The following is a 72089-nucleotide window of genomic DNA, read 5'->3' as shown; positions in this document are numbered from 1 at the left end:
TGGGAGCAATGAAGGGCGAGGGTCGAGGGAAAGAGAGTGGGAGATCCTAGCTGGATCAAGAAAAGAGAGGGAGAACAAGGAATAAATAGGAGACCATGGTAAATGAAGACCACATGAGAAAAGGAAGAAACAGTTCCTTCCTTTTTGTGGTCAATCTGTGTAGCTTCCCAATTCCCTTGGCTCTGATTTTTTACTCCCCATTTTTATTGTAAACCTGGGTAAAAGCAGCCAGCAATTACCATGCCTCGATGCTGTCTTGAAAAATTTCTTTGCAGAATTAACTAGTCCACCACCTTTAAACTCAGCTGCTTCCCAATTATCCAAGAAATATACAAAATATAGATAAATTCTTTGTCAAAAGGCAACCTGAATGACCTTCTGTCCGGTTGCCTGTTGAACCCACATCATTATCTGCATTTCTACTAGCATTCTGCTATTCCAAATCCCATTAGAATTTCCCCGTAATCTGAGCTTACAGCCTTCTGGATTTTTCTAGCCTCTATCACCAAACTCCTCCACATTTCTGATTTGTAAGGCCTAAGAACCACCTGGTGGGGCTTAGTCATGGCAAAGGCACCACTTCTCAGCTACCAATTTTCTATATTGATTACTTTTCATGTGTCTGTGGCATAAGAAGGAAGGATTCATTTTGGTGAATGGCTTCAGAAGGTTTAGCCCATCATGGTGGGGAGGATGTGGGGCCCTTTGTGTCATGATAGCTGGGGAGCAGAAGGAAGGAGAATGCTGGCACTCAACTGGCTTTCTCCTGCACCTTTTATTTTGTCGAGATCTCTAGACTATGGGACGGCGCCATCCACCATCAGTGTGGAATCACCACCACTACCACCACCCCACCACCCTGCCCCATGAGTCTTCTCTAGAAACATCCTCCGTTGTATACTCACAGGGGTACCTCACCATCAGTCTGTGTTCACCCTGTGTCAATGTGACTAATCACCTGGCAGGAAGCAGCTTAAGCAACAGAGCGAATGTTGGCTTAAGTGTGAGAGTTCGGTCCACCACAATGGAGAAGATATGGCTGTGAGATTAGCTTGTAGGGGTGACAGTGGGAACAGAAGGCTGCTCGCTCACATCTCAGGGGTCCAGGAAGCACAGCAAGGCTGTAAATGTCAAGGCTCACCTCTTAGTGACCCACTTCCTCCAGGGAGGCTCCATTTCCTAAAGGTTTCACAGTCTCTCCAAACATGGCCGTCGCCTAGGAACAATGAGTTCCAACACTCGAGTCTAAGGGAGATGGTTCACATTCACACAGCAGAACTAGAGGCTTCGCCTTCGCCCACCACTGCATCTCTAATCCTGGCTGCTAGCACTCCTGAAGCAAGAGGAGATGGGGGCTATTTGCCTTACAACTGCTTCTTTAGTGTCTGTAGCACGAATCTGAAAGAGTCTTATTAATAAAAACAAACCCAAGGTCAGTAACTGGGGTGAGCACTGGAAGATCAGAGAAGCAGAACAAGCCACAGCCACCTCACCTTGCCAATTCTTCATCTGATCCTGTTTCCTCAGACTGGAAGCCTCTGAGTCCTCATCAAGAATGAATCTCAGCTGAACTCCTACTCAAAAGCCTAAAAGCTTAACCAGGCTCTAGTTCCTGGTCCTCACACCTTACATACCTTTCCGCTTCCTGCCATCACTTCCTGGGATTAAAGGCATGAGTCACCATGCCTGGTTGTTTCCAGCATGGCTTTAAACTCACAGATATCCTGATGGATCTCTGCCTCTGGAATGCTAGGATTAAAGGTGTGTGTGCCACCATTTTCTGGCCTCTATCTAGTGGCTGTTCTGTTCTCTGACCGCAGATAAGTTTATTAGGGTGCACAATATTTTGGGGGAACACAATACCACCACAAGTGTCCTTACTTTCAAATGTCTTTAGCTCTGCCCAGCATTCCCTAGCTCCTGACTTTGCCAGTCAACCTCTTCTGGGAATAAGCCTCCATTCTTTGGCCAAGCAGGGAAGGGAGAGCGGCTGGTGGTGCCGGAAAACAAGGGAAAATCTGAGGCTCAAAATACTCCTAATGTAGCTTCTATCTTCTTGTTTTCACTCCAGCCTACACCCCTGCTGAGGCATCTGGTGCCTCTAGTGCTGAGGTATTCCAGAACTCAGTCATTCCATTCAAGCCAGCTTTTGGCTTTTTGGTTTTCAGACTCTTCCCATGCAGCCTCCTGTCTCTGCATCAGCCATTGCCCATCTGCCTTCTGTTTAGGCTTTGGAATGTTTTCACATCCTCTTTTCTCTTGTCGTCCTGACTTGTGCGCTTTCCCACTGTCCTGCTGACTCTTAGGATGTCTTTGAGAGGAATTGGAGGCGTAATCATTTTTTGAATTTGCTATGGTTAGTTAGAGGTCCCTCTGGTTTGTCTTTTGGGAGCACCGAGTAATCGTGGAACCAATTATATCCCTCGCATTCTGCATGACAATTAGTGTCCCTTTGTTTTCATTAAGCACCAGAGATAAGAGTTTAAACATTATTCTATTCCCTGGGAAGGAAAAAAAAAAAAATTGGAATAAAAGTGGTAGTCCCCCCACAGGGACAATCTCAGAAGAGGAATGTAAGAAGGGTTTGATTCTCCTGGGGCTGAGAAGGTGCTCAGTGAATCATTTGCATGAACTGCTTAAGGCTCAGGAATCACAGGCCCAAGTTTTAATCCCAACATCTCTAAGCACGGGCCTGTGCATATTGAGCTGGGGCTAGATACTTGATTATTTCAACTCATCCAGTTTCTTTTCCACATTGAAGTTGAAGCTAGGAAGCCAAGCTCACGTCCCATTCTAAATCTATAGTTGAAAAGTACCTCATCATAACTAATCTCGATGAAGATAAAATAAGAATCCCCCAGGAAGCATCTCATAAAGCGTTGATGTTTTATTTACATGCTATCTTGACAGTGGCTGGATAGAAAACTTATGTACAGAGATGTGGATTTTAAAGCTGACTATGGTGGGCCGGGACAATTAGGGAGCTCCAGGCCATCCTTTGGTATATAGCAAGTATGAGGCCAACCTGAGCTACATGAAATCCTGTCTGGAAAAAAAGAAAAAAAAAATCAACCAATGAACTATTTAACTAAACCCAAACAAGAATATCTGGATTTTATAACCTCTCTGTTCTATTAATTAGGCTTCTGATGCCCACCCCTGCAAAGTGCTATTTGATAACTCTAAGGGAAAGAAAGGTTAGCCACATATGACTTTGACAACACAGGCAGTATGGTTGGGACATTCCGTAGCCGTCACAATGTCAACCTCTTCTTCCTAACAGCCTAGCTCTTTTTGCAAGCATATCGGCTGGCCCTTTCCAATGCCGTCAGTTTGTCCAATGTAAGTATCCGTAGAGGTCAGAGATACACTGAGTTAGCCAAGGGCCTTCAGCTGTGCAGTTTGTTCAGTCCCAAAACCAACCCAGTACCTTCGCAGTCCCAGCAAGAAAACCAGTGCTGGCTGCATTCAGAACCCTCCCTGCCCTCCCGACTGCGCTGGGCTTCACTGCCCTGTCAGCAGTAGCTGCTTCCAGCATGGCTGACATGCAGAGGCTTGAGCGCATTAGCCAGGCTGACTTCTCGAAAACGCTACTAATTAACTGTTAACACATGACATTTTCACACATACCCAGTGCAAAGAACAACCAATTCAGCCCATGCACCAAAAGCTGACAAGAAAAGTGAGAAAGAATAAATAACGATGAGACAGTAAAGAAAAAAAAAAAAAAAAAACACGGTTTGGTAAGTTGGATATGACTATATGTCTCTGTACCATATTCAAGACTCAAAGAGGCCTCATCTGGAATAATTGGGGGACACAACAGAGGGGGAGGGAAACATTTCCCTTTAATCTGCTCTGCAGACATAAAAAGGATTGAAAATACTTCATAAAACCTCAGCTAGCCTTGTGACCTCGAGCACAATCTTGTCCTGAAACCTCAATTTTTCTCATATGTAAACGAGGGGATTGGATTACTTATAACCCCGAGGAAGAGACGTTTTTCAATGTTAACAGTCTGAGGTGAGAAAAGAGCCCCAGGAAAAGGAGGGTGGCCATTGCATAACATTCAAAACTACACACACCAGGAAGAGTAGATGGAAAGATTTGGTAGCAAGAAACAGTTTTTGGGGGTTTTGTTGTTGTTTTTAACTGTAGCAGTAATACTCCCCAAAGAACTCCATGGTTTGAGGAGATGTCATTAGTATCAGAGAGGGATCTTAGCCTGTAGCCCCACACTACGCACCTAGCAGGACATGGTAGACATACTGCTGTTTATTTAAACAAAGAACCCCATGCGCAATCTCGTCTTTCACAGCCTGAGTGAGCCACGCAGCCTTGGAAGAAGTCTTGTTTCTGTTGTTTTTCTTTGCAGAAAATTCGAAAGTTTAATTTCTCCCTCAAGTGCCCTGTGAAGTACTGAGGAGCTGATGGTAAAGACAGATACTCCATTTGCGAGAGCCCATTCTCCACACACAACCAGCTTTCCCACTAGGCAGTGGACTCAGTGGGCAGGTAAAACAAGGCACGAAAGAGAAAGAACTGTGAAAGTAACTGGCTGGGCTGTTTGCCCAAACCCCTTTCCTGTTTAGACCTCAGTCTCTCCACCGGTGTGCAATGCCCAGGTGACTGCAGTTCAGAAAAAGTGTTCTTGGGTAGTTTGCTTTGTGGGGTAATGCCAGATTGGGAGAGCTCAAATAAGGAGAGATATTAATGCCACAAAGTTATTTTAATGTGCATTGCCACCAACAGTTAATTCTTGGTAGAAGAATCATGCATGAGTCTTGGCCACCAGTTTCCACGTCTTCCCTGTTTTAAGCCCAGCTAGTCACAGTTCAAATTGCCTATTTGTTACATTCTGGCTTCACTGAAGCTTTTGAGGTTCTCCCCTGGCTCACTCTGCTGCTGCTGCTGCTACCTCCTGCCTCTCTTCGCTTCCAGCTGCATGGTGGTCAGTGCCCTCAGCCATCCTTCAGTATTGATTGTGAAGCCACCAGCACAGACACTGTTGAATAGCCTGCTTGTTGAAGGAGAAGGGTACTTGCCCCTCACTGTTCAATTTTGACCTCTTTCCCTCTCTTTTGATACCAGCACATGATGGTGTGTGCACATGTGTGAACATGCAGACACACATGTAGCTGGAAGATTTCTCAGGTCCTGCCCAGGCCCTGCAGTCGGGACAAATCTCTCCCATCTGCCATTTGGTCCCAAATAAACATACAGAGGCTTATATTATTTTTAAAATATTTGGCCTAATGGCTAAAGCTTCTCACTAGCTAGCTCTTACATCCTAAATGAACCCATTTCTACACATCTATACTTTGCCACGTAGCTGTGGTTTACCGGTATTTTCATATCTTGCTTCTCCTGCTGTCGGCTCACAGAGTCTCCTTCCTCTCCTTTCTCCTTCCACTGTCTCTCTTGGATTTTCCGGCCTGGCTCCACTCTGCCCTGCCATAGGCCAATGCAGCTTTATTTATCAACCAATCAGAGCAATGCATATTCACAGCGAACAGAAAGACATCCCACAGCACACACACATATGCACACGTACAGTTGCACCTTTGAAAAGACATACATGAATGTTTTTATGAATGTAAAACTACAATATCATGCAACACTAAGTGACTCCTATTTTAGACAACTTGCTACCCTCCTCGGAGCCTTGTACAAATTAAATTAGAATTAAATTTTCCCATGGATGCCATAGATGCCTTAGAGATGACCTCTTGAAGAACTCACGGGGTTATAAAACAACAACAAACGCAACAACAGCAACAACAACAATACATGTCTGCCTTCAGAGAAGTTCTACTCTGGTAGACAGAAAGCCTTGCACATGCCTTCCAAGAAAAACACATATGCTACTTTGAATCTGCACTGTCCTTCCCAGGCCCCTGTTTTGGACACTTGCTCCCAGGTGGAGGTGTTATTTGGAAGCCATGGAACCTTTGGAATTGCGGACCAAGCAGGCACACTTGGGGCAGGCTCTGGAAAGCGGCACTCCCTGTGGTGATTCTTCCTCTCTTTCTCTGATACCTGGTCTGCTCCCATGTGAACAGCCCCCTCACGTGGTCCTGCCACCATGAGCTGCTCCACCATACCTGCTGCGCTGTGATAGGTTAAACCCCTCTGAGAGCGTGAGCCCAAAGGACTAATGCCTCTCTTAAGCTGTTCCAGTGGTCACATTGTGATCAGTGACAGAGAAATTGACGGAGCCTGCCTAATATGGCTGTTATTATAGAACTTACGATGTATTTATCCTTTGACCCTGAAAATCAATCCTGGTAATACATAATTCGTCTACATATAACATGCACATGTGTAGAATAATGTGGAAGTGGATGTGCATGTACACACACACACACACACACACACACACACACACACACACTGTTGTGGTTTTAATGAAGGATGTTCCCCCATTAGCTTCTGTAATGTATTTGAACACTGATCCCTAGATGGTGCTACTGTTTTGGAAGGGTCCTTGCTAGTTTTTTGTCAACTTGACTCTAGCTGGAGTTATCTGGGAAGAGGAGCCTCAATAGAGAAAATGTCTCCATCAGATTGGCCTATAGGAAAACCTGATGGCCATTTTCTTGGTTAATGACTGGTGTGGGAGGACCCAGCCCACTGTGGGTAGTTCCATGGTCTGGGCTCATGGTCCTGGAAAGAAAGCAGGCTTGTGGGCTGGAGGGATAGCTCAGCCCTTAAAGGCTAGGCTCACAACCAAAAATATAAGAAAGCAGGCTTGTTAGCCATGAGGAACAAACCAGTAGGCAGCATTCTTCCTTGGCCTCTACTTCAGTTCCTGCCTCCAGGATATTGCCCTGACTCCCTCAGTGGTGGAATGTGACCTGAGATTTGTACAGTGAAATAAACCCTTTCCTTCCCAAGCTGCTGTTGGTCACGGTGCTTATCGCGACCACAAAACCTCTAAGAGAGGAATGCTGTGACACCTTCAGGAGGTACGGCTTTGCTGAAGGAAGCACCTCATGGGGGACAGGGCTTGTGGGTTTCTAGCTTAGCTCTAATTCCTGCCCCCACTTCCGGTACAGTCATCAGTCACCCAGGTCAGTGTCCCGCCATGTCCATGCCTTCCCCACCATGATGGACTCTATTTCTCTGGAGCATTAAACCAAAAACAAACTCTCTCTTCTGTAACTTGAGTTTCGTCAGTTTCTGTATCACGACAATGGAAAAAATGGCTAACAGCACACACACACACACACACACACACAACATAGACACACATACACACATATGCACATGCACACACATCACTGCAGCATTATTTGCCACAGTAAAAGACAGAAAGCACCATAAAAGCCCGTACATGAAGCTGGCTCCACAAACAGGACAGTTGCCCAGTGGAATAGAATGCAGCTACCAAAGGAGAGAAGAGGTTCTTTATTTATGTCTTGGTGTAGACCACCCATGTCCAGAGTTGAAATGGAAGTAGAATCATGATCTAGAATGTGTACCAAGTTATGTTTGTTTTTACCAATGGAAACGGGGTGCTGGTGCTGGAAAGAGAGAACAATACTTATCTCCAAAGGAAGGAGGAATCGGGCAAAAGAGTCAAGAAATGAAAGCTGGATGGGCTAACTCAGACTTTTTCTTTCTTTCTTTCTTTTTTTTTTTTTTTTTTTTTTTTGGTTTTTCAAGACAGAGTTTCTCTGTGTAGTTTTGTGCCTGTCCTGGATCTCACTCTGTAGACCAGGCTGGCCTCAAACTCACAGAGATCTGCCTAGCTCTGCCTCCCGAGTTCTGGAATTAAAGGCATGTGCCACCGCCACCCAGTTCTTTTTTTTTTTTTTTTTTTTTAATGTTTTTGTTTTGTTAACTTGGAAAAGTGATGAAGATTTTTAAATAACCACACTTTGGAGTTTAAAATTGTAACTATGAAAAATGTACAGAGACATACACGATGTCATCACAGGTCAGAAAGCTTTGATCTTATCAGGGAAGCCATGGAAGCCTTCCTGGAGGAAGTGGCTCTAGAGCAAAGACCTGAAGAAAGAAGGAAGTTTATGTTCAGAGAACAGAGCAGAGTGTCCATACCACAGGCAGGAAATGACACTATTAAAGGACAGTGACGAAATGCTGAGATAAGATTGAACTAATAAGGTCAGGCTAGACCATATGGACTCATAGCCCATGCTGAGAAGTGTCCTGCTATTTATTTTATTCTAAAGGCACACTGATGAAGAGTTTTAGTGAGGCAGACATGAGAGGTTGGGGCTTGGATAAAATACTGAAGTCGCTGCTGACGGTAGAAATAGGTATGGTCACCCCTTGTCCACACAGCCACTGCCCGTCTTCTGGACTCACCTATGAAACACACACTGTGCTCACTCACAGCATTCCACAGATTTCAATTATGATCCATCAGTTGCTATTTGCTAAAAACATTACACAAATTGCACACAGGATGAAGTTGTTAGAGTCTAATTTACGCTGGAACGTATCTCCGTTTCCAGGCAACGTCATCGCACGGGATAATGATGGCTCTGACCCTCTGTGTCTTCCACAATCTGGCGAGTGAAATGAACGCAGGGAACCATTTCTGTGTGTTCAGGCCAGTATCACAGCTATTACATCCAACCTGGGAATAAGACCCATTTTTAATGCACCATTTGATAAGAACACTTAACCTCGGTACGTACTGTAATTAGAGTGATAATTAGAACCGCACAAGAACCTCTTAAGACTCGAATTTGTTTGAAATTCACCTAGATGAAAATCGCATTATCTAAGACCAACCCAAGGTACTTTTTTTCCCTTTCAAGTTTACCTTGATGCTGCTTCCCTATCCCAAACCCTTTGTGATCTAGGGGGAAAGAATAAGAATTTTGTAGGTAGTGTATCACACAGAGCTGGTAGGCTTAGCTGAAAATTGCTTTAGTTATTTGAAGGGGCGGGAATCCTTAATTTTGAAATGAACTCTGAAGGCCAAGGGATGGAGAAGATGATGTGAGTTGCATATGCAGAGAGGAGAATCTGTTCTTGTGTGAATCCACTCATGAAATGTTAAAATATGCATACAAAAATTGTGTTCCTTAATCTCTGAAGAAACACTTATCACCAAGAATCCTTTAATTCTCTTCCTTTGCTTGATTTATTAGCTTATGAAATTATGTTAATAGTCTTCATGGTAATGGTTGGGGGGCTCCAATGACCTGATTTTAATAATGAAGTAATTTATGCAATAAATGCAATCAGCATCTACGGGTCTCACTTAACAGAACATGTTGGTGATTAGCCAGTGCTAAAACAAGGGGCTGTCGGCATGGGGCGACACATGGGATTCTCCAGAGAAATCAGCACGGCTGCTGGGCAGGAGGTGCGGCCACCCAAGGCATCTAATCCCCGCTGCAAACGCAATGCCAGAGCTAGAGACTAAATCGGAGCTTAATGAACCAACTGCCCGGTGAGCTTGGTCCGAGTATGAGGGCCTCCTTGCCTTTGTGGGAAGAGAGGGGGTGGTTCTTTGAAAGAAATTGGGCTGTGAAGAAAACTGCCTCCAGGGAGGTAGGAGCCCAGGGAAAAGAAGTCCTCCTGGGAGGTGACGGAGTGGACCCTTCTGGAGAAATTAAGGTCATTGGCTCTGCAATTATAAAATCAACATCCTAGAAACAGCACTGAGACTCATATTGTGTGCTAGCTAGTCTTGTGCTGGCTTTTGTGATATGATCTCAGCCTTTTGGCTAAGATCGAGTGGAGAGTATTACGTTTTCATCTCTTGTGTATGTGTATACATGTTCACGCATGTGCAAGTGTGTTCATGTGAGGCTAGAGTTCAACCTCAGGTATTGGTTCTTACACGCTGTCCACATGGCTTTTTAAGACAGTTTGTCACTTGCTGATTAGGCTGGAGTGGCTGGTCAGTGAGACTCCAGGAGTCCACCTGTCTCTGCTTTCCAGGCACCAAGATTACAAGTGTGCCATCATACCCAGTTTTTGTATATGGGTCCTGGGGATGGAGTTCATGTCCTCATACTTCTGTGGCAAGTATGTCACTGACTGGTGGTTTTCCTAAGTATTCTTCCTATTAAGCTCCCTTCCTCCCAGCTAACCTATATTAGTCTGTTTTCTTCCAGATCTCCCAGAAATGGAGGCTGATTGGTCTGCCATTGTCCCTTTCCACCGACCATGCATATTCCAAGTGAAAGCCTGTGGAGAGCAAACTGTATAGGAGCAGGAGTTTCCAGTAGGGTCCTGATATGATACCATTGTCCTATCCAGATATCCACCCTGGACGATACCCTTTCACAGATTTATTTTAACATTGTCAAAGTTTGACTGTGAAGTAGCCTGTGCAGAATCTTGTGTTTGACTCCTTGGTCCTCAGCTCGCGGTGCTGCTTTGGGAGGTTGTTAAACTTTTAAGGATGAGGGGTTGTTGAACTTTTAAGGAGTGAGGACCAGATGGAGTTGGTCACTGGGGCAAGCTTATGGGTTAGAGCTTGGGAAGAATTCTAGGCTGAGTCTTACTCTCTGCTTCCTGGTCCCAGGGGACTGTGACTAGCTCCTACCACACTGGACCCTAGCTGCCCTGCCTCCCTCACCCTGAAATGCCAAGAAAAATAAATTCTCCCCCTAAGTTGCACCTTGACAGGTTATTGATCAATAACATTCAATATCAAATCAGCTTTGTCATGAGAGGTAAAATACCTATGTAGCTAAGTTCTAAACTGTGATATAAGCAGCAAACAAAATCCCACTACATTTGCTTTGAAATTGTAGTTCCCGAGTTCATAAATGCTTCTGTCTATACTTGCTTACGGTATTGGTCAAGATGCTTGACTCTTGGAGAATGGTTCAAATTTGTCTCTATTAATTTTTTTCTTCTAAATCGAAATGAATGGGCTCTGTGATGGTTAACTTGGAATATCCAGGTTAAACATGATTTCTGGGTGTTTCTGGGAAGTTGCTTCCTGATGAGATCAACATCAGAATTCATGAATCAGTGTAGATGACATCCAAACTCCGAGGGGCATCCAAATTCGGAGAACTAGACTAAGGTCTAAAGAGAAGGAACACTGCTCTACTTCCTCCTTTCTGCTGTTCTTTGAGCTGGGACATCATCTGATCCTGGACTGAGGTTCCATGGGTCTTTGGCTTTCTGACTTGTACAGAAATGAGAAGTCTACCTCTCCTAAGACTCCAATTGTGTCAATGGCAGATTGTGGAGTTCCTTATCCCTGAAGACCATGTGATCCAACTTCTCACTATAAATCTCTCCCTCTTCTACAACTGCACACACACACACACACACACACACACACACACACACACACACACACCCTAATGTGAGTACTAACTTTATGCTAAAATCATAAAGTGTTTAAAGTTTGGGAGACAGAGACAGAATATGCTCTGTAAGAAAAACATACAAATCGTGAGCACAATTTTAATTCCCCAGTCCAAGTATAATTGGCTTCCTGGCTATATTAGGACTGTGGACGTCTCCTGTCTCAGGTGAAGCCTAACAAGATTTACACCTTTCTTTGGAAGTATATAAAGGTGCTTATGCATTCACAGTACAGCATGAAGCAAAATGCCTTTGGGAAGCTTCGTGTGCAGTCTGCAACAGAAGCTGCACCTAATTACATAACGTCAGAGATCAGCAACGATGCAATGCCTTGCATGCTGTAGCATCTGCTAGCTGCTGCACCTGGCACTGTGTAGGTGCTAAGTGAGTCTGACCACCGTTCTCTCTTTACTCCCCACTTCCAAAAAGCTCCTCAAAGTATTGTCCCCACCTTATAATCACATAATAACTGTCAAGAGACTTTTGCTTAAGGGGTCTCCTGGCAGTAGGATCAGGATCCATCCCTGGTGCATAAACTGGTCTTTTGGAGTCCACTACCTGTGGTGGGACACCTCACACAGCCTTGAGGCGAGGGAGGGGCTTGGACCTCCTTCAACTGAATGTACCAGGCTCTGCTGACTCCCCATGGGAGGCCTTACCTTCTCGTAGGAGGGAATGGGGGGTGAGTTGAGGTGGGGGGAGGCTGGAAGGGCAGGAGGACAGAAGAGGGGGATCTGTAATTGGTATGTAAAATGAATAAAAAAAATTCTTAATAATAAAAAAAAAGTAACAGAGACTTTTGCATCTGCTTTCCCTGCATTTTTAAGCACAATATCTGGATTGTCTATCCATGGTCACCAAGGATGGCTTTAGCATGTGATATAACAAATATAATTAATGAAATTGCAAGGGCAGCAATTCCTTCAAAAAGAAATAACTCCCAATGTTATTTGAGCTATCTCTTATCACACATAATTTTCAGGAATTTTCTATGTAGCAAGAATATTTTATGAAGACTAAGAAAATGTATACCATTTTCTAACATCAAAATGGAAAGTAACAATTTAACCACAGTATGATGCTAAGTAATAGCCCCAAGATGACTATTTCTGTTGAGTTTATCAAATTTCATATTATATATATATGTATATTTCTATTTTTACACACATATACATCTGGTTTTGTGTGTGTGTGCACTAGAGAGAGAGGGAGGGAGGGAGAGGGGGAGAGACAGAGACAGAGAGCGTATGAGGGCATGTTCCTGTGTTAGGGTATATGTACATCTGGAGGTCAGAACTGCCTAGGTTTGCTTGTAGGCAAGTCTATGGGGTTCGTCTTGACTATTAATTGAGGTAGGAAAGCCCACCCTGAATGTGGGCAGCACCATTCCCGAGGTTGAGCCTGAGACTCTATGAGTAAATAAAGCAGCAGCCAGGCAGCACGGGTATACACACCTCTGTCTCTGTGGCTCCCGGCATTTATAAACTATAATCTGCAATTGTAAGCCAAATAAACCCATCCTACTTCAAGATGATTTTACTAGAATATTTCTTAAACACAATTTCTTTATTGATTCTTTGGGAATTTCACAACATTCACCCTAATTCTACTCACCTTCTGCCCCCTCATAACCTCATAACCTCCCCTTACCTCTACAGCATCCCCCGAAAAGAAAATTTTTTAAAAAAAAATCAAACCAAACCACACCAAAGCTTTTTTTTTTTTTTTTTTTTTTTTTTTTTTTTTTTTTTTTTTTTTTTTTTTACCACTGGAACATTCTCACTGGCCTGGAACTCACCAAGTAGGGTAGGCTGGCTGGCTTGCAAGCCCGTGGGATCTGCCTGTGTCTACTTCCCAGCGCTGGGATTATAAGCACAGGCCACTGCTGTGGAATATTATTTTAACTATGTAAAGATGTGTTACATTTGCTTATGCTGTGGAATATTACTTTATGTGAAGGTGTGTTACATTTGTTTCTGCTGCCTTTGTTAATGATGTAAAATCTGTTACACTCGTTTATGCTGCATTTGTTTAACTATGTAAAGATGGGTTGCATTTGTTTCATCTTGCCTGCCTACGGCACCTGATTGGTCAAATAAAAATCTGAATGGCCAATAGCCAGGCAGGAGAGGGATAGGTGGGACTGCAAGCAGAGGGAACATTTAGGAGGAGAAATCTGGGAAAGAGAGAGAAGGAAAAGAGAATGAGAGAGAAAAAGAGAGACATGCCTAGAGCCAGAAGCCAGGCAGCTCTCAGCCAGCCAGCAGGGAAGTAAGATATACCGAAAGAAAGGTAGAAATCCCCGAAGCAAAATGTAGATAAAGAGAAACAGATTAAAATAAGAGTTAAGATAAGGCTGGGCATTCTTAACTAATAATAAGTCTCTGTGCCATGGTTTGGGAGCTGGTTGGTGGCCCAAACGAAAGCCTGCTACAGGCCAGCACATCCAGCTTTTTACAACAGGGTCAAACTCAGGGCCTCACGCTTGCAAGACAAGAAATTCTACAGACTGAGGTAACTCCCCAGCCCACATTGTACTTTCTAAACGAGTTATTTGGGAATTTCATACAATGTGTTTTGATCATATTCACCCAGCTCCTCCAGACCATCTGACCCATCCAACTTTGTGTCCCCCTTTTTTAAAAACCAAGCTCAGTTTGTGCTGCCCACATGTTCTTGGAAGCACGGCCTTCTACTTGAATGTGGTCAACTTGTCAGGGGCTACGCTCTTAAGAAAACTGAATTCTCCCTCTCTCGGGAGCTCCCAGTTGCCCACAGCGTCTCTGCTGGTGGTGGGACTTCACGTCTTCCTCCACTCTCCATGCAGGACTGGCCACGCTGTCCTAACCACTGTGCCACAAGCTGCCTTTTGAGACAATGCATCGTTCTGTAGCCCACACTCGCCTGGAACTTGTGGCAAACTTCCTGTCTCCGCCTCTCAAGTGCCGGGGTTGCAGGTGTGCCCACCATGCCCAGATCTTCACATAGATTTTAAAATTACTGTTGTCACTTCAGGTTAGTGACATTTACCAATTGGAGTTCTCAACCTCACAAGGATAGTTCTCTTGCCATTTTTTGTGGTTAAATCCTGTACTTTGTGAAGAAAGAGGTGATTGACGGAGCAGCAGATGGTTGGAAGTCGCCATCCTTCATTCCCCACTGAGTTCCTGGCTCCCCACGACCCCCTCCTTCACTTGGGAGTCATCTCTGCTGCCCAGGGGCTCTCTGCCCTTCAAGACACAGGCCAGTGGATAGCCACTCCCACCATCTTGGAAGGACAACTCTGTGATTCTTAGGTTGGAGGAACAGCTGGAACCTTTCCCCTGTGGCATGGAACCCCTCACCCTGTAAGAGATTCTGCCCTCTCTGTGGCTTGCAGGACAGCGGCGACTCTCCACTCCCCACCCTTCCTCAGAAGTGTCCGCTGCCTCTGGATTTCCAAGAGTGACTGGGCTCCAAGAGCTTCTCCTGCCTTCTGACCTGCCTGATTCTGAAGGTGCTCTTCCTTCTCTGGATTTAAGAAATTGTTGTAGCATTTGTGACTGCCGAGTAATTTAAACCTGATATTATGTTAAAGGAGATACAATGAAATGAAACGTTGTAAGTCATTCACATTTATCTGCATAGTTTTGTTTGTGTCTGTGTTCATTTGTATCGGGCGTGGGGGCATTGTGTGAGCATGCCTGTGGAAGCCAGAGGAGGTGTTCCTCAGAATCCATCCACTTTGCTTTTTAAGATGGGGTATCTCACTGGGACCCCTGGCTTGCAAACAGGCTATGCTGGCCGGCCAGGGAACCTTAGGAATCTGCCTGTTTCTCCTCTTCAGTGCTGGGATTACAAGGGAATTACTATGCTGTTTTTGTTTTGTTTTGTTTTAAATGTGGATTCTGATTGAACTCAGATCCACCTGAGTGATCTCCCCAGTCCCCCCCTAATGTTAAAAGGACTATCTTGAAGTCATTCACTTTCAAGCCAGGGAGGTCACACAAAGGTGACAAAGGTCATACACACTGGCCATCCTTTAGTTTTACAACCCACACTTTACTGTACTCTGTGGCCAGCATGATGACTCTAGCTTGTTTTGTATTTAAACTTGTATTATGAAATGAATGGGTGACTGGAAAAAGAAGAGTTACTTTTGCTAAAATAACCACTGTTGTAGTCTGTGAAGATATTTTTCTAAAAATGGCCAGAAATGGGTTATTTTTAAAGTCTCAGCACCTATATCCAGTACGGAACCACAGCACTGTGGTTGGAAGTGTGGATTTTGGAGGCTGCCGAGCCCAGACACAAATCCGGCCTCTTCCCAAAATACCTGTGTGACCTCGGGCAAGGACCCAGCCCTCGGTCAACCTTGTCACTTCCACATTTCAAGTGAGGCCACCACTTCTCTCTGCAATTGCAGTGAGGCGGAACTGAATTTGTGACTACAAAGCACTGAGAAGTCCCTGGTGTGGACTACAAGTCCATCTGCTGTTATTAGAATGACCATGGCATGCCCCATCTCATCCACAAAACGCCACTCACCCACTGACTACAGGCTCTGCCAGGAAGAAAAGCTTTGCATCTTGCTTTCTCTCTAAAACACTTTCCCCTCCACTATTCAAACACTAGTCCAATTTGGCACATAAAAAAAAAAAAAAAAAAAAAAAAAAAAAGGTTATTACCAAAATAGCCCATGGAAGTGTATGTTTTACTTTAAAAAGTGTGTTTGTTTGTTTGTTTGTTTATTATGTGTTTATGTAAGTGTATGTTCACATGAGTGTGGGTGCTTGTTAGGCCTAGAGGTCAATACTGGGTGCATTTCTCAATCACTCTCCACCTTAGCATTTGAGACAGAGTCACTCACTGAACCTGGAACTTAATTCAGCAAGGCTAGCTGGCCACTGAGTCCCAGGGATCCCCCTGTCTCTGCCTCCCTGACACTGAGATTATCAGTATCCTTGGCTTTTGATGCGATCACTGTGACCCTGAACTCAGGTCTCCATATTGGTTAGGGCAAATGCATGATACACTGAGCTACCTCCCCCGACTGGATTGAACGTTTTAAATGTGACCCTAAGAGTTCTTAAGAGTCAGACTCTTTTAGACCTTTCAACTTTGTTTGAAGACCTGTGTTCTAGAAAACAGATCACAGTGGGTGGCTCTGTAGGCTTCTTCAGAGAAACAGCCCTGGGAGACCAGAGGAAAGGAAGGTGTTTGTCTTTGCCCTGCAAGAAGTTTGCTTCCCACATAGAAAGGAGGGGTAGCTCTCGTTGCATCAAGCTTTGGGGAAATGATGATCTGGTTTGTGGAAAGAATTAAAAATCATCTATCCAAAGCAGTTTTGCAACGTGGCATGTGGGAAGAAGGGAGGAAAGGTCACTGTTTCTTTCTCTTCCACCTCGTCATGATTACTCTCCAACCTGACATTTCTTAATCTGAGTTTCTTTTCCAGGTCATTAATTCGATTTCCCAATGTTTCCCAGCCTTTGAAAGTCTCAGTTTAAGAAACCATCATCCACATCATTTTCCCTTCTTGCTCAGTTTTTTCTCATGCCAGCTTGGTGTTTTTGTTTTTAATCCCCTTTCCAACACTATTTTTGTCTCGTGCCTGACCTCCTTCTCTGCATCCATCCACGCTAATGTAACTTAACATACCAATTCTGAAGCTCCTAAAAGAAACAAACAGAGAAGCAGGAAAGCATCCCTCAGAGACTGTGGGGGACACAGAACAACAAAACTGAAGCTTATTGATACCTTTGCAGCTGAAAAGCAACAAACCATTACACCAAAAAAACTTACCACCTTAAAAGCTTACTTACCACCTTAAAAACAGGAAAAACTGAGTCTGCCTTGAGTGCATCATGCTACCCCCACAGCTTCTCTGTGTTCATCCCCAGTGTGCCCACTTCTCTCACCACTGAACATGTTTTGCTTTGGCCAATAAGAGGCCCCTATTTTAGGCAAATCTTCCAGAATATAGATCTTCCAGAATATAGAAACCCCTAGGTGAACAAGGAGCTACATTTAAAGAGAGAAAGAGAGTCTCACTGATCATCATCAAAAGTGATTTACATAGGTCCTAGGGTTGTCCTTAGGACTACTTTTATCACCCAGAGCTCTGGGTTGAGACATGTACACACATGTGTTTCGTCACTATGTCTAGGAACATGCAAAAATTGGACCATCTAGCCAAGAACAAATTTAAACTGATTCTCTCTATGAGTGTCTCTCTGCTACTGTGGGCTTTCTTTCTTTCTTTTTTTTTTTTTGTCTTTTTTCTTTTTCTTTTTCCTTTTTTGTCTTTCTCTGTGTATATATGTGTGTATATGAATACACATATGTGTACAGGTGCACATATGCATATGAACTCATGCATGTGGAGGCCAGAGGACAACCTCAGGCATCATATCATGGGGACCATGGGCTTGTTTTTGTTTTGTTTTGACAAAGGTTCCTACTGGCCTAGATCTTTCCTAGTAGACTAGACTGACTGCCAGTTAACCCCAGGGCTTCGTGTGTGTCTGGCTGCCCAGTGCTGGGGTTACAAAAGGTACACCACCATTCAGACAGACAGCTGCTCAGTTCTTCTTTCTCCCCGGATCGAAGTGGGAGAAAGTGGGCCACTTCTTACGTTTCCTGACTCCTCAAACACGCCCCTCTCTGGGAGTAGTCCCAGCATCCAGGACAATGAACTCAGCAGTGGACAGTGATGTGAGGGTCTTTCTAGAGTGCATTTCCACAGGGAATGCCCAGTGTCACTGGCCGCGTAGTCCTTGAAGATGACTGGTGACAGATGACTGCCATTTATATAAAATGTGCCCACTCCCACATTTGATGCTCACAGGAATCTTGAAGGGTGAATCTCCATCTTCATCTTATAGACAAGCCAACCAGAATGCAAAAGTGCAAGGGACTGACCAAGGGCCCTGGGTTCCAGGTTGGCAGTTAGGATGCTAACTCCATTTCACAAATAGGAACTCAGTCTTGACTATGACTCATCTTGGAAGCATGAGTAGGGAAATGTGGAATAAAATTTTGTAGGTTTAAGCAGTGTTTTTTTTTTTTTTAAGCACCCACTGCTTTAAAGTTCATCATTATTATCTTAGTTGTTTAAATAGTAAGGGCCTGAAAATTTGAAAAGTACAGCTAATAGTGTAATGATACGGGAGGCCTTGGTTGAGCCAAGGTGCCTCTGTGGGTGAGGGAGACAGGCCATGCATTCACAGCAGGCAGGAGTGTGGTGTGTTGGAAAGTCACTCATACCATGCAGACACAGCATCCACGTGGAGAGTTTATTATGAGAGAGAGAAAGAGAGAGGTGAGAGGGGGAAGGGTGGAGAGAGAGGGAGAAAAAGAAAGGGAGGAAAGAGGGAAAGTGGAGGTGTGCACACCTTATGGCGAGAAAGGGAGGAAGGGGAAGAGGAAGAGGAAGAGGAAGAAGGAGGGTTTTTCCCCAAAGGAAGTCTTATGTCAGGATGTAGGGAGGGTCTCCAAGGGGCAGGCCAGAATTCCAACAGATAGTACATATAAAATTATTACCGAATGCAAGCATAACTAAGCTTTAGGAATTTTATCAGTGTGTATTAATAAATTAAGGAGTGGAAACATAGAAATATACCAATATAAACAAAATCCATTAGATATTCATGAAAAAATCAAGCAAGCAAGATCAAGCAAGAGAAAAAATTCTCTCTCTCTCTCTCTCTCTCTCTCTCTCCCTCTCTCTCTCTCTCTGTGTATGTGTGTGTGTGTATGTGTGTGTGTGTGTGTATGCACAGACACACACACACTCTGTAGAATTCTGGGAATTGAACTCAGCCAACACTGTGAGCTGCATTGCCAAGCACTTTAGGAAAATTTTAAGACAGAAAACAATTTTTCAGATTCATAAACAATAAATAATAATAATAAAGCACTGGAGAAATTTTCATTAAAATCAGAAACAGGATTGAACTGCCCAATACCACTACTGTTATTTAAAAAATAGAGACAGCTAGAATGGGTGGCACCTGACAATGGAGGAGGAACGTGCGGAGAGGCCCACAGAGCTAGTTCTACCATGAAGAACACACAGAAGATTCCCTACAGATCCTGAACCAAGATCAGAGAAGTCCACACACAGAGACTCGGGAGACCACAGGGTATAAAGACATTGGGATAGTAACCTAGCCAGAGAGAAGGTGTTGAAAATAATGCAGTGACCAGATAGAGATCCTCAAGAAGCCCTACCATATGAATATAAGCTACACCAAGAGCAAGGGCCATATCTTAGGACCCAGCCACAGGCCTCACAGAATCACACACTCCCCTCTTCATGGCCCAGGGCCCAGATGGCAAAATCCTTATTCCAATTTCTTGGGTGAGGTTCTGTGTAGTTCCCTGCCTCAAGCAGAGTCTGACTGGATCAAGAACATGGGCTGATAATACAACACCAGCGCACTTTAAGGAAAACAATATAACTAGACTCTCCCTGTGATGAGTCATCTATAATGTCTAACATGCAATAAAAGATTACTAAATCGATAATTAGATTCACAATGGAGGGAGGACAAAGGAAACAGATGCTGAGAGAATGCAGATGGTGAGGTCAGCAACCAAGACTGCAAAGCACCTGCTACAAATATGCTGAAGAATGTGAAAGATACAAAGCAAAAAAACCTCAGTGAAATATGAAGAATATCTGTAGCTAACATCTGTATCTATCACTTATCTTTATCATTGATATCTATGATGTGTTCTTATCTATCATACCTATCTATCAATCACCATCTCTATCTATCTGTCTCTCTGTCTGTCCATCTGTCTGTCTGTCCATCTATCATCTATCATCTACCCATCTCTATCTATATTTGTATTTATCTGTATATATTTACACCTATCACATCTATCATCTTTTTCTATCTAGGTATCTATTTGAAGCCATCTATTTGTCTATTATGTCATCTATTTATCTATCTTTCTTTCTATCTATCTATCTTTCTATCTATCATGTATCTGTTTATCTAAAAAGCAGTGAGAAATAGTTTCTCTGAAAAGAATCCAGACCCAAAAGTTCTTGGATAGGCTTACTAACAGTCTTACTAGCAGATGATGTGACAGAATAGATAGATAGATAGATAGATAGATAGATAGATAGATAGATAGATATCCAGGATCAGATCAGATAGTTTTAGGGCAGAATTCTACCACACTTTCAAAGAAGAGTTAATGCCAATAATTCTCAAATTATTCCACAAAACAGAAGGAACATTGTCCAATTCATTTTACAAGGCAACAGGTACTCTGATATCTAAACTATTTAAAGACCCAACAAAGAAAGAGAATTACGGACCACTTTTCCCCATAAACATAGATGCAAAAATACTCACTAAAATGGTTGCAAACAGAATCCAAGAATAAATCAAAAAGATCAGTCACCATGATCAAGTAGGCTTCATTCCAGAGATGCAGGGATGAGTCAACAGATGTAACTTGATAAATGTAATTCACCATATAAACAAACTGAAAGACAAAACCATATGATTATCTCATTTGATTCAGGAAATGCATTTGACAATATCCAACACCACTTAATGATAAATGTCCTGGAGATACAAGGGACATACTTAAACATAATAAAGGCAGTTTACTGCAAGCCCATAGCCAACATCAACCTAAATGGAGAGGAACTCAAAGCATTTCCACTAACATCAGAAACAAGACAAGGTTGTCCACTCTTTCCATATCTTTTTTATATAGTACTTGAAGCTTTAGCTAGAACAATAAGAAAACTGAAGGAGATCAAGGTGAAAGGAATTAGTCTAAGCATCTTTATTTGCAGATGATAAGATAGTATTCATAACTTAAAATTTCCACCCAAAACATTCTACAGGGAACTCCCACAGCTGAAAAACACTTCCAGCCAAGTAGCAGGACACAAAATTAACTGCCCCAAATCAGTAGCCTTACTATTTACAAATGTCAAATAGACTGAGAAATAAATCAGGAAAAACAACTTTTATAACAGCCTCAAATAGTATAAGAATATCTTGGGTAACTCTAACCAAGGAAGTGAAAGTCTTATATAATAAGAAGATTAAGACATTGAAGAAAGAAATTGAAGATATCAGAAGATGGAAAGATCTCCCATACTCATTAATAAGTGGAATTAATATAGTAAAAATAGCCATCCTACCAAAAGCAATTTACAGATTCAGTGTAATCATCAAAATTACAATATATTTTTTTTTCACGGAAATCAAATTTTTGGTTTCATTTGGAAAAACACATACACATAAAAACAAAAAACAAAGCAAAAAACCCCACAGGATAGCTAAAACACTCTTGAATGATAAAAGAACTCCTGAAGGTCTCACCATCCCCAACCTCAGATTGTATTATAGAACTATAGTAATAAAAACAGCATGGCATTTGCACGAAGCAGACATGCTATTCAATGGAATGGAATTGAAGACCTGGAAATAAATCCACACACCTATGGACACCATACCTATATGTAAAGAGGTACATGTGGCTCTAGTTCCTTTATTTAATTACTTCTCAGGGCATCATGTTTTGAATGCGTCATACTTTATATAGATCTCCAAACTTCTCATTTTTAGCTATTAGCAAAACAGAACAAGAGACTGGCTGCTCCTCTGATGACCTGATTCCAATTCCCAGCATCCACATGGTGGCCCACAACCATTTGAAACTTCATGTCCCCAGGATCTGATGCCCTCATCTGGCCTCCAAAGACAGCTGGCATGCACATGGTGCACAGATACTCATGCAGGCAAAACACTCGAACGCATAAAATAAAATTGAAAAAATAAAGCTAAAGTCAGACCAAAACAACTCTTCAGTGGTTAACTTCATATACATCTTTTTTCTTCTATTGAAAATAGATTATTTTAATACAATATATTCTGATTACAGTTCTTCCCCATCCCCCCTCCCATCTGGATCCACTCCCTTTCTGTATCTGATTAAAAAACAAATAGGCATCTGAGTCAAAAACCAAAAAAATAAGAATATGATAAAACAAACAAGAAAAAGCCAAAGGAAAAGCACAAGAATCACACAGAGACACACACGTTCATATACTCAGGAATCCCATAAAACCCCTAAAACAAAGTGATAGCTCTTGGATCCCATCTGGTACAGACCATGTAGGCCTGTGCCTCCTGCCTCAATCTCTGTGAGTTCATGTGTGTGCCAGCCCTGGTGTGGTTAGAGGTCTTGTTTCTCTGGTCCTTCACCCCCTCTGGCTCTTACAATTTTTCTGCCTCCTCTTCTACAGAGTCCCCTGATCCCTGGCAGGAGGGATTTGATGAAGACATCTCATTTAGGACTGAGAGTTCTAAGGTCTGTCACTCTGCACATTTTTCAGCTGTGAGTCTCTGTATTTGCTTCCATCTGCTACAGGTGGAAGTTTCTTTGTTGATGGCTGAGGGAGACCTGTATCTATGAGTATAGCAGAATGTTGTTAGGAGTCACTTCATTACTTTGTTCCTTTAGCAGAAAAATAGTATTTGATTTTCCCCTAGACCCTGGCCTGTCTAGTCTCAGGGTCTTGGCCACCCAAGCGAAGCTGGGAATGGGTTCCATCTCATGGAGTTGGCCTTAGATCAGACAGTGGTTGGTTGCTCCCACAAGCTTTGTGCCACTACTGCATCCATGTATCTTGCAGGCAGATCTTCAGCAATAGTGTTTTGTTCCTTTGTAGAGTATACCGATATTGTTTACAATAGCCTAGGTTAATTTAGGGTTCCCAAGGGACCCCTCTGGCCAACAACTTGACTAGATATAACTCATCCCTGGTACTGGACCCTTCATTTGGTGACAAGAGATGACCATTTGGTGCTCCATCCCCACGGTTATTTGATGATTTCATTTGATCACCTTCATATGTGGATAGACTATGAGAAGATTCTACCATACTGTTTTTATTAAGTGACCTCTCAAATGACCCTTCATTTTACCTGTGCATTTCTATATTTCTCCCCTTGTCTCCCTCTTCCTTCACTCTCCTCATTTGATCCTGAATCCAGCCCCATTGCCTCATTTGTACATAACAATCTAGTCTATTTCCCCTTCCTATGGTGGTCCAGCCCTCTCTCCTCTAGTCCCTTACTCTATAGCTAACCTCTGTGGTTATATGGATTGTAGCTTGCTTGTCAATGACTTAAAAGCTAAAATCCACATATAAGTGAATACATACCATATTCGTTTTTGTGGGTCTAAGTTACCTCACTAAGGATGATTTTTTTTCTAGTTCCACCCATTTGCCTGAAGATTTCATTTCAGCTTTTCAACAGTAAGTAATATTTCATTATATAAATGTACCATATTTTTGTTATTCATCAACAGACATGTATATTGTTTGTGATTTCTGGTTATTATGAATAGAGTAGCAATGAACATTGTTGAATAAGTGTCTCTGTAGTAGGATGAAGCATAGATTGAGTATATGCCCAAATGTGATGTAGCTGGGTCTAAGAGTAGATCAATTCCCATCTTTCTGATGAAGCAATACACTGATTTCCATAGTGGTTATATAAGTTTGCACATCAACCAGCAATGGATAAGTGCTCACCTTACTCCACATCTTCACCAGCATGAGCTCTCTTTTGTGTTATTGATCATAGCCATTATGATTGGTTTAGGATGAAATCTCAAAGTAGTTTGGAATTGCATTTTGTGGCAATTTGAAAGAAAATGGCCCCCAAAGGGAGTGCACTATTAGGAGGTGTGGCCTTGTTGCAGGAAGTGTGTCTCTGTGGGGGTAGACTTTGAGGTCTCCTCTGCTCAAGCTGTGCTCAGTGTGACACACAGTCTTCTGCTGCCTGTGGATCAAGATTCAGAACTCTCAACTCCTCCTCTAGTACCATGTCTGCCTACACACGACCGTGACAACAATGGACTAAACCTCTGTAAGCCAGTCTCAATTCAATGTTTTCCTTTATAAGAGTTGCCATGGTCATGGTGTCTCTTCACAGCAATAGAAACCCAAACTAAGACAGTAGCCTACCACTTTTTCTGAATGATGGTGTCCTTTGTTATGCAGCTTTTCAGTTTCATGAGGTCCCATTTATTAATTGTTCTTAGTGCCTATGCTACAGGTGTTCTGTTCAGAAAGCCTTTTCCTGTGGCAGTGAATTCAAGACTATTCCCCAGTTTCTCTTCTATCAGACTCAGTGTATCTGGTTTTATGTTGAGGTCTTTGATCTATTTGGAGTTGAGTTTTGTGCAGGGTGGTAAATATGGACCTATTGCATTCTTCTACATGCAGCCACCCAATGGATCAGCATCATTTGTTGAAGATGCTGTCTTTTTTTTCAGCATGTATTTATACCTTCACATACACAAATATATGAAGCTATATATATGTATATGTGTATATATATAGTCTCACATGATCAAGTTGTTAGTATGATGCTCTGTATGGCTAGAAGCACTCAGCACCATCAACATCACTGAGCAAATGCTCATGTGTTTCTTTGCAGGTGCTAGACAGAATCAAGTATTTTCTCTCTTTTATCCTAAATTTTGAAAACTCAGAAGTGAAGTCTGACTATTATAATTTTCTAAATGAGAAAACTGAGGTTTAGAAAGGTCAGATAACTTTGATTAGCTCTGATGAGTAAACGGGCTGGAGTATGAATCTAGCCTGAGACTCCATACTGTGACATCTCCACAAAACTGTGTCACAGGTTCTTTCCAGATTCATCTTTCTTAGCACAGTGGGAAAGCACAGACAGAAGGATATACCAGCTTCAGGAGAGTGGTTCCCTCTGAGAGGAGAAGGAAGGAAAAGGACGAGGGAGAGACAATCATTCCATTGGGAATGTTGTCTCATTGAAACGGCAGTGGTAAATGATTATGTGACATCAGAATGCTGCTGAACGGAGCAACTATGTATTAGTCTCTGTAATTTGTGGCATAGCAAAATATGTTAAATCAAAATAAATAAGACACGACAAAGTTCCAATATCTCTCTGTTTCTGGTGAGAGACCAGTGAAGTATTTCAATGCTTTGAAAAGAGACTCCATGAAGGCAGGGTGAGCTAGCTCAGCTGCTGAGGGCCTTTGTTGACATTCCTGATGACTTGAGTTCAATTCCTAGGACCCACATGCTGGAAGAAGAGAGGTGACTCCTGTGGGTTGTCCTCTAGCTTCCACATGTATATCATGGTATATGCACATCCCCATACATATACACACATGCACACTCACCAATAAGTAGATGTAATAATTTTTTAAACAGGAAAAGACTATGAAACAGGCACACAAGGTACACAGTCCATGATTTCCATGAGTTGTCATAATTCTACAGTCAATTCACAGCACAAAGTCAAATTCTCTTCTCAAGCCAAAAGAGTAAGTTCCAAAATCACTAAATTTGTTTGGTATTTGTATAGTATAGTTTGTAGAATTCTAAATCTTTTTTTTTTTTTTTTTTGGTTTTTTAAGACAGGGTTTCTCTGCGTAGTTTTGTTGCCTGTCCTGGATCTCACTCTGTAGATCAGGCTGGCCTCGAAATCACAGAGATCAGTCTGACTCTGCCTGCTGAGTGCTGGGATTAAAGGCGTGCGCCACCATTACCCCGCTAGGTAAGGCTTTAATAGAAAAAGATTTCTTAGCATTGATGTGGTTTGGGGAGGGTCTGGAAGGCTACCATTCTGTAGCTGAAACACTTATTAGTCTTTTGGCTAGGACCAAGTGAAGTGTCCTTCCAATAGCTACCGAAGGGAAGGGGACTATGAGGAGGGTTTTATTGAGAAACATAAGCAAAGACCCTGAAATGTTAGATTCAGGATGGAATGGGGTGAAAATACAAAGTGCAATATTGTATAAGTCAACTTCGTTACTACAACAAAATACTCAAGGCAATTAACACATAAAGAGAACAAGTTTAGAAGTCCTAGTCAAAGATTAGGCAATCTGATTGCTTTGGGCCTCTGATGAGGACACAAGACAACAATAGCAGAGACCCAAAGCAAAGCAAACCACTTAGATCAGGAGCCAGGAAGGAGAAAGTAAAAAGTAGAGAAAGGGAGGGGAGGAGGGAGGCAAAGATAGATAGATGATAGATAGATAGATAGATAGATAGATAGATAGATAAATAGATAGATTTTGTGTGTGTGTGTGTGTATGTGAGAGAGAGAGAGAGAGAGAGAGAGAGAGAGAGAGAGAGAGAGAGAGAGAGAGAGAGAGAGATGGTCCCACTATCATTTTCAAAGACATGTCCCCAATGCCCTAAGGACCTCCCATAAGATCTCATCTCCAATCACTGACAAGTGGTACTGTAGTTTTCTTAAACCAATCAAGTCTTCCCTGCCCCTAGGATACACATCTGTGTGTGGGATAAGTACGTGGACGATCAAGACAAAGATGCTTAAAGGCTAAAGGAACAAAGAGAAGAGACAGACCCTGGATGGATGACCAATGACATCCACCCTGGGGACCAAGTTGTCACATGCCTCCCATGCACTGTAACAAGTCTATGGGATTTTTGTTTGTTTGCTTGCTTGATTTTGTGTCTTTGGGACAAGGTCCCGTGTAGCCCAGACTAGCCTCAAACTCAGTATGTAGCCCAGGCTGGTCAGGAGCTCCTGATCCTCCTGTTACAACCTCCCAAGTGTTAAGAGCACAGGCCTGTGCCACCACACCTGGTAGGTGGTGTGTGCTTTAGTTTATGGGGCACACGCACGTCTGGGTGAGAAAGCGCCTGTGCCGGTGTGCGATGCCCAGACTTTATTCTGTAAACCATGATGCTAAGTGTTCCTTAGCTTCCTTTCACTGTATTTCTTACAGAGTCCCCTTCTGTCCTTGTCTCTGGCGCTTGGTCAATTCAATCAACCTGGACATCAAAGAGAGCAAGCTGAGGTTTAAACTGGGCAAACTAGAGCTGGGTCATCAACAGCATCTTGTAGTAGTTACGTTTCTTGACACTAATCAAGAAGGAAAGGAGGAGAGGACAGGTTCATTTCGGCTAATGGTTTCTGGGTTCGGTCCATCATGGTGAAGGCAGGGTAGCGGCGAAGGCTGCTCGGCAGAGACTGGACAGGCACAGGGCCGGAATAGAAGCATAAGGTCCTCCCCATGGTGACTCACTTCCTCCCCCTTGACACCGCCTCTAGTAGTTCTAAAACCTACCAAACCAGCTGGCGACCAAGTGTCCACACTCATCGCCCGAGGGCAATGTTGCAGGTTCAGGCTTCCCATGCTGCCGAGCCTGGTCCTGTTTAATAAAAGTAACAGTGTAACTTTCTGTGGCTCTGTTGTGGAATTTTAGTCTTTTGGCCTGAGAGTGTTTTCATCTAGTTTTTTTTTTTCTTTTTTAAGTTTCTTCTACTGAGTATGGTGGCTCATACTTGCATTATTTATTTATTTAATATTTAATATTTATTGTTTGGTTGTTTGTTATTTGATACAAGGTCTCTCTACATAGCCCTGGTTCTCCTGGAACTCACTGTATAGACTATATCGGCTTCAAATTCACAGAGGTCCACTTGCCTCTGCCTCCTTAGATGAACGGAGTTCATCTAGTGCTAGATCCACATAGTTTCTGCAAAGTGAAATTTCATTTCTTTTTTTCTAGCCTTTCTAAGCCTGGTGCCTCCAGTTTGGTCTGTCCCAGCTCCTCTTCTCGCTCTTTCTCTGTTTTTGCTAATCAGTCTTTTCCCCCGAGAATGTCCTAAGGTCCTTCCTTGAAACAGGGAGGGTCTCCTTCCTCTTCGTTTAGATGCAGGTTTTTCAGTACACCATCCAGACACGTTATCCTTGCGCCTATGAACTAGAAGAGCTAACCCACTAACTTTCAAGGAGTACGTCAACGAGAACACCTTTCCCTCCCTGGCCACCAGAGACAGGCACCTTCCCCTTGGCTTTTGCCCTAGATCAACCAACAACTGGAAATGAACCATGGTGCCCTCATGGAGGGAGACGGGTGGGAGTAGGGACCTGCTCCAGCTGCAGTGACCCCTCTGCTCCAGCTGCAGTGACCCCTCTGCTCCAGCTGTAGTGCCCCCTCTGCTCCAGCTGCAGTGAGCCCTCTGCTCCAGCTGCAGTGACCCCTCTGCTCCAGCTGCAGTGACCCTCTGCTCAGCTCTGCTCCAGCTGTAGTGACCCCTCTGCTCCAGCTGCAGTGACCCCTCTGCTCCAGCTGCAGTGACCCCTCTGCTCCAGCTGCAGTGACCCCTCTTCCCCAGCTGCAGTGACCCCTCTTCCCCAGCTGCAGTGACCCCTCTTCCCCAGCTGCAGTGACCCCTCTGCTCCAGCTGCAGTGACCCCTCTGCCCCAGCTGTAGTGACCCCTCTGCTCCAGCTGTAGTGACCCCTCTGCTCCAGCTGCAGTGACCCCTCTGCCCCAGCTGCAGTGACCCCTCTGCTCCAGCTGCAGTGACCCCTCTGCTCCAGCTGTAGTGACCCCTCTGCCCCAGCTGCAGTGACCCCTCTGCTCCAGCTGCAGTGACCCCTCTGCTCCAGCTGCAGTGACCCCTCTGCTCCAGCTGCAGTGACCCCTCTGCTCCACGCTCAGCAGTTTCTCCAGGCCTGCTATGTTTGCCCACAGCATTAGGAAACATTTATGGTGGTCCTAAGAGAGACCAACTCTGGAGGAACATGATTGAGCAATGGCTGGGGAAAAAGAATCAGGAAAGGCCAAACTCAAAGTCAGTGCAATACAGCTTAGCAAGGTCCTTTGTTTCAGGCCCTGTGTAATCAGGACAACCCGACACTGTCCCCCCAGACGCTCAGCACTCTTCGCCCAGATTTCTAGTAACAACGGATCAGGATTCTATCTCACTCTGTACACCAGGTGGAGAGGGCATGGCTCAAGGGTGATGCTTCAAGAGAAAGACCAGCTGCTTGCGCTCCCAAGGCCAGACTCTACATAAGTCTCAAAACGGAACCCTCTGTCCCTACCACGTAGCAGGCTAGTTGCAGGTCCAGGACTCAGTATCCCCAATCCTGAACCAGAGTTCTTTTGTCATAACTCTCTTCCCAGACAACTGGGCTTTCCTGCGCCGAGCTGAGGCCCCAGATACCTCTGATGATGTAATTTATAGTAAGGAAAAGGTACATGGAATTTCAAATCATCATCGCTGTCAGCAGTGATCGGGACACTCTGTACTGGACTTTGAGATTCCTTCGTCAGCCTTTTCCCCTAAATGCCTCCAGCATGTCTTTCTCAGTATCGAACGAACGTCGGTTCTGCCGATGTCATGGATTTTGTCAATAGGAACTGAGAATGCTCCAGCTTTTTTCTCATCGCTAACAGCTTTCTTAATTAACCTACTGATAGAGTCAACAGCACAGTTCACTGTTCACTGTTTGCTCTCCAGCCTAGGCAGAGTCACCATGCTCTCTGAGAAGTACAGAACACTTGCCCGAGGTTGTTTTCCAGAAAGAACCAGGGTGGGCGGGGGAGGGGAAAAGAAACCCTCGCCACCACAGTGAATTTGACTTAATTGCTAAAAACTTCCTTCTGATTGTTTTGCCTGGAGTAATAGCCCTTCCTTAACTAATAACTTTAATTATAGCAACCACAAGTTATAAAAAATGTACCCTTTCTCCTCACATGGCTTGTTTTAGTAAACTTCTAATGATGAAAGGAAGAATCTGCAAGCGGGCCCTTGGGATTGACAGTAGATGGGAGGTAGGTCCTCAACCACCAGCCCTGAGCGCCATGCTTCTTCAGCCTGAGGGTAGAAGTCTAGCTGCTGAATCCATTTCTATGGTTGCCCAGCCTACGGGATGATTAAAAGTAAAACCAGGGTCCTGATTGCCAAAGAACCCACCTTTAGAAAGTAATGAGGTACATTTGGGAGGCTGAGGCCGGTGGATTGCCATGAGTTTGTGCTCACCAGGGGCTGCAGAGTGAGTACTATGTTAGTGAGGTCTGCACAGGGAAACTCAGTCTCAAAACAAAAAGCAAAGCAAACACAAAAAGGAATCAAAAGAAAGGAACAAGGTCGAAGAGACTTACTTTCCAGCTTTAAGATGAAATGTAGATTTCTTAGTAAAACCTAAATGCCTCCATTTCCAGGGTTGACTAGAATTGCGTAGCAACTGTAACACACACACACACACACACACACACACACACAGGCACATGCACACACAGGCACACACAAAGGCACACACAAATGCACGCACGCACAGGTCAGTTGGTAAAGTGCTTGGCATACAAGCACAAAGGGAGGGAGGGGCTCGATCCCCAGCTAGATGTGGTGGTACGCCCTTGGAATCTCAGTACTGAAGACAGTACTGGAGACAGGCAGCTCCCTGTGGCTCATTGGCAAGCACCTAGCCTAGCCTAATTGGTGAGTTCCAGATCAGTCAAAGACTGTCTCAGAAAACGAGGTGAGTGTCTCCCGAAGAACAACATCTCAGGTTGTCCTCTGGTGTCCATATGTGTACACATACATGCCGGTGGACTACTACCTTCACATACATCCATCTAAATATAAAGCATCTGAACTCATCCAGATCTAGACTATGCTCTGGCTCTGTTCTCACAACATTTTCAGTGGATTATGAAGAAAAGAAAATGTTCATGCATTTCAGGCTATTACATCAGTATTTCTGTTAAGGAATGAATATTGGTAGACAGTCATGCTGAGCTCGATGATAGCAAGAAACTACGTCTGTGCCCGACGTCAACTATATCACTGTCAGCCAGTGAGGCTCCTTCTTATCTATCACCCAGGCTTGATTTCACCAAGCTGTCTTGCAAAGCTACTTTCTCTTTGAAATGATGGGTTCTACTCACTCTAGTGATGTGGGACCAACTGTCTCCTCAGCCCTCCTCAGGAGGAGTCTCTGGCTGACCTTCTCTTTATCACCAAGGACAAAGAAAACACAAAGGATCCTTCACTGCACATGGCCATCATATGCGGATGAGGATCACTGGGTAGGCAGCAGTGATTGATACTAATCCTTCGGGTCTTAAAGACAGATACCTCCCTTCTCCACAGACAACAGAAATTGCCCCAAGATCTCCTGACACACTGGATCCTGAAGAGTACTTCTGGCTAGAAACTGTATCTGCCTAATTGAATGATGACAGACAGAGGCTTTGCTTTGGAGAGGGACAGTTCCTCACTCCTGCTTTTGTGTCTTCCTATCTCTTAGTGCTCTTAATCAGAATTTTGTAATTTATAATTTTTAATGAAACAACATAACCATCAAAAGCTTGCCCATTACTACTCATCCTAGAGATAGCAAACCTTGGAAGTCTCCGGACCACTCCCTGGAGGACTGGAGTGGACTGGCTGTACTAGTCTGTTTTCTATCATGTTAACAAAATGCCTGAGGCTGGGCATTGATTGAAAACAATTTTTTCATACAATATATTATATATTATACAATATATACAGTTTCCCTCCCTCATCTCCTCCCAGATCCTCCCCACCATTCCAATTCCATGCCTTCCTTCTCTTTCTTTTTAGAATACAAACAGAAAAATATTTTTAAAAGTCAGAATAAAACAAAGAAATAGGAAAAAAGAAAAAGCATGAGAAACCCATATGTACTCAGAGACAGACAGACACATTGAGTTCATTCTGAGTTGGCCATCTACTGCTGGGCATGGGCCCCATAATTGCAGTTTGTACCCCAGTAAGACTCCATTGGAGAAAACTAAGTTTTCTTTTGTGAGTGGTTGACACTTGTAGATAGCTTCTGGGTTAAGGATGAGGGCTTTTGTCTACTTCCCCTTTCAGCGCTGGGACCCCATCTGGCTTGGACTTATGCAGGCCCTGTACATGTTTCCTCAACCTCTGTGAGTTCATATATGTGTCAGTCCTGCTGTGCTTAGAAGATCCTTAATGTCCTGAGTGTCGTCCATCCTCTCTGGCTCTTACACTCTTTCTGCCTCCTCTTCCACATAACTTCCTGAACTCTGAAGGTGAGGGATTTGACGAAGACATCCCACTCAGGACCAAGTGTTCCAAGGTTCTCATTCTCAGCACATTGCCCTGTTGTGAGTCTCTGTATTTGTTCCCATCTACTGCAGGAGGGAGTTTCTCTGATGATTCACTGATCTGTGAGTTTAAAAGAATGTTGATAGGAGTCACTTCATTGCTACATTCCCTTAGCAGAAAAATAGTATTTTGTTCCCCTAGGTCCTGGGCCTATCTAGACTCAGGTTCTTGGCCTCCTAAGCTGTATCAGGTGTGGGTTCCATCTCATGGAGTGGGCCTGAAATCCAATCAGGTATTGGATGGTTACTCCCACAAGCTTTGTGCCATTATTTCACCAGCAGAGGCTGGGTATTTATAAAGATAGCTCAAAGTTTTGGAAATGCCAGGGGTTGATAGCAGTATCATCTTAGCTCTGAAGGACCTCAGGGTAGATAGCATCATCACGATAGGAGTGTGTTCAAGTGGGATAGATCACATAAGTCAGGAAGGCAAAAGCAAAGGGAGGTGCCTGGCCTACTCAGCTCCACACATGCTATGGAGATGCTGTGATGTCGACAAAGTCTCATCCCAGACCTCCTGTGGGATGTCTGGCTGGATAGAAAGATGGGGGTGGTAGATGGAAGGTGACAGATAAATCATAGATACACAATCCTCTCTCAAGAATTAACTCAGGTCCCCATAAGAACTTCCTTAATCCCTTATGAGGGCAGCATCCTCAGTGACCTTTATTGGTGGAAGTATTAAGGCAACTCCATGTCGTTAAAAGGGAGGTTTATTTTGTGGGGTAACTTACAAGTAAAGGGATAGGTTACAGGGTCCGGGAAAGGTGTAGCTCAGTCCAGCAGTGTTCTCTGGAGAACTCTGCTCGGTCTACCTCCAGTGTCTAGGATCCAGGAACCAAGAGAGCCGGCACATCTGGATCTCAGGTCTTAAGGGCTCCTGTCTCAGCCCTACCTCGTAGGTGTGACAGTTACTGGAAGCCTCAATGGGGGTAGTACTTCCAGGTCAAAGCTGGAACAGCTACCCACTACATCTCTCCTTTTTGTCTAAAGAAAGTTCTAACTTAATACAAAACTATATACAATAGGAATGAGCAGGCCCCTGCGGGACTGGAGAAATCTCCAGCTACAAACTTCAAGGGAAGTCTATAAATATAATGCCAACTCCACTTAGAGTAGTGGTTCACTATGGGTTGTTGACCCCTTTGGGAGGTCAGATAATCCTTTCATAGGGGTAGTCTAGGACCATTGGAAAATATAGATAGTTACATTATGAATCATAACAGTAGCAAAATTATAGTTATGAAGTAGCAATGAAAATGATGTTATGGTCAGGGGTCACTACCACATGAGGAACTGTATTAAAGGGTCACGGCATTAGGAAGGTTGGGAACCACTGATTTAGAGGGGCAGAGAACTGACTATGGGGTGGAATGTGGTCAGACTTGCAAATCCCCCAGCCAGGGACTAGAACAGGATCAGGACTGGGAAGAGCTGCTGAGTGTAGAACTGAAAAGCAAGAACTCCAGAAAACATGTCAAGCTAGTACAGAGATCTGGGAAGCAATGGCTTCATCCCACCTGGAAAGGAGTGTTCTGAAATCACACTCACTGGGTGTGAGCCTGCAGGAAGGCAGTGGTGGAGACACTAGCTGGCACTCACGAGCTACTCAGTATACTCATTAGAACAGCAGTCTTTTCTCCAAGGGTGTGTGTTTCCAGAACTAATCATCTGGGTGATTTAAAGAGGGATTTGATACTCTGTCAATCTCCGGACACTCCGGCTGGGTTTACTTTTATAAATAAAAGAACATAGCCTTTCATTTGCATCCAGTGTAGGACACTAGTCACTTGGAGGAGTGGAGAGCCAGAAGACACCAGAGACCATTTCATCCTGATTTTACAGAGGGGCACTTTTGAGGTCCATACTCACTTACACATTTCACAGAGCCAGCACAATGTGAGGGAGGGGGCGTGTGCAGAAGCCAGAGCTGAGAGCCACTCACTGTCAAAACTTGTTACCTCCCCAAGATGTCATCCCCCTTAAAAAGCATTAGAGAGTTTAAGATACAGGAATGGTGTGTGGATGTAGCTCAGTTGATAGAATGCTTGTTTACCATGAATGAAACCCTGGGTTTAATCCCCAGCACGGAACTAGCCAGGCGTGGTAGCATGTACCCTTCGTCCCAGCACACAGGCAGGGGAGGCAGGAAGGTTACAAGTTCAAAGTCATTCACACCTGCATAGTGAATTTGATACTGACGAGCCCGGTCTACTTGAGACTCTGTCTCAAGAGGGAAACAGTTGAAGCAGGGGGCAGAATAGTTCCTCAGCTGAAATTCAAAGCGAGCCTGAATTGCTCTGTCACATATGGGACATGGGCTATTCAGCCCCTTTGCATTGTCAGGGGGAGTCCAAGAGGCTCTTTTTTTTTTTTTTTTGCTAAAGTGACTCCACAGGTAAACCTCTAGTATTTTCTATTAATAAATAGCTTCTATTTTTCACACAGTCCCATTCAGAAGTTCAAATGAGTCTTCAGTTATAATTTCTTTTCTTATTTTCATGGGACAGCCTGTATACATTAAAATGAGGCAGGCAGAAAGAAGCAAAAGAGGTTGGGGGTACATATGTGATAACAAAGGCTAAAAAAAGGACGGGCATGGCCTCCTCTGTTCGTCAGGGAGAAGTGAGGCCATCAAGCTACCTCACAGGGCTTTGCATCCCCCACCCTCTAGCACAAATATAACCTCTTGCTGGCATTCACAGGCCAGGTCAGCAGGGAGCCAGCCCAAATTCAGGGCAGATACGTTGGCTCCATTCCCAGGAGGCCAGGGCAGATGCGAACCAGTATTTCACTAGCTTGCGATTAGGAAACCAACATGTCACATCCTGCCCGTTTAGGGAGACAGACGTGAAAATCACGAGACATGCTGTGTCACATGGCGACTGACACCAAGTATCTCGGCTGCAGATACCGACCCATTGCTGTTATGCTTTTGGAGCTGAGAAAGCTGTCTGGAGGGTGTTCAGAGAAGTCTGAGGCTCCTTCCAGCTGTAAGCAGGCTCTAACCGACACGCAGAAGCAGCTTTTCTGGCCCATGGGAAAACAAAGCAAGGCTCTCTGTTCAGTTGTGTGATGGGTCTGGAGTTGTTTAGCAAATAAGAAGTCACACGTGGGGTACCGCTGGACCTGGTGACAAGGCAGACTTTGCTGAGATTTGACAGTCCTCCACTGGGTCTTCTCACCAACAGATACAAGAAAAATTGAAGCAACCAAAATCGACTCCACTACCTCCCAATTGATACCTTTCCTACTTGTGTCAAAAGATGTGCATAAAAAGCACAGGATGATGCATGCCAGCTCATACCTGGGGGCATGCATTTGTAGATATAAGGGAGGGCCACATTTCTCTTTCTACCCCTCAAAAATAATGAATGAATACTGAAAAATGGACTTGATGGGCAAAGTGCTGTGAGGACTGGTGTTTGAATTTCCAGCACCCACAAAACTGCCAAGTAGGCATGGTGCCCACCTGCCATCCCAGCACAGGGGAGGTAGAGACACGGGGTCCCTGGAGCAAGCTGGTTCACTAGGCAATCCTGTATCAATGATTCAATTGAGAGACCCTTGTCCCAGTGGGTAAAGTGGAAAGCCACCAAAGGAGACTCTAGATTAGACATCAACATTGGACCTTCACGTGCACACACATGCACACGTGCAAACACACATTCATACATGTACATGCACACACACACACATAAAAAGAAACAAAAATAACAAACGAGACCAACAAAAGGGGTTTTCCTCCGGGAGTGATGATGTCTTTCATGTCCTAAGGCACTCTTGATTCCCCACAGCCAACAGAACAGGGGCTTTTCCCAGGGTGCTCCTCCCTCTTCCTCCACCACTTCCAGGTGTCCAGAATAAAGCAGAAACTCTGGGGCAGGGCGGGAGCCTCTCCAAGCTCTAATTGCAACTCTGACAAGCATCAGATCAAAGGCTTCTTTCCCGGGCTCTTTGATCTCTTGATAACCACATTTAGCACCCTCTCCTGGCTGTGCCTGGGGCCAGCAGCCCTCCCTGCTCACCCCCTGGCCTCCTTCTGGTTTAAAGAATTCAGCTGCTAAACAGTTTCAAAGGGGTGAAAATAAGCAAATACTCTAAAGAGCCAACTCGCTGGCTAGATTAAGCAAAGCTTCCTTGTCCTGCAAATCCAAAACCAGTGAAGACCGATGAAAATGAAGACCAAAGAATCTCAAAGGCATGGTCATTGTTTTTGAACACCTTACCTGACTTCCACTTCTGTAGCTAGTGCACAGGAATGGGACAATAACCCAAACTCCAATTCCAGGGAAAACCCGGGTAGGGAGCAAGACTTCCTGCTAATGAAAGCATCAACTAAGAACCCTCCTTTTTGTTGCCCGCTGCCTCCAGTTTCCAAGACAATTAAATGACTGAGACTCTCTGCCAGGTGTGCCTGGTATGGTCCGTTCAGAAATGATCTTGATTCAAACAAAAGGGAGGTCTTGAGGGGCGGGGTGGGGGTGGGGGCTCAATCCGAAAAGTGCTTGCCTTGCAGCCATGAGGACCTGGGTTCCATCTCTGCAACATGTGTTTACAAAACAAAAACAAACAAATAAATGAAATCCTGTGGGTTTATAATGCAAATAGCCAGTACAGAGGAAGTGGAGACAGACTAATTCCTGGGGCTCACTGATCAGCCAGCCAGCTTAGTCTTGGTGGATTCCAGGTCTGGGAGAGACCATGCCTCAAATAACAAAAACCCCCAGCAAGAACAACAAAAGAGCAGCACCTGAAGAAATGGCCTCTACCCTACCTCCCCCACACCCTACACACACACACACACACACACACACACACACACACCCTACACACACACACACACACACACACACACACACACACACACACAACAAACTCAGACTTGTGGCCTCATCCCAACACAAACTGGATCTTTTTAATTCCAGAAGATTGCTCACATTCATCTAAGTTCTAGATCTTATCCACTAGAACTGGCTGTTTGGCCATTGCGAGCGGAGTATGGGTAGTCAGTCTGAGGAAGGAGAGGCAGTTGACTGAGAAGAGCCGAGGGCCTAAGGTATTGAAGGAAACAGGGTCGGCCTTGCTAAAGGATGTCCTCCTGCAGGTGAGCCTGTGTAAACTCCCTACACCTGCACAGAACTCAAGCTAGGACAGAGCATGTTATCAAATCCTGACTTCCTTGTCCCCAGGGCCTAGCTTCCAAATTGAGGCTGCCTCTGAATCTCTGCTGGGCCTGTTCAAACACAGCTTGCTGCCCAACCCCCAAACCACCACCACCAGGAGCTCTACCTGGGTGAATTTTGACTGAAACTGGCAAATTCACCATTCTGGAAATGCCCTAGCTGGTCTGGTGACTCTACTCAGAGACCCACCACTCTAAGGCTAGAAAAAGACAAATGGTACTTGGGACTTAAGTCCACACACACTTTCCAATTCAAGGCCATTCTAAAGCCTCCGCTCATTTCCCGTCCCCTCCCTCCCGAAAATGCCATACCCTCCTCTTTCCTTACTAGAGACTACATTCCTTCCGTCACACAGTCCTCACAGACACGAATCAGACACCGACAGTGTACCAGGTGTGAAGACACAGGAATGAGCTAGACCTTTTTCCTCCCTGAACATGGAAGACAATCCTCTGAATGAGAGGCTAGTGCTCTCACTGAGGAAGAAGGGTACAACAGAGGGAGGCCATGTCAGTGACAAAGCTGGAAAGAAAGCAGAGGAAGGATCCTGGGATCGAACCCTGAGCTGGGTTTGGAAGGCTAGGGAAGGGATTACCAGGACAACAAAGAGGAGAGAGAGTCCACAGGGAGCTGTGGACCAGCAGGACAATTTGAGGACTCCAGATTTACGTCCTGGATTTGGTGGTGATGGGAGAATTCAGTCAGTGGGTCATGTTGAGATGTTTAGCATGGTGAAGCATTGGATGGTTTGTCATAAGGGATGACATCATCAGACTTGTCATTGTAATGAAGGGAAATCCCTGTCATTTGGAAAGTTATGTGCGTGGAGGGGTGAGAGTCTTCTTCATTCCCTAGGGTAAAACAGAATATCATCAATAGGTATCTCAGAAACAACAGAATTATCTCTCCAGATTCTGGAGATGGGGAAGTTCAGTTTCAATGTAGAAGCAGTGTCTGGTGAGGGACACTTTCCAGCTAATAGGACACTTTTGTGTCCTCTTGTGGTTGAAGACATGACAGAACTTACTCCGATCCTTATATGTGTTCCTTAGGTGTGTGTGTGTGTGTGTGTGTGTGTGTGTGTGTGTGTGTGCGCGCGCGCGCGCCTCTGTGTATGTATGGTCTTATGTATAATCACAAAGGCCGTAGGAGGACATTGAGTGTCCTGTTCTATCACTCTCTACCTTACTCTGAGACAGAGTTTCTCACTGAACCTGGAGCTCAAATAACAGCCAGCAAAGGTTAGAGATCCTCCTTAGGTCACACATGAACCCACTTCCAGAATTTTACTTGGGTGCTGAGGATTGGGTCTCGGGTCCTCAGACTTACAAAGCAAGTACTCCTGTCCACTGAGCCATGTCTCCTCCAGCTCTCCAAGGATCCCTTTGATAAGAGCACTAATCCTGTCTTAGAGAGTTCTGCATGTGTGATCCAATCATCTTGGTCACACAGCACCCTGAAGGGCCTTCATATGAAGTCAGAATTCTGGGAGGACGTGTGTTATGAAGCTGGGCGCAAGAGACCTTGGCGGGTTCAAGCACCATGAGGGTGGCAGTCAAGGGGGCATGGTGGGAAGTTACACCGTGCAGGCATGGCATCCACATGGAAAGTTTTATTATCAAAGGGGGGAAGGGGAATAGAGAAAAAGAGAAAAAGGAGAGTAGAGAAAGGAAAGTGGAGGTGAGAGAGGGAAAGAGGAGGAAGAAGGACAAGGGGAAGGGTTTTTTCCTCTTAAAGGGGGCTTTACTCCAAGGGGCGGGCCTGAATGCCAACAGCATGGACATTGCTATCTTGATCTTCGGAGAGATCTGTCTAGGAGCTGTGGAGTCCCCTGAACAATGGCAGACTGGCTTCTCTGAACTAAATAGAGGTGCAGACACAAATGATCTGAGAAGGAAACGTTTATATACATTCTCACTGTCTTCCACTACCAAAGGGAGAACAGCCAAGCCTCGGGGAACAAGGAGACACCATGTCTGTGTATCATACACACATGGTCTTTGCCTGTGTCTCAGCTAAACTGAATTTCTAACCTAATCATCACCTAAAAACTGCTTAAGCTCATAACTACGCTCAGTTGCACTTCCGTTCCCACTCCCAGACATTCATTCACCCAAAATAATTTCATACCTTACTAGTTAATAGAGACAGATAAATGGATAGTTTAAATTCACTGTAGTGCCTACTGAATCTTTTGGTAGCATCTCCAAAAGCCATTGAGATTACAGAGGAAGGAAAGAAAAATATAGAAACAGTCAAGGCTATACTCAAATTTTAAATTGCTTTGAAATTGATGTTAGGGGTTTGAATAGAAAATATTAACTTATTTCCTAGAATGGAAACTGCTTCCAGAGGTGGTGAGATAACTCAGCAAGTAGAGGTACTTGCCACCAAACCTGATGACCTGAGTCTGATCCCTGAGAGAGCCAACTCCCTTAAGACACCCTCTGAACTTCATACATATAATATAAGCAAATGTTTGTTTTTTTAAAAAAAAAAAAAAACAAAAAACTATTTCCAAGAAGATCATGAACTTTTCCCTCATAGAAGGCATAACATGGCGTTCTATCATTTGGCCCTTCATGGAACATCTTTTAGCAACTGAGAAAACTAATTAAGCTAATTTCATATGTCAATCTCATTTCAATACCTGAATTCCTAAGTAACAGAAAGTCTCCATTGTCTCACTTTCTCTAAATGGAAATAACTTGGGGATTCAAAACATTGTGGGAAGCTGGATATGGCGAGGCAAGAGGATTGCTGCGAGTTCGAGACCACCCTGAGCAACAGGGAGTTCCGGGGTGGCTGTGGCTCTAGATCAGACCCTGTCTCAAATCAAATAAAACAAGCGGGGAGGGGCGTGGGGATAGAGCTTGGTGGTAGACACTCTGCCCAGCCTGTGTGAAGCCTTGGTTTCAATGTGAGGCCTCAGAAACTGTCAAGGAAAGGAGAGTCACCCTTCTTGTGTGTCCTATGCAAGGGTGCACATAGGCAGGCCGGGGGGTGTACTATCAGGCTACCAGGTACAGAAATCCACCACTGGAAAAAAAGCTTGACTTTAAAGGAGGAAACAGGATTGGTTCGTGTAAGCAGAGCTCATTCCAGTGCGACTTATGAGCTGCAGCTTCCGAAGACGGAACCGTTTTCATAAGTCATTCCGATTTGCACGTGGGAACCGGAAGCAGCAGCACCAGCCCAAGAAAGCAGTGGAGTCCCCTTAAATAAGGCAAGGATTTCAAAGCATCTTCAGTGACTCCCTGCCAAGTGCGGGGGGGTTGGGGCGTTAGGGGGCTTAGAAGTGGCACACACAAGCTGTACTAAAAGACGTGGCTCTCCCCTGAATCCCTGTGAGCACAAGGCCACCAGCAATTCTGAGAATGGTGGATGCTCCCTAGCCCCATTCATGACCTTTGTCCAGTCACGGGAGAGAATGTCACCCACTTGGTGTCCACAAAGAGTCCTTGTCAGCTGTCACAGCTGCCAGCAGCTCTGCCCATCCAGGGAACCATGAATTTAAAAGATCCTCTGAAGTCCAGGGCCCTGACCTCACCATGGGAAAAACTTGTTCTTTCACAGCCAAAACCCAAAACAACAAGAGCAACGACAAAAAAAAAAAAAAAAAAAAAAAAAAAAAAAAAAAAAAAAAAAAAAAAAAAAAAAAACTTCTAAAATGAAATTAAAGCAAAAATGAAATGGGAAAAAGAAGAGGCCAGAAATGAGCTGGGGTGACTCATGGCCTCCTGTGTGCCAGCTTTTTCTGCTGAGCTAACTCATGACTGCTTTTGCTTTTCTAAATTCAGGAGCGGCCCTGGTCATCTGGAGGTCAGGGGAGGCAGCTTCTAGGATATCACCCAGCTCATCCCTCTAAAGCCACACAGCTCAAAGGACAGCCAGGATATCTCCCAGGGGGCCAGAGTGACCTCAGCCAGGAGGACCTGCTCCCAAAGCAATTCCACCTGCAGCCTTGGCAGGGCGGTGATCGCTACTGGCCTGCTTCAGCTCTTGGAAGGAAGGCATCCCTCGAACGATGTTTTTACAGCAAGTCTTTGTGAAAGCTGAGGGGGAAAGAGAAACAGACTTGGCAATCTGAGTGGTACGCAGGAGAAGCTGGTAATGCCGGGAGATGACAGAGCAAACCAGGCCATGGTTGCTCTCATTGCATTCTGCTCTCGGTGTTCCTGGCCTAGGCCTGGCTCTGCCTCACCTGGGCTGTGCTGCTGCCAGGCTGATTTCTGTTTGCCCAATAATCTGCACTTTGGACCCCACGAAAACCTGTTTCCTTGAAGCACAGCAGACATTGAGACCATCCCACTCCCCAGTCTCCTCTGTCTCTGTCCTAGATTCTTGTTCAAAATTCCTCTCCTGTGGCATCACTGACTGAGGTCAGAAGCAATCTCATGAGTCATTGTAACTGACTAAGGTGCGAAAGAGGGTGATAGCTGCCCTGAACACTGCTGCCCTGGACTGGCTGCCTGCTTGCCCAGTCTCTCCTTTCTCCTACCTATAATCCCAGACGACTGGCTTGTTTGCCCAGCCTCCCTTTCAGCCTTGGGTGGCCATGAGTCATAAAGCCGGCCCGAGAGACCTTGTAGGCACAAGGCAGTATGTCCTTGAGAGTGTTTGCCAGTAAAGGGAACAACCCCCCTAGTACTGTCATCTTTCTTGGAAACAGGCACAATGGCTGAAGGTAGCAGCAACAAGTGAGGAGGCTGAGCTAATTGCATTAAGACCTTCGTCGTCTCTCCTCTCCTACAGCTGCTTATCCCTCCTGCTCCTTCCTTCTTCCAACACTCACCCATCAGCCTACCCCTCTGACACCATCTGACCCTTGGATTTCCACACCCCTACTGACTATGCTATGCTGGGAGATATTCCCAGTCTTCTCAGCGGAGGACTGTTCTGGTACTGTGGTAAGACTAGAAGAGAGTTAGCCTTCTTCTCAGCTTTGGAAGGGTTAATATAGTATGACTACAACGCTCAACAGAGTGCTCAACTCCCCGTCTCCGCTTCCCCTCAGCCTCTGGTAACCACCACTCTGTTCCCTGTAGCTGTGAGTCTGACTAGACTGGATTCCTTAAGAAATGGGATCACGTAGCGTTTGTCCTTTGGAGACAGGCTTTTATCACTGAGCACACTGTCCTCAAGGCTTGTTTATACCGCTATAGACAGCAGGGTCTCCTAATTATTGGTGGTTGAGAAGTATTCAATTTTGTGCACACATTTGAAGCATTAACCTCACCCTTTGACGGTCTCACACGTGTCCTCAAAGTGGCAAACACTGGAACTTAGGGAACATAGTGGGCTTGCCTGGTACCTCTGCCTCCAGCAGCCTACACAAATTTATTTTCAAGCCCACTAAAGATTCAGCTTCCCTCTTCTCCAGATATTTCTTCCATTAGTTCAGGTACACCAGCATGGTTAATGTTTGGAGAATCCTAGGTTCCCATACCAATGCTGCCAAACTTTCCCGGTCACAGTGCTGAGTCACTCCATCCCTCCATCTCCTCAAATCTCTCCTGTCAAATGAGGTCATTCTGTTTGGAGTTGTTAGAAAATACTTAAGAGGCGTATAATAACCGTGCAATAAATAGTAGCCATTATTCTGAGCAGGATCCATACCAACAGACAGAGAGACTGCTGCTACTCCCAGGGCCATCTTCAACACCAACAGCGAGTCTCCTCCCGGACAGAGATTGGTCCATGGCCAAAGCTCCGCTTCATTCTTGGTGGTGGGAAGCACACTGTTAGCAAGACATTTTCATTATTCTGAAAGCTTCGCTATTTTAGTGAATGAAGACGAGGTTGAAATGTAACACTGGCAAGCCAGGCATGACGGTACACAGTTACAATCCAGCACCAAGGAGGAAGTCACCAGAAGGTCAGGCGTTGGAGACCAGGAATACACAGTGAGAACTTGTCTTGACCCTCTTCACCTACCATCCCCCACAGAAAGAACTGTAAAATCAGACCTCATTGGAAATGCAAGGGAGGATGCTGAGGGCTGTGGGATGAAGGAAACACTGAGAAGGCACTTTTGCCCCCCACCCCTGATGATGCTAACTAGTTCTTCTTCTCTCTTGTTTTTGCTTCCTCTGTTTTAAAAATAAAGTGTCCTCTTTTAGCTCTAATTATGCCTTTTTTCCTTATTTATAAGATTAAGATTGTGTAACCTGCCCAGGACAAGCTGTGATCTTAGGCACTTGATGTGTGTTCGAGAAGGAAGGGCCTGGAGCCTATCTGGAGGACACAAAATGCTTATGTAGTGTGAGAACTTTGTTGACTTAAGTAAGTCTCAGGACTGTTCTCCCAGGCAAGGAAAACCATCTTTAAAAACAAACAAACTTGTATTCTGGGGTAATTCCCAGAAAAGACGCAGGTATGGTTAGTGAGATGGGATTTGGTTTTGTTTTTCAAGCTGCAACCGAGTGGCGAAAGGTCAGCCCTATGTCGTAACCCACACTGGTGCCTCTCTCCCGTAATCCAAACCACAGCCCTCAGAAAGAAAAAGCCAGGCAGCATGGCAATTAGTGAAATGAAATTTCATTTTCTAAACGCCTGCCCCTGGATACCTTAGGAAGTGAACTGCTGAGTTTTAGAATGTTCTGGAAAAACTCTGGTGGTTGGAATTTCAGAATAGTTTCCCTAAGAGAAAGCTGTTAAAACTTTTTCCATAAAAAGAAGTGCGTGAGATGGAAATTGAAGAGAAGGAGACAAGGCTCTCAGGGTTGAGAGCTTGGGAATGGGTTAGAAGGAAAAATGAAGGGCTGGTGGCTAGGAAGAAGTTTCTTACGTTGTCATGTCTCACCAGCAAGGAGTGTTCGGACTGGGTGCTTCGCTCTGGACCCAGCTCAGATAGCATCTCAATACTAGCCTGCACTATACCCCTTTAAATAGGGATGCCACTCTCCTGAAGTCCTCACCTCTCTATTCTCACAGTCAAGAAGAAATCCAGTCCACCTACACACAAGCCAGGAAACTGCCAAATGACCAAATCACATGACAGCATCACAGAACAATACAGTTTAGACAAGCACAGTAGCTCATGTCTGTAATCCGGTACCCAGAATGCTGAGGCAGGAGGATTGTTCTTCGTTTGAGTCAAGCCTGGGCTACAGATTAAGACCCTGTCTCAAAACCGCTCAAACGGGGCTGCCCAGACACGTCAGCAGTTGCTGTATAAGCCTGAGGATGTGAATTCCAGCTCCAGAATCACCTTCAAAAGGACAACTGTGAAGGTGTTCATTTTTAATACCCCAGGCCTATTGTGGGATACGAGGGGAGGCCGAGACAGGAGAGGTTCCCCGAAGCTTGACTGTCATCCAGCCTAGAATGGGAAGTGTAGCAGAAACCATTAGAGAGTCCTTGCTTCAACAAGGTAGATTGAGAAAACAAACTACTGAAAGTTGTCCTCGGACCTCTACAAATGGCCCTGCATGTGCCTACAACACACACACACACACACACACACACACACACACACACACACACCACCACCACCACCACCATCACCAACAACAACAGCAATAATAGTAATAGTAATAAAAAGAGAGGGAGGAAGAAATGAAGGAAGGCCTTCATTTCAAGTCATATTGCACCTTTATTTCCTCATTGTCATTGCTTATTAGAGGTAGCATTTTAGATTTAATTTGGAAATTCACCCAATATCTTTGGTTGTGGTAAGAAGCCATCTTCATCTCATACACAATGAGCTAAAATCTAAGGTTGACAGCACCACCACCTCCAGCCTGATGCCACAATGTAATGTAACAATGAAGTGAATAGAACTGATCTTCATTTACCCTTCTGCTTACTTGACTCCTATCCTAATAAAGTAAGCAGCGACAGACTGCAGAAAGGGTAAGAGTCTATCTGATCTCTAAACATGTTCATTCTTTTCTTAGAGGTCACAATGTGGGGCCACCCTACCAACCAAATTCCTAGGTTGACGTCCTAAACTGGACTCCCTCAGAATCTCACCTTATTTGGAATTTGGTTGAAAAGACACTCAGTTTAAAAGAGGTCATTAGAGCGATCTCTAATGCAAGCTGACTGGTGCCCTCACAAAGAGAGGGAACAGAAACACCAAGATGGGCACACCAGGAGAATGTCATGAAGATGAAGGCAGAGACCGAGTGATGCTCCACAAATCCAACACCGAGGACTGGCAGTGAGCCATCCGAGCAAGGGGTTCCTACACTCTCAGCAGGAACCCACCCTGTGACGCCTGCATCTCAGACCTCCCTCCTCCAGAACCATGAGACGATAATTTAGCCACCTGACGTGTGGTACTTTGTTACTGCAGCCTTGGGAAGCTAATGTATCTTAAAAACCCTGTGCTCATGCCAGCAAGATGGCCCAGCAGGGAAAGATGCTTGTCACCAAGCCTGATGGGCCAGGATCAATCCCTGGGATCCACATGGTGGAAGGCGAGAACCAACTCCCACGAGTTTTCCTCTGACCTACCTACATACACACATAGCATATCTGTGCCCCCCATACACAGAATAAATAAATAAATGTAGTAAGAACCCTGTACATTACTCTTGTTCCCCTTCCCTACTTATTTAGACCTCTTCATCCCTTCTCATAACCTTCTTTCTACATGTATATGTATATATGCACACATGTAAGTTTATATCTAGATTCTGCATATAAGAGAAAAATATATATTTGTCTTTCTGAGTCTGGAATATCTTGCTTAACACAATGAGCATGTTCCCTCCATTTTTTTCCCTGAAGATATCCTCATTTCAATCTTCTTTATACATATGTGTCATGAAAATAAAAAGGAAGAACTATCTGGTAAGAGGGTAGGGGTGAGTCAGAGGGAAGGGGGTAGGGGAAGGCAGTGTGGGGGTACATAGGAACAAAGGGCACTGATTTGTATGTATAAAAATGTCAGAGTGAAACGAATGTGCTCGAACACCAACTAAAAACAGTGAAATAAACAAACCCTTAGGATCTGTAAACAGGATATGTTCATCATGAACAGAAGAGGTAGCTGGCCACTTAAAGGCTTCTTCTCACTTCTCAAGCAGCTTTGTTCATACAGACTGATGTGTGAGCTCTTCAGAGAATGAACAGCAAAATGTGCTGTCTTTCCCTCACTTCTCACTGGAGAAGACCTGCCCACCCCCTGTTACTGGCACCAGGCTAGCTCACTTCTCACACAGCTCAAGGCTAAGGAAGAGGAGAGTTGGATGTGCTAAGCCTGTCAGAATCCTCTTCCTGCATCCATTACATGTTTGGATCTGTTGAGTCTGTGCCCTGCCCTGAGAGTACTATGGATGGAGAGAAAAGTCTCAGTACTGCTTTCAGAACTGAAACGTCAGTATCTCCCCAGCCATGGACCGCCCGTCTGCATTGAACCCTTGAAGACCGTCATATCTCACACTCCTCTCTTTCTGTGTGTTCATGTGGGCAGAAGTGCACATGAATATACATGTGGTGGCCAGAGGACAGCTTCAGCTGTCCCTTAGGAGTCATCCACCTTCGTTGTTGTTGGGTTTTGAGAGAGGGTCTCTCTGGCCAGAGCTGTCGAGTAGGCTGGGCTTACTGCCTAGTGAGCCCAGGGATCCTCCTGTCTCCACATAACCAGTGATAGGACTATAAGAGTGTGCCCACACACATGGCTTATTATGTGGGTTCTAGAGAGTGACCTCAGGCCCTTGTGTCTGCAAGGTAACCCCTTTTCCGGCTCAGGTACCTCCCCATTCTGAGGATGTCAATATTTTTTGCTGATTGCTAGGGACTCAAGAAAAGAGGCAGAAAGGATTCAGAACATCACTGAATTTTTTTTTCTCGGCCCATGATATCTGTTTCCTGGAGATTAAAATATACCCTAGCAAGTTTTTAATGGAACTATATCTCCTTAGCCTAAAGGAAGCTGACTGTGGACAGTTCCCTGGCCAGAGATGCATCAGAGATGCCCTGGATCATGCTAGGAGACCCCGACATCACCAGAAAAGCAAAGTAAGTGGAATTGAATATTAGCAAGAAGGTTTTCTGAGCTCAGCTTTTGCAAAAATAGTCCATTTGGTTGACTATTCACATGGAGCAGGTCCTGAAAATACCAGCTATCTCCTGCCCTGCGCCATTCCCAGCATCGGGCCACCAGCCCCAACATTTACACTTCCTCACACTGCTTCTCTTTGATCTGACTTTTTCCTTCCAAGCTCCCAAGCCTAACTGCTAACAAAACTCCACCCGAAAGCTGCGCCCTACCGGTCCTAATAACAAAAACAGAAAACTAAAATTGGGTATAGTGGGGGTGGGGGGGATTATAACTCTCACTTGATTGCCTCAGAGGGCAACACCTTAAGTTCAGTCTGCAAAATGCCATTGGCAGCGTTTGCAGAGGGGAGAAAGAGTGACTGTGCTTGGGACCCAATCTGTGGTATACCTGTGGGGGTTCCCAGTCAACTAATCAAGCAACTGTTCCAGAATGTCATTGTGGTTTGAATGTGATGGCCCTGGGAGGCTGGTGTGTTTGAACACTGCCCAAGTAGTGGTGCTATTTTGGAAGGCTGTGGAATCTTTTGGAGGTGGAGCCTTGCTGGAGGAAGTAGGTCATTGAGGGAGGGCCTTCAGGTTTTACAGCTGGCCTACTTCCTGTCAGCGCTCTGCTTCCCACCTGGGAATTGACTGTAGTAAGCTGCCTCAAAGCCCTGCCACCATGCTTTCCTCACAGGGATGGCCTGTGTCCCCTCCTCCCTTACATGGCTTTTGTTAGATATTTTAACACCACAACATGGAAGGTAACCAATACAAATATGTTTCTGGACAAGGTCTTTAAAAAAAAACAAGAAAAGAGTTTTGGTTCGATTCAAATCATCGAAAGACAGGTGTGGATGATGGGCCAACTAGCTGTCTCGTGTGAGCACAGACACGGCTCCTGGGAACCTAAGGGGTTGTCTGCATTTTGAGTCCTCTCTGCAATCACTTTGGGGCTGCTGCCCCCTTGATTGCAGAGCCCTATGCCCTCAGTAGTAATCTAGAGAAGTGGGAGAAGTCAGGGTCTGTGGATGAGGCCAAGGCTGCTGGGTGCTCTTATCACCTTGCTTGCTATCCGAACCTCAAAACCTTTTTTATTATGAAGGGCTACTGTGAGGATGAAGGAGAACACGTGCAGAGTTCAAGGGCTGATTCTGAGCAGGTACTCACTGTCTATTTCAGTCCACAGTGCGATGTCTTGGGTTCCTTGTCCTGGTAACCCTCAATCCCTGAGAGAGCACACATAAAAGATAAACACAGTTACTTCTCGTATTGCTGTGACTAAATATCTAACAAAAACCACTTAAAGAAAGAAGGGTTTATTCTGGCTTGTAGTGTGATGGGATACAGTACATGCATACCCCCCCCCACACACACACAAATCTCTTGAGTGTATAGCCTAGCCAGTGTAGCTAGTTGGTGAGCCACGCTTAGTGAGAGACCCAGTCTCAAAAAATAAGGTACAGAAATAATTGAGGAAGGGACCCGATGTTACCTTCTGGCCTCCATATACACACACACATATATTTGCACACATGCATGCATACATACATACACACATATGCACACTAGATAGATAGATAGATAGATAGATAGATAGATAGATAGATAGATATTATCCCAGCCATTCTTTATATCTTTTCTTTGGATATTTTTGTTTGGTTGTTTATTTGGATTTTTGTTTTTGAAATAGATCTTCTATCTGTAGCCCAGACTCCTCTCAAACCCACAGTATTCTTCCTACTTCGAGTTCCCTAATGTGTTACAGGGAAGAGCCAACACATGGCTGCTGTTTGAGCATTTCTATATTAGTCAGTGTATTTAAGATTATGGTGGGTTTGTGTATATACTTAGAGTTAACAAAATTCTCCCCTCCTCAGCACTGAAAGAGAAAATCAGATCTGACGCAATCGTCTCGCTCAGAATATCCATCTCTCCATTCACTGAAAGGACCTCCCCGGTGCAGCTCATATCATTCTTCTGGGCATGTTTCTGCCACTTCCAATGTGATATTTTTTCCTAATATCCCTTATCTACCCCAACTCTCCTTTCCTATGCAGTCAACACTTCTCCTTTCTCTCATGCCCAGATGGCTGATCGTTGTTTCAAATCATCCAGTCAATGGAAAATTTACAGGCTCCTTCTGTATGTGGAGAGATATATCACATCCTGGAGTTTGAGACAGGATAGGCACAGTGGCCCAAAGCCTACCACACTCACTGCCTAGTAAGGAAATATGTCATCAGGGAAGCAACATGATCATACAGCATTACATCGTGGAAAGAAGAGGGAGAAACCCTCAACATTCTCCAATCTTCCATTCTTGCCCTGCATAGATCCATCCTCTCTGCTGCTTTAAGATACATCTGAAGCATAATCCTAATTAGTCTTATCAATAAAAACTGAGTCAAATACCAGAGTAATAATCTGAAAGATCGAAGAAGCAGAGCAGCACCACTAGAAACTTACCTCTACGAATCTTCAGACTGAAGGGGGCCGAGATCCTCTCTCCACACTGCCTTACATTCATCCAAACACACGCGTGATCGTAACACAGTTGTCCCCTCTTGTCTGTGGGTCCACAGATAAGACCCCTAGTGGTAGCTAAAACCACACATAGTACGGAATCCTACATGGAGTTCTGCCTCTTCTTCTTATGTGCCTTCCACACAGCACTAGAGTTTCTCCAGCTTTCTAAGTTTTCGGCCCTGGTCTCTGCTTTGAATCACTAGAATTGGGACCAATATTCAGTTGAGTAAGAATCCTTTGCACAGGCACCAAGGTGCTGTGATGGTAGATTTAATAACTGAGATGGTTACAGGGTGGGTAGAGCAGAGGAATGGTTTACATCCAGGTAGAGACTGTGCCAGGTAGAGCAAGACTTCTTCATAGCACTCACAACAGTGCTGTGTACAACTGAAAACTTACCAATTTGTTACTGCTTGAGTTTTTCTACATGATTAACCAAACATAACTTCAGGAGAGGAAACAGATCAAGGAAGAACAGCATATTTACCTTTTCAAATTTATCCACAGAACACACTGATGAACTCTCAGTCTTGTGCTCTGGGCTCTGCCTGCCTCTCAGACTTATCTTCAATAATGATTAATCGGAAACACCTTCAGTGTTCCTGCAGCATTTGGGGTTACTTTAGTACCTTCCATGCTTCCGCATCTGATTTTGATGTCTCTTTTGTTCTTTGAGGTCCTACAGCAGACGTTTTTTTGGGGGATTGGGGGACCGAGCTTCACATAGCCCATGCTGACACCAAAGTCTCCGTGTAGCCGACAATGACCTTTAACTTCTGACCCTCCAAGTGCTAGGATTATAGGCATGTGCCACCACACCCACTTTCTGCAGCGTTGGGGATGGAACCCAGGATTTGTGCATGCCAGGGATGTACTCTTCCACCTAAGCTGGGTCACAGCCCCAGCACAGACTTTCCTCTCCAGCAGTTGCTCCCTACTGCGCAGCCCCAAGTTCCCTGCTGACACTGGCCCTGTTAGTAGTTGATCTGTCGGATGGCAAGTCCTCCCTCTTCCACCCATTCTTCAACCCACGTTGCTTTGTCTATTGAAGTGTGGTGGCCTGGACATCTTGTCCCATGTCTTTCCTGCCCCCCCCATTTCAAAACCTCTGGCTTTGGCTTAGTTGAAGGAGCACTGGGCCAGGGGCCAGGGGCAGTTTGGAGGGCACACACTACTTCACTACACCAGGATGTCCCTTCTTCATCTCTGAAACTCATGACTGAGGTTTGAAAGTCTCTCCAGTCTTCCATTAAAGACCTCAGGTCTCCTCGAGTCTCTAATTTCCTAAGACATAACCTTGTAATTCCTGTTCCTTCCACACTGAGACAATGCCTGCCGTTTACAAAACAAGTTAACTTCATTTATCATGGCGTTTATTTCAGAGAACAAGAGAAGTGTATTTCCAGGACATTATACTCTTTATCAAAAGGAAAGTTTATTTTTCTCCGATGTTTTCTTATTTGGCCCCTAACTTTGATTGCAAACATATAATCAAATGTCCTCTAAAGTAGGCTGTGTACAAATAGAGATTGTATGTGCAAATTAAGCTACCTAAGCTTATTACACCCACACAACTGACTTTAAGTAGTGGGAGTAAAAGAAACAGCATTGCCCTGGGGCTTGACTTGACCACTGAGCATCTACCCAAGGCTTGTGAGTATCTACCCATGTCCCACATAGATGCTTGAAAAGAAAGGGGCTTCCACCTCCAGAGCCACAAGACCCTCTGACTGGAGCTCTACGTCCACTTTTGCTCCTGCTGAAAGTCCTCCCTTTCTTCTTCTCAAAAGGCCCCTCCCAGCATCTTCTCCCAGGTGGCCTTTTCTCCCTCTATTCCCCTTGAGAGCTTAATCTTGACCAACAAGGTGTGGCCTTCAAGCCAGAAGCAGCCCAAATCCATCCATCCACTTCCACCTCACAGCTTCTGGAAGACCTGCTGAAGATAAACTTCATGCCAAGCCTTTTCCTCAGCAGACTTTCCAAACTCAGTAGCAGGCTCAGCTGCCATCTTCTTGATGAACTCCAATATGCACACCCTTGGTGAAGAATGAGAGAGAAACGGGGTGAACTCGGTAGTTCTTGGAAGCTTGTTGTCTGGGCCTGCTCCATTTACCAGAGCAACAGCTGCTGCCGTCATCCATGAGGTTTGTTCTTGCTAAGAAGCAGGACCGAGCTTGTGACCTTATCCATGTCAGACTTTTGAGGAAATAAAGATATCTTCAAAAGTTTGTGCCTGAGATCAAACTAGGATCTCAGGCATGCTTATCACTCACTCTACCACCAACTTATACTCCCTCCAAATCCTGTTTCTACATTTTAGACATGTGCCTAATGCAGAGGGTTATTGAAGGCTAATCTTGAGGAAAACTGTGAGGAAAATGGCCTTAAGCTCCAAGCTCCCTAAGACCCATGGGCCTCCTCAACAGCATTCTCTCTTCTGTGGAAAGATTCCAACCTCGGGCATGCACATAGGCAGATAGAACTGTCTCAGTCTATAATGGAATAGTCCTTCATCAGAACCCCTTGGGTGCTTAAAATGTGAATCCTGGCTTCACCCAGCCCCAGGGAATGAGAATGTTGGGGTAAACTGCTTTGATTAGCATGCATTCTAATTTCAGTCAACTGGCTAAGACACTCAGAAGTTTTCAAGGTAGGCGCTGCCCTCTAAGAAGCTTGTAGATTTCTGAGCACTCTTAAGGGAGCATGGTAACGGGGGTGAGGTAGGGACATTTTGAAAAGTAAGGATTTTGTTCAGAAAGTTTACAGAGTTTCTTTGAGTTCTGCTATAGGTTCTGTTCATAGATTCCACCTTCTCTAGTTAGCTGCACCTCAAACCTATGTCATTTCAGAAATGCTGAGCATAAGAGTGTCAATAAGCATTCGAGATGGGATGCTGATGGCCCCTCTCTCTTGGGAGTTTAAACTTCTTCCCACATTCAAGTCTAAGGATTGAACTTCATGCCTTGATGGAGAAGCTAAGGACTGGGCGAACACCACAGAACTCCTTCTCTGCTTCCTTACATTTGTTTAGTAGAAATAATGTGCCATGCATATGACTTCTTATGTATGCATGGTAGCAGGGTCATGTGTGTGAGTGTGCATGTGTGGGTGTTGGGATATTGGTAGAGGCCCAGAGGTTAATGTCAGGTGTATATAGAGTATCTTCCTTCATCTCTCTACCTGAATTTTTTTTTTGAGACAGGTCTCTCAACGACCCTGGTAGCCAGTGAGTTCTGAGAATCTGCCTGTCCCCACCCCTCTAGAGTGACAGGCACCTATAACTGTACTCAGATTTTTGCTTGGTTGCTAAGATCCAAACTCAGGTCCCCATGCTGTGCAGTAAGTACTCTCACACACTGAGCCGTCATCCCATCCCCCAGAGAGACTTCTGACACAGGACATCTCCAAACAGATTTGAGTCATTTTCTTAAAACCCAGGAAATAGAGTTTGAGAAGCAGCCCCTTGATATTTTCCCCCAAATAATTTGCACATGGCCATTTCCCAAAGGCATTAATATTTTCCAACCTTGATTTGCACAGATGCTGCTTGGCTTATGACAGGGTTACATCCCAATGGAATGTAAAATGGATGTGAAATACCGTAAGTGCAGGATGCATTGAATGCACCCAGTCTACCAAACAGGGCAGCTTAAACTGGCCTACTTCAGACTCTATTAGAACATAGTCTCTGCTAGTCCATGGATCATCTCACATGGTCTGTTTTATAACCAAGTGTTCACTATCAGGTAATTTAGTGAACACGATACAGAAAGTGCAAAGAAGAGGTGGCCTGGATACAATTGCATCATCATCAAGACAACATTTATCAGTCAAGCTGTCATGACTATCATCCTTAGGTCACAGGCACACAGTCATGTACATACTCATAGACGTACAATCACACACATGCTTATACACGCATTTCGGCCCCTTGACCTCAAAGATTATTTCTCAAGGCATTTTTTGCCAAGCAAATCTTAGCTGGCATTGGTCTCTTCTACCCAGCATTTTCCTTCTCTTTCATTAGGAATTGAGACACACATGTGCCAGGGCAGGAGTGTTCAAGCCAGAGGACAACTTGCAGGAATCAGGGCTTTCCTCCCACCATCTCGCTCCCAGTGATGGAACTCAAGTCACAACCTTGGCATCAAATGCCCTGACTCACTAAACCATCTTACAGCCTCCTCCTTTACATTTATTTCTGTTGCTATCTACTTATTGGGTGTACCCTCTCTTTTTAATCTTTGCAGGTCTATATGTGGTGTGCAGATTTGTGTGTGTATGTATGTGTACATGTGTGTGTGGAGGACAGAGGTTGGTGTTGGATGTCTTTCATGATTGTTCTCCATTGTATATATTGGGGTAGGGTCTTTCATTCAAACTCAGATGTCACTGATTTGGTTAGTCTAGCCTGCCCTAGTGGTCCTCTGTCCCCAGCTCCCAAGCACTGCATTATTGGGAAGTTTCCATGCCTTTCTCTGGGTTCAGCATTTCTCTGGGTGTTGGAGATCCAAACTCCAGTTCTCATGCTTGTGTGGACAGCACTTCGTCCACTGAGTCATCTCCTTGACACCTAGAATTTTCTTCAAGAGGAAAGTTTTATTCAGTTGTGTCCATTTTCATGGGTCTCCATGAAAATGCAGATTTCTGGCCTGTATTGTAGTAATTAATTCAGGGTCTTCAGGATCTTGTGCAGGTGGTCCTTGGAAAGTGTGATCATTGTGATGGACTGTTCCAGAGTACATGTGTGCTGAGTGATCTACTAGAAGATGGACATGTCTTGGCTAGAATCTGGGTTACAGTGTCCAGCAAGGATGGCCAAGCAAGGCAAAGACCTTGTCTTCCCCTTCCTGAAGTATGTTACATCAAATGATAACTGTTCAGTATAGATACTCATTTAATTATTTTTCTTGTTTTACTTAGATGGAGAAAAAACTATTCTAAGATTCAGTATGAGAGTGTCTGGGTGAAGGAACGTGAGTTAGTAGCATCCTGTCTGATGTCCCTCTTTTTATTTTATTAGTTACTTGATGTGATTTCTACTGCATATTCTAGAGCTCCGTAGGCAATCCGACTGGAAACATAGTCCCATCTGTTCTTCCACCGGATGGCTCCATGATCTCATGTAAGCATGACCTAGCATCATTTAACTCCCACAGACTTCCCTTTCCCCTTACATATCGGCTAGAGACACTTTGACCTCCAGCTGGTATGTAAACTCTCCACAAGACACCACATAACACTTGAATAAATAAGTACAATAGCCAGGTGGAATGTTGTTCAAAAAGAGAAAAAGTAATCCTTTTTTCTATGGTGCTTGGAATCATGCCATCTCAATAACCCTCCCTAGCCTGTGGAATTAAAGCTGGGGAAAGCAATATCACAGTGTGTGGTGGCTGAGAATGCCCTTCAGAATCAAGAATATGAGTATGCAGGAAAAGGAATGGCTAAATAATTCCCGAGGCAGCTTTTTATATTAGCACTATCACAAACTCTATTAATTCTCATAAAATGGAAGGATTCAAAGTTAGGATCATTGGTGTGAGAAAACATGAGTTTTCATCATTTTAATATGTTTTTGTAGCCCAACCCCAGATACCATCCAAAGCTACATTTCAAAACAATAATGCTGGAAACAATTATTTTTAGACAAAGACATTATTTTCAATGTTCATGTCGGGTGAATAACTGGACAGTGACTTACTCTAATTAAAATCTCATTCCACTTCCCTTCGTGGAAGGACTGTAGGGCTGGCTAGAGCTGGAGTGTTCCTTTCCTGGGAGGGTGGAATTTCCATGAAGGTCAGGGTTTATCCCTCCAGCAGAGGTTAGACAGGGCAAGGTTTTGGCAGTGCAATAAAGAGCCCAGAGAGGATGGAAAAAACGAGATTACAGAGAATATTAAAATACAGTTGGTACTTCCCTAAATGTGAAATAACTGAGCACACATGATACATGTATGTCGCTGAGGAGTGCACATGCTTAGAAGTCAGAAGGAAAACTGTTTTGTTCTGCTCTCCCCACCCCCCTCACCCTCATTCCCCTTCCCCTTTCCCTCCACCTTCCTTTCCCCCACCCACCCCCATCCCCAAGGCCGCCGAGTCTATATAGACACACCCAAAACATTTGGCTTCTTCCCCAAACTCCAGACTCTAGTGCTGCTATAAAAATAGCTGTGAGCTACAGGGAATGAAGGGAGGGGAAGTCTGCACTTTTGAAAGGGGCCTTGTTTCTCCTCAGCCTGTGAGATTTTTACTTGTGCAAACTCATCTGTGCGCATAAGAGAGTCACAGGAAGTGAAAATTCCCCTCAGGGTTATGGTTTCTGTGTTCTCTCTCTCTGTCTCTCTGTGCGTGTGCGTGTGCGTGTGCGTGTGCGTGTGCGTGTGTGTGTGTGTATGGGAGGGAGGAGGAGAGAGAGAGTCTTTCTAGATGTCACTAGATAGCACTAAGCTGTTTCCATGAAAAGCTGTAGGAATGGCCTTAGCTCATTTGGAAATAATGTTTTAACTAGCTGGGAGTGGTTCCTGGGGCTTGCCCTGATTCTGCCTGGATCCAAACCCCTTCACTGCACAATCTAGACTCAGGTACTGAACTAGTAAAAATGGGTTAGCAGATTGTGATAAAAATTAATCTGAGATTGAAAAAGACAAGTGATTCACAATTGTTGGCCTGCCTCAGGACACAACTCGCTCTCAGACTGGAACAGAATTCCTAGAACTTCAGATTGCCAACCAACCAACCAAATAAATAAATAAATAACAAAATGTTACCATAATACCACAGAGATGCACAGATGAAAGGCTTCACATAGACCATAAAGAGTCATCTATATCGTAGCAGGAAAAATGAATCTTCTCTATCTAACCACAGAATTAAACCTGCCACGGTTGGATCTTTTTTTATTTTTTTTTTTTATTGCTTGTCTGTAATGAACCATCTTGGTTACCTAAATTGATTTCACATAATTTAAAGCCTAGTGAAATGTCAGCATTGTCTACTGAAATTAAAATCTCTTTATTATTCCAGGTAGAATAAATATGACCATGTTCTTCAGACCTGTGCTTTGAGCATCCATTGACAACTCCTGAGAAAACTGTGCCGTGCCCACCCCAAACTAGTATTTCTTTTTTCTTTTGTGTGTGATGTAAGTGTATATGTATGTGTGTGTTTATGTGTGTGTGTACATGTATACATGTATACACGGGAATAGAGGCCTGAGTGTGATGTCTGGTGTCTTTCTCAATTGTCCTCCATCTTATTTTTTAAGATAGGGTCTCTCAGTGAATCTGGAGTTCATTGATTCGGCTGTACTGGCTCCGACAAGCTCCAGGGATCTTCCTGTCACCTTTCCTCCACACTGAGGCTACAGGGACCTGCTACCGTGCCTGATTTTTTTGTATGAATACTGGGGACTCAAACTCAGGTCTTGATGAGCAGGTAGCATACTAAGCTCTTTACTAGCTTAACCACTTCTGAAGCTCCACACAGTGGGTATTGACATATGCTTCCAGCCTTTTTCTTAACATCTGGGAAGTAGAGAAGGGGTATCTTTTCACTAGAGAGGCTTAGGAAATAACCACTGAAAGCTTAGATCCAACCACACACACTGCGTGTGTTTTGTGAACCACAAACACCCCAGTTGTATGGTGGTGGCCCGTTGATGTTCCCAGGGCATATTGCTACGTCTTCGCTCCCTTATGCCGTTGCTTAGAACAGTCTGTTGGGGGAGATTTGTTTGTGTTTCTGCTCCGAGACCGCCAATGGAGTCAGACCTCGGTTTGGAGGGCGGAGGCCATATTCAGCTGGCTGGAGTGAACCACAGAGTTTTCTGTCTGACTTAGAGAAAGATAGAGGGACACACAGGGGGAATAAGGAGGGGCAACAGAGATGCCCGGCCTTTCTGATAGGGGAAGGTGGAGAAGAGGGTGAAGTGATCATTTCTCCATCACTCCGTGGATCTTTCAGGTTGATTCCCTAATATCTGACTCCCGAGATTTATTTTTTAATAGAACAATAAAAAAGAAGCTGTAATAAGAGTCTATAAATCTTTATAAATTAAGTGATATGGAAGGTTTTGTTTGCCTCCAAAGCACTCTTCTAAAGGCTTAGCAATCTCTATTCGCCTTTAACTTGGGAAAGCTACAGAAAAGGGGCCACATCTTTCTTCTGTGCATTCTTGTATGGTATAGTGTTCTCTCTCTCTCTCTCTCTCTCTCTCTCTCTCTCTCTCTCTCTCTCTCTCTCTCTCTCTGACTTCATGAAGATTACCCACATCTTCCTAAATCTTTAGAGTGGAAATGTGTTTTCACTCTTCTTATCCTTAGAGACAGCTTCACCCTCTGTTCAGAGTTGAGCTATTAGTTCCATGCTTCATAAACATGATGGCCTGAGATGCCCTCACACTCACCCGCTACCACATTCACATCATGTGCACACACAGAATAATCTAAAAATGTTTTTAAAAACAGCAGAGTGTGCTGCCACACACCTGCACATCCAGCACTGGGGAGGCAGAGGTAGATGGGTAGACACTGGGGCTCACTGGCTAGCCAGCCTACCCTACTCTACAGTAAGTCCTACATCCCAGGGAGAGACGCTGCCTCAAAAAGCAGGGTGGGTGGCACCTGAGAAACAATACCTAAGGTTTCCCTCTGTCCTACAAGCACACATATACATATGTACCTGCACACACCAACACTCCAGGAAGAAAAATGTGCCTGCAGATTGTAGAACATCCCTAAAAACATCATGGTTCCAGATGGTAGGCCCAGAACCACTGTGAGTACTATTCTGATAGTGATTTTAATGGTCAATTTTTATTGCCAACTTAAATGAATTGAGAAACCACCTAGGAGATTAGTGAGGCACACCTCTGTGAGGAGGCATATTCAGTTGTTTCTAGAGAGTATTAACTGAGGAAAGAAGACCTGCCTAGGATGTGGACAGCACTATCCCATGACCCAGAGGCCTGCATAAAATAAAAAGACAAAAAGAGAAAGCCAACACAGTATCAGAGCATTTTCTCTCCATTTCCTATCTATCACAATGTGAGCAGCCATTCTGTGCCACACATTCTGGTTGCTATGGTCTTCTGACCAAGCACATGGACCCAAATCAACATGGCTGAGCCATCTAAACCCAAAAACAAAGCTTGCTTCCCTCAATCATTTCTCTAGATACTTTTATCAGAACTATACAAAAGTAACAAATGCAATGTTTCCCTTCTCTGCGGACCTTGGAAGGAAGTTAAGGGTCTGTGCAGCCATACTAGAAAGTTCTACTTGAAAGTGTAAATGCAGGACACACTCTCCCACTTTCTGAGGCAAAGGGGCCAAAGAAGAGTCCAACCATCAATCTCTATTACACATATATATGCATATTTGTATATATCATATATACCAATATTCATATATTCCTTCTTATCTTATATTTGTGTTTAATTAGAAAGTTGTACTCACTGTGGGAACAGTTGGTAAGTACATAAAGAATAAGGAAAACAACCGAGGGAGAGTCTTTACTGTTCCAAGAAGGAACTGCCCAAGGCTTGATGTCAGGGCCCAAGTCAAGAGAGAAGAGCAGTTCTGTGAGGTGCATGCCTGAGCAAAGCTAAATCTTTGTTGCTGAGGAGGAGAAGTGCCACCCCCATCTTCCTTTATATATATTCAGATTATTTTTGTTTGTTTGTTTTGTATTTTCCCCCTTCCTACAAATTCTTCTGGAGGCCAACATTACATGGATGACTTCAGTGAGCTTGACAGCATCCTTGTTAAAAATAATAGTGAGTGCATTTTGCCAATACTCTAATGGGCAAGGACAGGCGGTAAACCTAAGAGAGATTGGCCACCTCCGTGTGGTGACATCTAAAAGGGAAGACTTGGTCAGCGCATGAGCTGTTCGTACAGCTTACGGCTTCAAATGAGATTATTGATTAGGTTAATTTTCCGTGGGATATTGGACTTGGTTTGCAATTCAACATCGGAGTTCATTAAATTTGCATTGCGGTTGATCATCTTCCATTAAGAAGCACATTGTGAAGTTTCATTACTGGGAAAAATATGTGTGTGGACACTTCCTTAGTGCCAATGCTAAGAATGTAGATCTTAGAGCCTCCTATCGATTCCATTGAGTTTTGCTAGGCAGCCTAACCCGGTAGTGTTAGTTTCTTGAAAAATTAGTACCACTGCCAGTAAACAGAAAGGGGCCAAGACTGGAAAACTATTGTAAAGCCGTATAGGTCCTTCACACAGTGAACAGAAGGTCATTTACTAATTAAAACTGTTTTAGGGGTGGGGTGGAACTCACTGTAGAGTGGCTTGTTTAGAAGCCCTACGGCTCTGGGTTCCATGCTTAGCACAAAACTAACAACAACAAGCAGCCCACAAAGGCAGAAACAAAACTTGAAACAATATTTCTATTGACCTTACAAAGCATTTGACTTGGTGACCGTTAAGGATGACTTTACTCAGAACTCTATTTGAGAGTTGGGTCTGATCGGTTATTTCCATAGCTATCTGGATTATAAAGGCTGTATTTCTAGGGCTGAGTAGACAGCACAGGTAAAGACAGTTTGTCTTACGGGAACAAGGACCTGAGCTCAATTCCCAGAAGCCTAGCGAGAAAAGCCACCCTGGTGCTTGTAATCCTAGTTGCTGGGGAGGCAGAAACGGACAGAGGGCTTAGCTTGTCGGCCAGTCAACCCAGGCTAGTTGAAGAGTCTCAGGGCCCGGTGAGAGAGCTTGTCTCAAAAAAAAAAAAAAAAAAAAAAAAAGGAAGGTAAATGTCTTCTGAGGAATGACACTCAAGGTTGTCCTTTGACTTACACACACACACACACACACACACACTCACACACACACTCACACGTACGAGCACACGGTGTATTTCAGGTATACAACCTGGAAGTCATCCATTTAGCCACTGGAGTCTGAGCTCTGAAAAGCCATCCTTCCAATCAGAAACTGTTTAAGAAAGAAGAGGAAGCCATCCTTGGGAAGGATGGTGACAAGCTGCTTTCCAGTCCTGCACACCTTTCCGTCTTAGCCTTGGTTTGAGAAGAGAGGAGACAGCAGCGGTCCTCATGAAGGCAAAGGAGTCTGTTCGAAGGGAAATGAGGTTTTCAAAGGAGGAGTTCGCAACTCCTAAACTAACATTTCAAACTCTCACTTATGAGAGACCAGGGTCTCCAGGGGTTTCAATCAAAAGCTGTTGAGCTGTGGAAAGTTCTCACATTTGTTTTGTGACTGCCACCCTGCAGAGCCCATGCCTCCGGGATAATAGCACAGCATGGGAAAGGTATTCGTGGGGCTGGGAGCTCCACCTGGTTTCTAGATTCCAGAAACCACTTACTGTCTTTATCCTCCATCATGACAGGGAAGGACAGACAGCACACCAGATCCTCATTGTAGGCACAGTGTGGACATTGGCCACCCCATCTATCAATCTGTGTGAGATATGCAACAAGTTTTGGAAGGAATGCCAACGCTGTGCAACTGAAGCTAAGGACCGCCCTCCCATGTTGGCTCCTACTTTGGTCTAGAGCCCAATGAGTGATGAAAACAAGAATTCTAGGACATGTAACCACATCCTTGAGGATGTGATCCCAGAGGGTCCTCATGCCTCTATGCATAGAGCTCAATGTCTCATAGCCAGACTGAAGATGGACCCAGAAAGCAAGTCATGGTCATTAGACACAAAGTGTCCACTAAAATGCTTTTTATTGTGACTTACAGAAGTTTTCTCCAGGGAAGGCTGTAATAAAATATTCAAGAGAAATGCAGACTTCAGAGGAAGGTCAAGCAAGGAGTCGAATGGGAATCTGTACACAAAACAATTTTGAAGTGCCAGAATCCAATCCAAGACGGTCAATTCAAGGCTGACTCATCAGAAATGAATAACATAGAAGTATACGTTCAACTCACACAGAACGCAGCACAGATTCTACTTAGCAGTGGTTCTCAGCCTCAGCTTTTCACTAGCATCACTTGGCTCCAATCCCCAGGCATCCAACCTGAAGTAGGGAGGACATAAGAACCATGTGGAAAACCCTCCTCGCTTTGACTCTAACTTGAAAAGTCAGTTTATAACAAGCTGAACTAAAGATTTTTGAAACAAATATTTCCATCTAGGGCAGGCAGTGGTCTATCACAGAGAGCAGGAATTTGGCCCTAGCTAGGGATAGGGAATGGATTACCCATGGCCTAAGGGCTTGTGAAAGGACAGACACAGGTAGATGGTGAATAGTGAAGGTGGATGATGGAACAACGTCATCAAGCTTTGTTATAAAACCTGGCTTCGGGTCCAGGAAGATGGAAGGAGCCTGATCTTCACTTGGGAGCACTCAATGCTATCATCCCCCAACTCATGATCCCTTCAAAGTCAGGTGGCCTTCTTGTTAGCTTTGTGCCCTCAGTGATTGTTCAAATCTAAGATGGTCTTTCAATAAAAAACAAACAAACCCAGAGCCAGATATTGGAGTGAAAGCGGAAAGATCAGAGATGCAGAACAAGTCACAGCCAACCTCACCTCATCAACTCCACGAATCCTCAGACCTCACCTCTGAGTCCTCACCTGAATGACTCTCAGCTGAACTGCTTTAGTTCCTGTCTCCTCACGCCTTATAGACCTTTCTCCACCCAGTCATGTCACTTCCTGGGATTAAAGGTGTGTGTGCTTTCCAGTACTGGGATTAAAGGCATGTGGCACCACTGCCTGGCTCTATTTCCAGCGTGGCCTTGAACTCACAGAGATCCAGATGGATCTCTACCTCCCGAGTGATAAGATTAAGGGGGTGTGCCACCACTGTCTGGCCTCTATGTCTAATTTAGTGGCTGGCTCTGTCCTCTGATCCCCATGCAAGTTTATTACATATACACAACATATCATTACACTTGGTGCTGAGTTTAGGGATCCCAGGACTGTTCTCTGCCACCATCTAGGTCCTGCTATCTAAGGGGCCCTTAAGATATGCAGCTGACACCCCCCCCCATGAAGTATTCTCAATGTCCCATCATCCCTCCAGTCTCTATAGATCAACACCAAAATAGTCCTCAAACCAGTTTTGTGTTTCACAGAAGAGGAAGTTAGCACATATCTTTCACCCAAAGCATCTTTGTGCACTTAAAATTTTTCCACCTTTCTCTTTGTCTGATTAGGAATAGTTTGAGAGGCAGAACATCCTGTGAAAGCTACCCTGCAGAGGTCAATTACCAAGAAGACATGGGACTATCTGGCTATCTTCAAAATACTCTACAGATATGATGACATCCTCATAACTAAGCCTGACTGTCTTAAATAGGGTTTCTGTTGCTGTGAAGAGACACCATGACCACGGCAACTCTTCTAAAGGAAGACATTTAATTGGGTGGCTTATAATTTCAGAGATTTAGTCCATTATCATCATGGCAGGACATGGTGGCATGTAGGCAGACATGGTGCTGGAGAAGGAGTTGAGAATTCTACATCTTGATCCACAGGAAGCAGAAGGAGTCTGTGTCCACACTGGGTGTAGCTTGAGCATAGGAGATCTCAAATCCCACCCCCACAGTGACACACTTTCTCCAACAAAGCCACACCTCCTCCAACAAAGCCACACTTCCTAATAGTGTCACCCCCTGTGAGCTTATGGGGGCCAATTACATCCAAGCTACCACAATGGCTTAACCTGTCTCCAAACATTAAGCGCAGTCAACACCCAGGTAATTTCCCTGGTTCCGTCACTACCTTCCAGGTGGACCATGAGGACTTTCCTGAATGACTGGACGGTTCTGTTACCCTTGCTCTGGCTGAGCATTGTCTGGTATTAAACTGGCCTGGAAGTGAAAGTTCTTCAGTGATGACTCTGGATTTGATTATTAAACCAGCTTGAGAAAGCACCATCTGTTTTGAGTACGACTGTCAGCAATTTCTAGGTTAAGGGGATAGTGTATCCACCAGAGGCTTGCAGTTCTCTCCCAAAGTGACCACTGCAGTTAGGAAACCCAGCACTAATGAAGTCCTTTCTCCTTTGACAGTCATGCTCCCTCTCTCTCCTGCTTCTTTTCACTCTTGCAAGCCTGCAGGAATTGTGGGTGTCACACCTAGAGACACCCATCATACAAAACTTAGTCCCTTCTCCATCGTCCTCAGCAAAGCTCCTCCGCGCTGCCTCCTCTGGTGGCGTTTTATTTAGTTTCACATTCTACTTAGAATTTGTAGGTTTCCAGGAAGGAGTCACACTGAAGACCATAAGGCTTTAACGATCTCACTCTCCCACTTTATCCTTTGAACGCACCACACTGTAGAAATAACAACGGAAATTTCAGAAAGCAGCGCTCTCCATCGACACCTATCATCCCTCTTGAGCTGCTTGGTTGTCGCATTTGTTAGAAACAAGGCTTCCCAGTGATTCCTTCCTTCCTTCCTCCTTCCTGTCCTTCTTTCCTTCCTTCCTTTCTTCTTTCCATTTCTTTTTTTCCCCAAAATTCTAGTCAAGGTCCAGAGTACCCCTAAACCCAACAAATGTACAACAGCTCTGCCTTCATAGATGGAAACTTTGAAAATAGATTCTAATTTTCTAAAGCACTTTTGGCTTCACATGAACTTGAGGGAATGGCACAGAGACTTCTCATACACCTATGTTGTGTAGTTAGTTCTTCCAAGTGAAGCATTCCCTGGGAGAGGGAGAAGGAAGACTCCAAGACTCAGAAAAAAAAATGGCAGAACTGCAAGATTCACAGCCCCCCCCCCACCAGCTTGTGTATATGAGCAGCAAGGGCTGCTGGGAAAAGATTCCAAGCCACAGAGCTGCCTCCACGTTGCATAGGGAGCCTCAGAGGTGCAACTCTCATGAGTTGTCGTACACTGGTGTGGACTTTCCAGTTGCCTTTGAGTCAGCCCGTGCTCTGTCAGTGACTCCAGTATAGCTGTTAGTCCATGAAGCTACATTTGGGTGGGATCATTTTTCTTTTGTGTGTATGTGCACAGGCATGTTGGTGCATATTTGTGTAAACACATGTGTGCACAAGTGTACACACATGGAGAAATGAGAGGTCAACTGCATGCGAAGTTTGTTCAAAGCCATCCACCACTACCTCTCAGACAAAGGTCTCTCATTGGGCTGAAATCCTCTGGTTGAGCTAGACTGGCTGGCCAGCCAGCCCCAGGGATCTGCCTATCTCTGTCTCTCAAGAGCTGAGTTTACAAGCATGCTACACTACGCTTGGTTTTTCTTACAAGGGTTCGGGGCTGGACCTCAGACCCTCTTGCTTGCCTAGCAAGTGCTTTACTCCCTGGACCATCCCCAGAGTCCTTTCCCTGCTGTGATATCACTATCTTATCGTGTGTGAATAGACATTTTCTCACATTTCCTCAGGAGCGGTAATATAACAGCCCACTTCCTCCGTATGGGTAAAGCCTCCCCCATCATCAACACACCCCACAAGAGCAGTGCACTTGTTATGACTGCTGACCCGCCATGTGTACATCACTACCTACAGTCCATTTACACTGGACGAAGCATTTTTAGCCATGGGCCATCCAACATCAGTTGTAACTGGGCTCTGCTAAGCATTTTCCCTTTCATATGACAGAATATCATGTGAGAGCATAAGCCTAATTCTGAACTATCATTCAAATAGGCTTCAATATTCCGCTAGCTACTGCAATGAACTTATGTCAAAATTCTTAAGTGCAGACATCCGCATCACTGTCTTGACTTTAATTAAACAAACCATTGGGGGTCACTTCTATGACATCGTGTAGGTGATTGCCTTGTACATAAAAGTTAGCTAGCAAATTCTACCGATACTGTGGCGACATCACCTGGAGTGGGGGGTGTCTGGTAGCACCTCTGAATTTTTGCATTTTGGTAGCATCAAAATGTAAGGTAATGAGTTACAAGTGTTTTAAAAGAGAACTATCTCCCTGCTTCTTTCTTTTATTATATTTGGATCCCCTGCATATTTCTAAAACAATCTTAGTTCCAAAGCAAACCATCTCAGCTAATGGGCCCTGATGTGTGCTTTGGGACTGACCATGTGGGGACAGCTTCACCCTGAACACTTGAGTACAGCAGCTAGGCTGGCTTTCTCATGGTGCAATTGGAAGAGGCCTTTGTTCTTAAATGATTCCAAAGACAGAACGCTTTCTAAAACAGTTTCTCAGGGAGCTCACTGTAGCAAACTGTTGTAATTTTGAGGACAGCACAGCTAATTATTTCATAACCCCCAAAAACTCCCACTGACAAGAAGTCAGAAAATAGGACATTTTTTGGATACTGGTGTCAAAGGCACAGTGCTGTTGGCACTTATGTTTGTGGAAAAGCAGGGTTTTCCTTTTTAGGATAATGACTAACTTAAGTGATCATGGAAGACTGAAAATTCTTCTTTCCACTGTCCTTCCTTAAGGCATTTTCACAGACTTAAGGCTATGATACTTCCCCGTTTTCGTTTTTTGTCTTAAAAAAATAAAGCTTGGCCAAACGTCTTAACTTTGTCAAGTTCTATTTCAAAACCTATTGTGTTTGGCTGGAGAACTCTGCTGTTTTTTAGCTCTTTTTCTATTACAGATTGTCCAAATAGCCTGTAATAGTCTAATGGTTGCATTTATAACATCTGAGTATTGCTTTGCTAATCCCAGTGGGCTAGAAACTCCCAAGCTCTCAAGAGACAAATTAAAACCTTTTCTGAGCATCATTATGGGCAAAAGAAGAATCAAAGGAAGCAGGTTACTTTAGGGATGTGGATTGTAAACTGTCCTAAACCACTGTGGACTGACAGCTGGCCTCTAAAGGCTAGGTGCTCTGGTGTGAAGGTAGGTCCTTAACAACTGTCGTCTGCACCCTTCCCGTGTGTTATTTTATTTTATTTTCAGGGTGGAGTGTGGGTGCCATGGCATGCATGTGGTCAGGGCACAACTTGTCAGAGTCTACTCTCCTTCTAACTTGTGGGTCGCAAGGATCAACTTTAGGTCCTCAGCTACTTTCTCTACTGGTCTGCCTTTACATGTTGTTGTGAATTATATATTTCAAATGACCCATGGAGGCCTGGGGATGTGGCTCAGTCATAAAACGCTACTGCTGAGTATGTGTCGATCCAGAACTTTTCCTCCACCCGTGCAATTCAACTGGCTTTGTAGAATGAAGGACTACATATGTGTCTTAGGGTTACTATTGCTATGATGAAACATGATGGCCAAAGCAACCTGGGGAAGAAAGGGCTTATTCAGCTCATGCTTCCACATCACAGTTCATCATCAAAGGAAGTCAGGACAGGAACTCAAGAAGGACAGGAACTTGGAGGCAGGAGCTGATGCAAAGGCCACGGAGGAGTGCTGCTTATTGGCTTGTTCCTCATGGCTTGCTCAGCTTGCTTTCTTATAGAACCCAGGACCACCTGCCCAGGGATGGCACCACCCAGAATGGGCTGAGCCCTCCCCCATCAATCACTAATTAAGAAAATGGTCTACAGGCTTGCCTAGAGCCCAAATCACATGGAGGCATGTTCTTAATTGAGGCTTCCTCCTAGCTTGTGTCAAGTTGACACCAGTACACCATGCTAACAGGCCTCTCAGGGAGTGGGTGCTCCATAGTCGAGATTGTAACTAGTATTTGCATACCCATGGGCATATCCTGGCTCAACACACAAGATCCTTGGGCTAAGCAAAGCTGGGTGCCACCCTGTATCCTCAGATTCCTGGAATATGCCAGCAAGCATAGCATCGTACATGAGATGGGAAGCCAGAACCAAGGAAGATTCTGAGTCTACTGTTTTCACAGGTCCAGCCAGCATGCTTATCTGGTCTCCAGAGTTGCATAGGGCAACTCTCTGCCCAGGCCATGCCAATGGGTGCAAACACACAAATGAGAATTTGAAACCACAGAATATCGACGGGCCAGAGTAGACTTGATAGGGAATAGCCAAGGAGCCCAGGAATACCCAGGCTTGAAAGTGACACTTGACATTTCTGTTAGCTCTTTTTATGGTGTCATGGCCAGTCTCTACTATCCTCTGTTGTTTAGCTGAGCCTTTTGAGTCCCTTGTTCCCCATCTATAAAACAGAGAGTACTAAGGCCTTTCCCAGGGAGAAGGCATGATTAATTGAGTGGCGAATGAGAAAGGGCTGCCATGTACATTAACAGGCTACTCAGAGAGTTGATATTATTATTAATCTTGACTGGCTGGTATTAGGTTAAAAATTATAGCCAATTTCACATAGCCAAAAAGTCTATAAGACTATACAAGTGTGTTTTATTTCCTCAAAGTTTCCGCCTTCCTTACCCTGAGCCCTGTCATTTATTTATAAACCGTTTTTGTTGAATCAACATATCAATCCATCTATTCCTGATCTCTTCACTAAACATTATATTTATTCCATACTTGAACACAAAGAAATTCTGGGCAAGATCTGGAGTCAAGGAGTCACCACTACCATGTTTTACACTCTGAAAGAAAAAAAAAAGCTAAAAATAATAGTTCATTGACAATCCAGGGGTGGGAAACTATATTTGACAACTTCCAACTGTCATTTTTATTTCTGCTAGACAATCATGCCTCCTACTGTTTTAACCCAGTTTTTAAAATTTATTTTACACACTCCAGTGGCAGCCTGCTGGTCACAAGTCACTTTTATTGCCATGATATATTTCATGCTAAGAGATTTGTGGCTGCTGGGGACATCTTTAGGGGAATAACATGATTTAATGATTAAGTCTCAGTAGGTAAATATGTAAGCACTGACATGTCATATGATCCACAAATACCTGATGTGGACATTGGGTTCATGTGAGTGTGTGTGTGTGTGTGTGTGTGTGTGTGTGCGTGCGCGTGCGTGCGCGCGCGCGTGCATATGTGTATAGAGGCCAGAAGTCAACCTCAGAAGTGTTGTCTCCTCAGACAACATTCGCTTGTTTTTAAAGACAGAGTCCCTCACTGGTCTGGAATTGGCCGGTAGTTAGGGTGGCTGGCCAGTGAGTCCAAGGGATCTACCCACCTCTGCCTCTCCAGTGCCAACATTGTAAACATGCACTGTTCTGTCAGGGATCTACCCATCTGCCTCTCCAGTGCTGACACTGTAAACATGCACTGTCCTGGCCTCGGTGCTTGCTCGCACTTGCACGGCGAGCCCTTAACCTTCTGAGTACCTCTGTATATCTGCACAGAGACTGGTCAGCTCCGAGAGAATTCAACCCAAATTTCACAGTGTTGAGTCCCCTGAGATGCCTCAGTGATATACCCCGCCCACGTGGGGGTGCATTAGTTACTTCTCTCAAGTTCGGAGAAAAGGGCTTGAGATATAAGGAAGGTTCACAGCAGGCTTGCAGGGAGGCGTGGAAGCACAGCATGGGAAGGATAAGGAGAGCCTTGGGATGGACTCAGGACCTGGAGGACAGTAACACGTGTGTGTGGAACCATGGAAGGACCTGAAAGCCATGAAGGGGCCAGGCCACTAGCCTCTACATTGATAAGGGGTGTCTGCGGCTCTGCAGGACTAAACAGGCACAGTAATAACTAGCTAGTCATGACTTTTACTCTGTTTCTGTGAGTTTCTAAAACTTTTAGAGGTAAGTTTTCACTTGCAAGAACAATTCTTAGGAGATAAAGAACATTGAAATGTCATTGTGACTGAAGCATGTCAGCCTTCCGTGTTATAAACATAATCATAGCCCTCACACCCAAGCCAAGTGGGGAGGAAGCCTGGAAAAGCATGAGGTGTCTTAAGTGCACACTTAGAGATGCACTCCACAAATAGCCCAGCAAGCATTCCTCGGTGAAGAGCTATCTGGGCACCAGACGCTGTCAGTAGCTCGTGACCTGGGAACCAGGAATAGGGACTATAGAGACACACGTTAATCCAGCTACATAGTCCAGGCTCTTATCACGATCCCCGTCATAGTCTTGGTGAGCATTCTTCTCTCCAGGGAGGATGCCTCTGGTTTGGGTTGTTTATATTCATAGTCTGTGAATATGAGCCAGTTGAGTTTATGCTACCAAGCTCTAGAAAATTAGTAAAATGAATGTCAGAATGCTGATCCTCTGGGTGTTTTGACCATTGTAACCCCCAGTGAGGAGCCCAAGGATGAGGTGTTCGGAAATGTTGCTGTAATGTTTCCATGTTTGTTCATTTTTTTGACAATTGATCTGGTATATGGTTATCTGTTTCTGGTCCCAATGGTATTTTTCTAATTTATTTATTTATTGTTTTATATGTATATTGATAGATAGATAGATAGATATAAAGATAGATAGATGATAGATAGATATAAAGATAGATAGATGATAGATAGATATAAAGATAGATAGATGATAGATAGATAGATAGATAGATAGATAGATAGATAGATAGATAGATAGATGATAGGAGAGGAGAGGAGAGGAGAGCACTTGAGAGTTAATTTTAATTCTCTCCTTCTACTACGCAGGTCCTGGAAACTGAACTCAGCAAACACCTTTACCCACCGAGTCACCTCACCAGCCTGACCCCTAACATTTTAAGAAACTCATGGAGACACCACACTTTGAGCTGTAACTTGCAATGATGCGTTCATGATAAATTTCCACAAAGCTCCTTCTAAAAGCCTGGTGCTGCATGCTCTTTCTATTCTTCCTTCTAATTATGGTGGACTGGGAAACCTTCCAGAATTTGTGACAAGTACCCAGACATGTTAATCACCCAAGTTATCATCTGGAGAAAGTGTGTGCAGCAATGTTACCACTTTCCTGCTAGGCCTGTACACCGTACCCTCTGCTCTATTTGGTGAGCATCAGGGAGCCACCCAGGGATCCCTGAACTAGGATCAGGCTTCATCACATTTTTTCAACACAACTTCTCACATGTGGAGCAGAGCATCGCTATGCCACGCCTCTTCCCATGGACACAACATGTTCTTGAATATATATTATCTTTTATGACAAGTCAGGGGTCAGCAAGTTTTTGTTTTTGTTTCTGTTTTTCAGTGAAGAGCCAAAGAGCAAACACTTGGAGCTCGGAGAGCCACACAGGAGGAAGCACATTTTGTTCCTTGAACATAATAACTGCCTTTGTTTTTCATTTTCCTAGGAGGGATTGCTCATCTGCCTCCATTATTCAGATCTGCCACTGCAGCACATCCTCAGGCACTGATGATCTGTACACAAATGATCATGGCTGTGTTCTAATAAAACTTTACAAAACCAAGCCTTGGGCAAGATTTATTGTGCAGGCTGTAATTAGCTGACTCCTGATATCTATGATATGTGCATATACACATTAATATTTTAATGACCCATTATTTTGTTCATCACTATTATTAATTATTATTGTATGTGTGTGATGTGCGATCTGTGACACATGTGTGGACATCAGAGCTCAGCTATCCAGACTCAGTTTTCTGCTTCTACTATGGGTCAAGGGAACGAGCTCAGGGCATGAGGTTTGTGTGCCGAGAGTTTACCTGCTGTGACATCTCACTGGCCCCTGTTTTATAACTGTTTGCATAGACATTTACTTCCCACTGCATGGCTGACAGGTAGGGCCAGTGTTGTGTAGACTCGTTTCATGTGTAGACAATGGAGGCTTATTGACTACCTCCCTGATAGGATCGATCAGAAAGCCGTGATAGAGACACAGACACAGCCTCTTTGGATCCAACATGTTCGCTATTATGCCAGTCTTCTTCAGAATGCATCTCTCTCTGTGTAGTAGATGTTATGTGAAAGAGACGTTCTAGAGCCACATGCGTTTGAGAAACTCCACACGGCTCAAGCTTAAGAAGGCCCTTTGTGTTTATTATGAATCTCCAAGTGGGGATTAGCGTCCGATAAGTTTTCCAAACATATTGGATGCCAGATCATTTTAAGATTCTCATCAAAGAAGCTCTTAAGACTTGTGCTTCTTGGATTGGCTTCTGGAAAACCCTTCACTAAGCAAAAATGCAAACTACAGAGAGGTCATTCAGGGAAAAAATGCCAAACTGAAGCCCGGGATCAGATAGACCACAGACTCTGATCAGACCTTGACCCAGTAAAGTGATAACTGACAGAACCTGTTGCTGTTGGATGTCTTTCTGTACGCTGTGACTATATGTTGCTCTGATTGGTTAATAAATAAAGCTGCATTGGCCTATGGCCGGGCAGGATGGAGCCAGGCAGGAAAA

The sequence above is a fragment of the Peromyscus leucopus genome, chromosome 5 (assembly GCF_004664715.2).
Source record: "Peromyscus leucopus breed LL Stock chromosome 5, UCI_PerLeu_2.1, whole genome shotgun sequence".
Taxonomy (NCBI): Eukaryota; Metazoa; Chordata; class Mammalia; order Rodentia; family Cricetidae; genus Peromyscus; species Peromyscus leucopus.
Note: the sequence above shows the minus strand (reverse complement) of the source record.